Below are 72,089 nucleotides of genomic sequence, written 5' to 3' on the forward strand. Positions count from 1 at the left end.
TTGCCTATAAAATGCCATAGTGATCTAAAGACAATAAATTTACAGGGAAATTTTGATAGGAAGATAGCAAGAGAACTAGTGCTAACCATCAGTTGAATAATCAATTCCCAGGAGGGAGGATTTTGGAAGGAGAAAGTAAGAGAACTATCTGACACTTGAATGCTACTTATTTCATGTGGACAACGGCAAGAGGTAAAATGAGACAAAGACTTGCCCAGGTGAGCACCCTCCGTCCCTGACAACGTCTTTAAGGGCCTACTACAAGCAAATACTACTGATCATGCAAGGTGGAACTCACAAAGTAGGAAGAAAACATGTGAGATTTGCCTTCAAGATACAGAGTAAACCCTTTGATAAAAGGAACCTTATTTTATTCCTTTCCTCATCCCCCAGAGCTCCAGGCATGTAAGTACCTGCAAATAAATACATGCATGGAAGTGCTCAGTTCAATGACTGACTAATGAATTAATGGGAAAAAAAAATGAGTGAATGAGTGGATTAGGAACTTGAATTTGGGATGCAGTGGTAATGATGACTTTCTTAAGTCATCTTGGGCAACAAGATGGTGGGCTGAACTGAGAGCTGAGTCAAGACTAACTTGTGGGCCATTGTGTGCTCGTGGGCATCAGTGATAGCCAGGGGAGGGGACTTGCCTTGGCTGTATCACTGTCATCCAGGAGTCCTACCTTCCTGGCTTCTAACCATCATCAGCCGAACTTAGACTGTGCTGCAGGCCAGCAAGCATGCCCGTCCCTGGCATTACCCTACCCATTTGCCAGGGAAGGGACCCTTCCTGGTTTTCCCAGCACTGCGGCTTCACAGCTTCAGCCTCAGGACAATTCAGACAGCACACCTGAATATCACTCAGAAAATGAGGGGAATATGCTTAGATTCCCTCAAAATCTTGGTGATAACAGAAGGGAGAGAAGAGAGAGTAGTAGAATGGGTGGATTGGGAGCAGAGATAACCAGTATAAGCAAGAGGTTAAGGCAGGAAAACCCTTCCCAAATCTTCACCCCAGGTATCAGCCCACAGTTTTCAGACTTTTCTAGCACAACTGTGTCCTCAAAACAAATCTTAAACAGAATAAGTAAATGAAAATATGTTGTTCTATTTGGAGGAGAGGGGAGATTTTTCACCATCACCCTGTCACTGAGCCCCCTTATGTCTGTGCTTGAGAGGATGCTTCAGAGCACAGTTCAGAGTCCCCAGTGTAACCCCAATCCCTCATTTTAGGAATTTCTCATGAGGAATCCAAGAAGCAAAAGGAGAGTAGACTTGCCCAAGGTCCCCAAACTGGCTGGTGGCCAGGTCACCAAGCCACACATCTCCCATTTCCAACTCAGAACTCTTTTCCTTACTTGATGAGCCTTCCCCCAGGCCCACCCTGCGGCCTGCAGTTGTTGGAACAGACTGCTCAGTTTGGATATGCAAACAAAGCATAGCCAGATTCTGAAATCTGAAGAATCCGTATGCCAGCCTCAGGCCCTCTTAAAATTAAAGTGTGAGTTCCCTCTAGTGGCAGAATGTTCCCCAAAAAACATTTCCCAAGGTTCTCAAACTTTTCCCAAGGCCCAGAAGACTGCCAAAACAGATGGGACTGTTGAGGGAGGAGTACATTGGAGCCAGATGTGTGTTCCCCCTTCCCAGGACCCCTCCCTGGATAAATTTCTGTGAAGGCTTATGTTTGTTTAAATTTTGCATGCTGATCCATATCAGTGTACGTTTTCCCCCTCAAAAATCTTTAGTGTAATAAGTGCTCCAGAAAGTCCCTACATCTTTATCCCGTAGACCCATGAGCTCTGAAAAGCATGAAGTTAAAACCCACATTCTGAAAATTAAGCAAAGTTGAAGCTCTTTCTAATTCTATTGGAAGACAAGCGAGGTTTTGCGACCAAAGATGGAATGAAATAGGAATAGGAATATAGTAAATAGAATTTTCTCGGTATAGCTGTGTCTAGCCTGGCACAAAGTCAGGGGGTGATGTGAGCAATGCAGAAATAGAGCAGAGCAGACAGCAAGCATTTTATTCTCCCCTGGGGCTGAACTGCCCTGTTTACCTGTGTCAGATAAGAGATGGTCATGCTGGTCTATATGATGCTTCTGACCTTAAAAGAATAACAACAACATCTTTTTTGTTTCTGACTTCTTCCCCATGAATAAGGCTCTGGGACTATAGGGCAGGAGGGATTGCATGACAGGAAGCAAGCTTGGACTTCCCAGTGCTCCTGAAAGCAAAAGCATGGCCAGGATTTTTGCAGAAGTTAAAAACCAAGCTGCAATGGACCCTGGATAGGAAGAAATGAACCATCACTGATGGGCCTGGGATGTGCTCCCACGTTATGGAGTGCCTTTTATGAAACCCTGGGCAGTAACAGGGTGAGGACTCTAGACTGAGATATTCCAGGAAGGAGGAGAAGTTGAGTTACCTTTAGACAAGATTTGCTTAGTATAAGGATAATAAGGAACAGATAGTGGTTTCCCTAATCAGTTAGGTTAGCTGTGATTATTGAAGCTGCAGGTATGTTATGTGTATGAGGATATGTTGGCAGGGGTGGGGGAAGTATTGTGCCAAGTACATTTTTAATATTGATAAAAGATAAAGCTAGGTGGGAGGGTAAAATATTCTCAAAGATTAATCCACAAGAGGAAAATCAAAGCCTGGCCCGAAACCTGATGAGAACAGACTAACTGAAGTTAGAACTCAGCCCTCAAAGTGATGTCAAATCAGACTCTATGTGTGAGCTATTCGTTCTACAAACCCAGGGAAGTCAAGGATTAATTTAATTTTATTTTTTTAAGATTTTATTTATTTATTCACGACAGACACAGAGAGAAAGAGAGAGGCAGAGACACAGGCAGAGGGAGAAGCAGGCTCCATGCAGGGAGCCTGACATGGGACCCGATCCGGGGTCTCCAGGATCACACCCTGGGCTGAAGGCGGCACTAAACCACTGGGCCACTGGGGCTGCCCCCCAAGGATTAATTTTAAAGGCCAACTAAGTGATCTCCTGACGGTTTGGGTGACTTCTTCACTTTCAAAGATTGATCTAAACCCTTCATCCCTACTGTAGGGAAACCCCAAAGCTGGTACTAATATCCTGCCAATACTCACAAGTATGCCTGCAACACCTGTAAATTTTTAATTACTTCCTTGTCAAGTAGCAAATAACATTGCCCCGATCCTCCTGGATGCTCTCCCATCATTCCCACTGCCCTGGCCACCCCAGTGTTCCCACACCCAATAACACCTAATATAATACCCAGGGAAGCTCCCTGCATCCAGGAGCTGTTTTCATTCTGATTGGCTGGCATCCTCTTGGAACTGGTTGTCAAGGATTTTGAGTATCAACACTACCTGTAGAGGTGCAAATCACCAGTCATAGCATTTTTGAGGGGCGCCTGGGTGGCTCAGACAGTTAGGCATCTGCCTTCAGCTCAGGTCATGATCCCAGGGTCCTGAAATTAAGCCCTGTGTCACACTCCCTAATCAGAAGAGACTCTGCTTCTCCCTCTCCCTCTGCCACTCCCCACTGCTTATGCTCTCTCTGTCAAATAAATACATGAATAAAATCTAAAAAAAAAAAAAAATTTAAGCATTATTGATTACAGACAATGCTCTAGGCAATTGAAAGTCCTTTGTCATTTTTTAATGCCATCAAATTTATTCCCCTTAATCACGAAACAGTTTTGCATAATTTCACTGTGTTCAGTCAGGAGAGGGTAGAGAAAGGTTCTAACAGGGTCTGCTACCTACTAGTTGTCACTGTGAGTTCCTCTTTCTAGCCTCTATTTCCTTGCATTTGTCTACAGAAGAGTACAGACCATCCCAGGGGTTCCTCTTGGCTACACAAGAGAACTACCTGAGGAGTCTTTGAAAAAGCCACATGTCCAAAAATTCTGACTTCATTGATCTGGGAGTGAGGGATCTGTGCTGTTTTACGTTCCCAGTGGTTCCCCGTGCAACCAGTGTAGAGAGCAAATGTACCAGTGGAACACTAAGGCCCCGGCACCATGATTATAACTCAGTTGCTCCTCTCATGTCACCTATAAAAAACAATTTGCCTCCTAGGACTGATAATAGGTGCTGGCTGCAGTCTGGCCCAAGTGAAAGACATTTTGGCTGAGCGAGTTTCTGAGCTTCCAGAGGAGAAAACTCAGACATACCGAGCCCTGCTGAAGCAGCTGAAGAGTCTGGCGGGCCAGCAGATCCGGAATATGGCAGTACGTTCCGTGGCCAATCATGCGACACACTGCACCTATTTCTTAATCTCACTGCAGTGCTGAAATAAGCATCAGCAGAATCAGAATGCACAAAGGTCTCAGCAGATTGAAACGACAGGCACGATAAATAAATATTTAATACTTAATAAGCATTATTAAAAATATATTTTAAAAGACTCTGAGTCAAGCTCAATCTAATAGCCAAGTAGTAATGCAGGTGGGAAAGGGAGGTCATAGCTTTCATATTTTCATGATAAGACCATCAAAGAACCTAATCTAGTTTTAGAAGACATTAACAGAAGTTTAGTACCTAAAACAAGGAGGGTAGTCTTCTCTACTCCATACTGTTCAGACCGCAGCTCTGATCTGAGAGTCACACTTTAAAGTCTAGCTATTTCTGACCTCAGAAAAAAAGCAGAAGAGGCACAGTTAGGTTTTCAAAATATACTTGCTCCCTCTGCTACGTACCCCAAATGGGGTGTCAGAAATCCTTGGGATATGGGGAATTAAGGGAGGACATATTTCCTTCGAAAAAGCTCTTCAAGTGATTCCAAAATAGTCTCTCCTCCTGCGAAGAACTCTAACACCTTGCAGCCTGGCAAGGAGATGGTGGCAGGAGGGTAAGAGGTTGGAAACCACCTCAGAAGGAGATATGGTGGGGGATGGAACATCAGAGGGATCATGAGAGCTGCCTTCAAATGCTTATAGATTCATGAGGGCAGATGTGATTTATTTCATATAATCACAAAAGGTAGATGTATGATAGGGGAGAGTCCAGGGAGGCAAAGTCAGCTCAGCAGAAACTAGAGCTGTTCGCAGAGGACTGGGAAGACTGGGAACGTCCTCATCCACGTCCCAGCCCAGACCGTGGCAAGCCAGGGTGGTCCCCGGAGGCTCCATCGCTATGTGGGGTGGAGAGTACGAAGTTGAACAGCCAGTCATTTCCCTCCCATGTTCTGAGATGCTAGTGGCTCAACAAGATCCAAGAAGAGCAAGAGGGCAACTGGCTCTCAGCAGTGTGGTCCCCAGAGCCCCAGCACAGCCACATGGGTTCTGGCCATCTTGGAGGCAGTGCTGGGTGCAGGAGAGCACCTCTGGAGCTGACACCACAGCCCCCTGTGCCGTGGCCAAGCCTGAGTTGGCGCTGGTTCAGAATGGGCCATGGAGCCCCCTACTTGGGCTTGAATCCCAGTCCTGCCCCTTCCTCACTAGGATACCGTGGTCAAGGCTCATAATTTCTCTGTGTCCCAGTGTCCTCATCTGAAAAATGGGGATAATGGCATCAATTTCATTGGGTTGTTGAGAGAAGTGAGTAACTTCCTGTCCCTCTGCCAGGAAGACCAAGACTCCTTGTGACACTTTCACTGCAAGAGGACCTTAAGCAGGTGCATGTGGGGTGTTGGGCACAGGATGGGGATAAAATGACCAAAGCTATAACTCTCTCTCTTTAGTCCTTAGGGGGACATATTATAAGCCGGCACTGCTATTCGGATCTGAATCCAATTTTGGCTGTGGGCAACACTACCCTCAATCTGATATCAGTAGGTAAGCTACCCCAGAACATTCTGAACTGCACCTAAGATTTTCCGTCTTTCTTTTAGGGAATTATTGTAAGTGAAAGCCCTGGTCTCTAGCTCTTAATCCACCACGTGGGAGGGGGGGACACGACTCAGGATCCTAGAGGAAGACACACTGAGGCATGGGAGTGGCTAGTGCTTCCTTCTGGCACCACACCCCGCACACACACAGCCCTCACCCCACCGTAGCCATGGGACAGCCAGGGGTGGTGTTCAGAGACTGAGCTGGAGGCCCTCTGCTGCCTGAGGACTGCTCCCTCCTCCTCTCCATGCCCACCCTTCTAAGCTGTGGTGCATGAGGCCACAAGTCTCGGGAAGACACACTGCAGACACTGTGGGCCCTCGGGGGGGGGGGGGGCGGAGGAAGGCAATGATTAATTTTACACACTGGCTGAAAATATCACTCCCTGGGGGCCGCTCCATGCAGAACCACCCTCGTCTCCCTGGAAACCTCCTGTGCCTCCACTGCTCCAAGGATGCCGACACGCCCCTTTGCTGGGCACTAACTGTGCCAGGCTGTGCTGGACATTGTACACACAGCACGTCTAGTACATCCAACCTCCTGGCCAAGGTCACTCATAGAGACAGACACGGGGGGGGGGGGGGTGGCGTGGACCATTGTCTGCAACAAGCCGTCTCTCCGGGGCCTCTACGTCTCCCTGCCATCACGCCTCCCCAGTCCTCACCCACAGCCCATCAGATACTCCCCCTTCCATCCATCTCACTTGGCCAGCTGCCGTTTGCCCCTCCTATGGGCTGACTGGACCCAAGGACTAGGGTGCAGGAAAGCAACCAATCTGCTCCCCACATGAACTTTGGGGGTGTGTCCAACCAGGAATTATATCACAGGCAACGTAATCCTCCCAAGGGGTTTGTTGGCCATAATATGATCCCATCCCTAGTTGGTAGGAAGTGTTGGGAGAGGCTTTGTGCAGAGGAAAAGCTCTCCTGCCCCTATTCAGCCTAGTATGGGGCCCACCCAGGAGGGAGGAAGGGAAAGGCCTCCCCCGGCCTGGCCCTGTCAGCCATTTTCCTGAGTCCTCCCTGCCTGTGGGCCGAGACAACCCCGGCCTGACCCCCAAAGACCAGGAAAGAAGAAGCCGAGACTCTGGGCATCAGGACAGCGAAGAGAGCCTGGCCCCCATGCAGAGCCTTCTGGGGCACCAGTACTGGTAGTACTAGTGGTACTAGTAATAGTGTGGTTCTACTCGGGTGTTGGTCGTCACCTTTGGCTTAAGGTCTCTGCTTCCCCCGCTTGACCAAAGCCACCTGCAGCCTGAGCGCAGCCTGAGCGCAGCCCCGCTCCAGCAAGGTGGCGGCAGCAGGACGGGGCAGCAAAGGGCAGCGGGGGCTCCTCGGGGGCTCCTGCCTCCCCCGCGACCACCCCTAGATCCGGCCAGCGTCTGGCCGCCTTTGTCGGGGACAGAACCCATCAGACTACGGTTGGGTCCCGTCACCCCTGCTGAGGGGCCACAGAGCACGCTTTCCAGCAGCGGGGGCCAGTCCTCACCACTAACTGGTAACAACTGGGCTCAAGGGAGGTTTCGTGAGCTGCTCACTTGGTTTGAAAGGTGAGGGTGTCCAGCTTAGAAGCCAAAGGCAGCAGCGAGAAGGCAAAGCAAACACCGGGACTTGGGCTCGGCCACTGGTGGCAGCAAACCCTGAAGCTCCCCCCACTGTGGTCAGAGCGTTGACGAGGTGGGGTTCGTTGACCAGCCTCTGCCTGCGGGGCCTGGAGGAGGCAGAGGCCCAGCTGGTGGAGGCCGGGAGGCGGGGAGGCTGGGAGGCCGCACCAGCCCTGCGCTTGCAGAGGACCCGGTGCCCCGAGGGCGCACACGGAGCCCGAGGCGGCCTCTCCCCCTTCCTTGCTGACACTCAAGGCTGCAGAGCGACTCCTCGTCGCACCCTTGCACCGGGCAGAAATGTCACTTTCTTCACCAGAAGGTGCGCGGCAGATGCCTCTGAACGAACGTTTTCTTGCCGGGTTGGCAAGCGCAGACCTTAAGCCAGAGGAGATCTTGGAGTCTGTGTACGTCCCCCACTCTCACGCGGTAAGAATTCTGCTGGCTGCTTCTGAGAGCTGTTTTTCCCTTTTCACGACTGAATGCAGTCATCTTTAGAAATCCGAAAACAGATGGAAGGAAAATAACTCTGCCCTAAAAACCTGTTTCCCGTCCACCGTGGGCTGGCCCAGCACCAAAGCCCGCAGACAGCCTCGAGCCAGCAGCTCCGGGTGTGGACGTGGCCGCGGCCCGGGCTGTTGTTTCAGCTGCGGGGTGGGGCCTGCTGAGGGCAGCCGTCGTGCTTCCTCGCCTCCGCCTCGGGTCTACAGGCCGACCCGGGAGGCGGAAATTAAAGCTCTCCAGCTCCGGGCTGGGTTTCTCTGCCTGACCCACAAAGAGGTGGAAGCTGGGGCAGGGCCTCCCCACTTCCCACTCTAGCTAACTCCAACAGCTCATGGGAACGTGGGGCCTCCGGAGGTTTGCTAACGCGGGGTATCTGGGGGTGATGTGGCCATGGAGTGGGTCCAGCTGGCTATGGAGTGGGTCCTCTGTCCTCACTCAGTGTTCTGTGTCTCTCCCCAAAACTGTACCTGAATCCAGGAGGACAGTCTTCTCAGAGAGAGGCAATTTAATAAACACACACACACACACACACACACACGCCCGCACACTGATCAAAAGCCAAGAGTTAGCTTGGTTATGCAGGAAGTCTTAAATTAAGTCATGTTTCCAGCCATGTATGACCTTCATTTATTTTTCCTTTGGAATGGAAACTTTGAAATGTGTTCTAGTCAAATGTGCATCTGTGTAAAGACCCAAGACAGAAAACCAGGCTGACTCAAGCATGGTGCCCTCGGTGGCTGCACAGATGGAAACACACTTGAGTCACAGGTCATTGCCATCAACCCCATGTCAAAATAATGTCAAAACACTGACAGTCACCATGCCCAAGGGCCCAGTGGGGCAGCCATCACCCTCCTGACTCTTGTTCCTGATATAAGATTTCCTAGTTCACTGTCAGAAAGTTCTATTCAACTCCCTTATGACCTTTGCATAGTGGAAACATAGTCGTTTCTACAAACTGGGGAAGGTGGGGGGTCTCTTTCACACTTGAAGCAAATCGCATTTAAAAGCACCTGTGCTGGCAGGGATCCTCCATCCTCCCGAAGACAGAAGCATCTGAAGACTAGCAGAGAGAGCTGCTGGACACGAGCCAGTCATCTTGGCCTCAGGAAGAATGCACAGTGATCCCTGGTCCTTGAGGGTATTGGGTGTTGGGGATGGGCCTTTGGGGGAACCCCATTCTCACTTCAAATGGGAAGGCCGCCGACTTATCCTCTAATTGTGCCAAGTGCCTCTTGTGTCCCCTTAGATTGAGTCTCAGTGATTAGTTAGTGGCACCAAGAAGCAGAAACCGTCTCTTTGTTTTGACATGTCGAACAACACACATGGTTCCTGTCTCCACAGTGGGAATTTGTGTCAGCCTTCCGACAGGCTCAGTGCCAGCAGAATGCCTTGGCCGATGTGAATGCTGGCATGCGAGTCCTCCTCAAGGAAGGCACAGGCACTATTGAGGACCTGAGCATCTCCTACGGAGGGGCTGGGGCTGTCATGGTCAGTGCACAGAAATCCTGCCAGCGGCTCATAGGGAGGTAAGCAACGAGCCGCCCTGCACCCCAAAGGTGATGCTTGATGTCAGAAAAAAAAGGTGGACATTTGGCTCTGGCAAATGTTGTTAACACCCTGGGAAGATGGAAACTCCTATTTGTAGAACCACTGCCTGTTATTTCTGTAATTTTCCTAATAGCAAACCTCACTGGACTTTGATTTCATTAGGAGTGAGGGCTACTGGCCCAGGATTGCATCCAGCCCTGGTTCTCGAACACACATCAGCATTCCAGTACCCACACCAGGCAGTGTCCAAGGGCACCTATTGCTGCTGCTGCCTGACTACACTCTAGCTCTTCCTCAATAAAGGCCTGTCCAGTTCATAAAGGAATTGTCCCCAATTTGTCTATTTGTTAAGTGCCCAGTTCCAGCACGGTCTGGCTCTTGAACATCCTTGGTTCACGTTGCAACAAAAGGGTCCCATCCTCACCCTGCCATGACCCTCAGGCCACTCGGTGCAGTCTCGCAGGCCTGGGTTTTCCTGAAGGACTTGGTTAGGTGATTTCTAAGTTCCCCTCCAACTCATAAAAGGAGACCCTGGGTTCTCTAAATTGTCACTATCCAATATCTAGCACCTACTGGGCGATTGAAACTGCCCTTGAACTCGTCCCATCCCTGCCTTTCAACCCTACCAGGCCCTGGGATGAGCTGATGCTGGAGGAAGCTTGCAGGCTGCTTCTGGAAGAAGTCTCCCTCCCAGGCTGGGCCCCAGGGGGGAAAGTGGAATTCAAGAGGACTCTGGTGGTCAGTTTCTTCTTCAAATTCTACCTAGAAGTTCTACAGGAACTGAAGAAGCTGGCAAAGTTTATGCCTGTAAGTGGTCTGGTACTTATGTGCTCCTTGCAGCCAAAAACTCCCAGCTTTTCCTACTACATTTGAGAACCATCTTGTGGGCAGCCTGTGCCATCATCTGTCACCTGTTCTGAGCCGGACCTCGTCCATTCCCAGCCATCCCGCCTTCAGGGATCCAGCCCTGAGGGGCTGCTCCATGAGGCTCAGGATGCCAGGCTGTCTTCCTTTCACAGATATCCACCTTGTGCCCTGAGCAATGCAGCATCATGGTGCGCCCTGCCTCCAGTGTGCAGTCTCTTTTTCTTTTAAAGTCAACCTATAGGGATCCCTGGGTGGCGCAGCGGTTTGGCACCTGCCTTTGGCCCAGGGCGTGATCCTGGAGACCCGGGATCAAATCCCACGTCGGGCTCCCGGTGCATGGAGCCTGCTTCTCCCTCTGCCTGTGTCTCTGCCTCTCTCTCTCTCTCTCTCTCTCTCTGTGTGTGTGACTATCATAAATAAATTTTAAAAATTTAAAAAAATAAAAAATAAAGTCAACCTATAATAAATAAATAAATAAATAAATAAATAAATAAATAAATAAAATCAACTTTATACTGAAGTATAATTACATATAATAAAATGCACTTATTTAAACTCAATGAGTTTTAACAAATGTGCAAACCCATGTAGCCACCTTCAAACCAGGTATAGAGCATTTTCAACACTCCAAAAAGTACCTTTTGGCCCCTTTGCAGTAAATCCTCCTACCCCCACCCCCAGGCAGCCACCGATCTGCTTCATGGCACTATGGATTAGGTTGGCCTGTTCTGAAATTTTATATTCAACATAAAACACAAAATAAAATTTTATTTTTCAAAAAAAATACTAAAATTTATTTGTATGCAAATATTGAAGTGGTTCTAGACTTTCTGATTGCAAACTTCTGGAATAGATTAAGCAAAGTAAAACATTCTCTTTCCCTCCCTCTGTTTCCTTCCCTGACCATGAATATAGCTCTCTCCCTACCTTGTCCCCCCGTTTCCAACCACATCCTACTCCAACACTCTTCACGTCACCCAAAGTGTCCAATTTTCATTTACTCAGAGGTAGGCCCTCACCAACCACATCCACCAAGGGAATCATCACTGCCATTTAATTTCTGAATCCAAACACTTGGTGTGTTCAGACACCCAGAGAGCCTTCCCAGTTTTACTGCTGAATTGCTCAGTTGCTGAGAAAAACAATCAGGACATGGTTTCTTTTGTGTACAGTGAACTCTAGCTCATTCTGGGATGGCTTATCCAGCCCCCAATTTTCTTGTCTTTTCTGCCTTTACCCAGCTCACTGGCAGGCCTCTCTCTCCTTGGGGTGACTTGAGAATCAGATTCAAAGCAGTCAGTGCCGTCCCTCCTTCTGGGGAAAGGAAAAGAGGGCAGGATAGCTTCATCAAGGGAGATCCTGGGAGGTGATGTGGATTTTGGTCCTCGAGGCTACCCGGGTCCTGCAGTTTCTTGGGTACTTTAGCCACGTCATTTCACACAAATTAAAACCTAGCTTAACCATAGACTAATCAGTTCAACTTTATTGTTTTGAATTGTCTCTCAGGACAGCCATCATTATCCTGAAATTCCAGACGGATTCCTAAGTGCTCTAGAAGATTTCCCCATCACAGGACCCCAGGGAGTCCAAAGGTACCAGGTCAGTGAGGGTAATTTAATGGAAACTAGAAACTAAAAGATAAGCTATAGCTATGTGAACAAAGCAAGCATTTCAGGGTTGTGATCTGTAGTTCTGACTTTCTAGCTTTGGCCTGTACGTTGCCCTTTGTTTGGGCCTAGCCAAGAAGACTCTGGATCTAAGATCAGGCCTGAGCTACCACTACACACATTCGAGGCCGAACCAGCCTCGTGACTCATAATTGATGATAGTCCTCAAACTGATGTTCTTTGGGCTTTTGTTTGAAGAGCACCTAAGTCAGGTGTGTGGGAAGGACTGAGCAAGAAGTAGCAAGGTTCAGCCTTCAGCCCTGACTGCAAAATCTGATCTCCAGGCAGCAAAACAAGAGCCCTGCCCGTACCTGAACCCACACTTCCTGGAGGACAATTTAGAAAGTATCTGTTATTATCTGTTGGCATACAGCCCCTCCCCGACCCCATCTACACACACACACACACACACACACACACACACACACACACACAACTTCCAGAGTAAACACTGTCTCCCTCTCCTTATCCACCCAGTGATGTTCTGGGGCCACTCACAGGGGCAGCCAAGGCACCTTGGTCTGGATCTGAGTGGACTCCACTGCCATTTGCTCTCCTCCCCTCTCTGCAGCTCCAGGCCCTGTTCAAGTTGACATTCAAGCTTTTGGCTTAGATTTGGGTTCCCCACCATCAGGATTTATATCACTTTAAGCTCCATCATCGTGATCACTTTACTGGTGAACGGTTTGGTCATGGGAAAGTTAAGACAGCAGGGCAGAGAGACCCACTGAATTCCAGAAAAAAAGCAGTACATGGGCATGACTTGGGAAAAGCTGCCAAAAGGAGAAGCTGGGGAGGCGGCCCCTTCACCTACTCCACAATTCTGCCAAAAGGTCAGCATGGCCACATAACTGCCAAGACAATTCCCCAGTCTAGTTACATCATTAAATTGTCACATTTATCATCTGACCCACTCCAGTGTTTGTTGCCTGTGGGTGACTGATTTCTTAATTCTGAATCAAGAGTGTTAGTAATTGGCCAGGCCACTTCTGGAGATTCAAGTTTTCCAGGGCAACTTCTGTCTCCCTCTGTAGAGTGTGGATTCTCACCAATCCCTCCAAGACCCAGTTGGACGCCCCATCGTGCACCTATCAGGTCTTAAACATGCTACAGGTGAAGCCATATTTTGTGATGACATTCCGACGATGGATAGAGAACTTTTCATGGTTTTGGTGACTAGTACCAGAGCCCATGCAAAAATCATGTAAGTAAATAGAAAACTTTCCAAAAAAACTTTTAAAAGCACACCTGCTGGTTCCTTCAAAAGAATGTGCCTCTTCCGCCATGTGCTAAACCCAAAGAACCTAAAATTAAAAGAATAAAGAAAAGGTCACCATCCCCAGGAGGAGCAAGGGAGAGTATCCGGAAATGACCATTAAGAAAGAGAGAACAAAAATAGTAGTTATGGGCTCCTTCCATTCTAACCTCACAGTACCTCAGCTCTCTGCTGGAGCCTGAGGCATGGTGCCCAGGAGTAACTGAGTACTGCGATACTCAGCTGGTGATATTTCTAAACGGTAAATGCCCATTGTCCTAAGCTTCCTAAGACTTGCCACAGCTACACAGGCCCCTCCCCCAACGCCCCTCCAGGAGCCAAAGTGTTACTCTGACGCAGCGGGGAGCCTCCTGGACCCTGGGGTAGGTCAACTCTTATTGGTCAGGACCTAAACTGGACCAGTTGCTATATATTTTGATTTTCAACAGTGTTCTATCCTTTCCTTGGGTCTGGGGCCCTCAAAATTTATATTTTGAATATAAATATTTCTCTTTTTTCAGATCAATTGATTCATCTGAGGCCCTTGAACTACCTGGGGTGGTTGATGTGATAACAGCTGAGGACATTCCAGGCACCAATGGGGCTGAGGATGACAAGTTGATGGCTGTAGATGAGGTACAGAGCATGCCTTCTGAGTGACTTAGTGCAGATAATTACCAAGGTACCACCTGGAGCCAGTTTTCAACCACCCCCCTCCACCCACCCACTGGGGGATAGAAGCTCTAATTCTTCTAGCTTCTCTCTATACCTAACATCGTTATTCAGACAGGCTTAGAAATTACAGAGTAAAAAGGACATTTATTACAGAGGAACAAGTCCTAGTTTTCCCACTGTGTGCTCTTGAGTCAATTTACCCTCGTCTGAAAAATAAATGTAGGATCCTGACCTACAGGATAGAATACCCTAGAAAGACCTAAATAGGAGAGTACAAAAAAAAATACAGCCACTCCCTGTTACTTATACTGAACTCCGTCCCTTCCTGGACCAACCCCACATACAGACCCCCAACACCCTCCTAACTCTTACACACTCCATTTTTTATAAAGTTGCTCTTGCCATCTGGGAACTTTTAATTCAATTCTACAGTCATTCATTGAAATCTTGCTTTTGGAGCCAAGCTACCTTGGCTCATGTTCCAGTTCCATCACTCACTAGCTGTGTGCCTTTGGGTATCATTATCTGTGAAATGGGAATCACCAAAGCCCCAACCCCATAGTGTTAGTGCATGTAAAATGCTTACAATAGTGCTTGGCACCTAAAGTGAAGGCTCTCAGTAAGTGTTAGCTAGTATTGTCACGTCTCAGTGAGTCACACAGACTGTTTCTCCTCCAGCCATGAAAGGAATCACTGTTCTTTTGGTTGAACTCCAAATGAAGAGATCAGCTGTTGCTTAAAGAGCTATATTATCTGCTCAGGCTGCCATAACAAAATACCACAGACTGGGTCACTTTAAAAAAAACAGGAATTTATTTTTTCACAGTTCTGGTGGCGGATCACCCAAGATCAAGGTATTAGCAGGTTTGGTTTCTCCTGAGGCCTCTCTTCCTGGCTTGCAGGTGGCCATCTTCTCACTGTGTCCTCACATGGCCTTTTGTCTGTGGATGAGCCTCCCTGGTATCACTTCCTCCCCTTATAAGAACATCAGTCATATTGGATTAGAGCTCCACCCTGATGACCTCATTTAATCTTAATTACCCCTTTAAGGCCCTGGCTCCAAATACAATCACACTGGAGATTAGGGCTTCAATATATCAGTTTAGGAAGAAGGAGGGGACACGGTGCAATTCATAACAGGAATCACATTGTACAAAAAAGCACTTTCCTCATCTTTAAACTCTAAAATGATAAGTGATACCATGAAGATGACCTATGTGAACCAAATTTGACAGAGATCCCAGACAATTTGACGTCCACTCTGGGGTTTACATTCATTGAGTAAAATGGCCAATGGAATCATCTAATTATTTAAATTATTTTTGTAATTAAAAAGGTTTTTTTTACCCAAGCCTAATGTGATTATTATCACAGTGTGGTTATTCTCACAATAGAAACTAAGACACTGGTCTGTTGCTGGTAAGACTATTGCTACCAATATTTTCCTACCTATGCATGTACTTTCCACAGGTGCTTTGCGTGGGCCACATTATCTGTGCTGTGGTTGCAGAGACAAATGTACAGGCAAAGAGTGCGATTGAAAAGATAAAGATCACCTATGAAGATATAGAGCCAGTAATCTTCACCATCAATGTAAGCAGGACTGGCTGGCTTCTTTCCTGTAAGGTTATAGAATCAAAAGTACCTTTGTGAATTTCTTAATGCAAGGCTAATTCTAACTTTTCCTTGTCACTGGCTTGTTGTGGGAAAATCAGCTTTCTCTGGAAGGTATTACTTGTACGAATTGAAAGTAGTTTGGGCTCTAAGAAACGGTGAGGGGGGACGGGACACACCAAGAATTAAAATTTCTTTCTCTCTCACATTCAAAAAATCTAGAAGTGGTCAGTCCAGAGCTTATGGGGGGTTCTAGGTGTCAGGGATCTAGTTGCTCCATCATGCATGGTTTCTATCATCCAGGTCACACTGTGGTCCACAATGGCTGCTAAAGCTTTGGCCATTAAGTCCACATGCCAGACAACAGAGAGAATGAGAAAATGAAGAAGGGCATATCCTGTCCCTTTAAGGACACTTCCCATATCTCATTGGTTAATACCTATTCACATGCCATACCTACATGCAAGGGGTGCTGCGAAATGTAGACTTTATGCCAGGTGACTACATATCCACTAAAAATCAGGGAAGACGATGAGAATGGATATTGAGAACAATCATGTTTTCAAGGTGGGGTCCAAACACAGAGTCTTTCATGATGGAATTCCACAGAAACTTCCACTCTTATTTTTGAGTCTAGCTGATGGAATGCTAATGCTATTTCCAAAGCAGAAAGAATGAAGTTAGAATATAAAATTCAGATATAGACTGAGATTCGCAGGTTCTAAGTCCATGAAGGGCAAGTTCATAGTAATTGAGTTGAGAAAAGCTTTCTTATTTGTACACATGTGACAGAAAACAGAATTTTTTCAAAGGCCCCAGTGAACCATTTGACATTTTTTAAATGTGCCTAAAAGGTACAACTTGCTCAATATTCCAAGTGTTAAAAAGGCCATGTTTCTTGATCTTTCTAAACCAAATCAGGTCTGTTCCAAATTCCTATTTTGCCAAGTCTGCAAGAAGTCCAGGCCCTTTTTCTTGGCTCAATCTCCGTCCCTGGTTTGTACTAGGATTCAAATGTCAGTTTTTGAAATCTCAATTCTAATCCCATTTCCTCAAGGGTGAAATGGCACCCAGAAGAAAAACCATGAAATATCTTGGGACTCAGAATGGTTAGAGATCTAGAGTTCTCTCAGAATAGGATTGCCCAGAGTCAGCTAAAAATTTCTTTTGTGAACAAAAGTAGGTAACAAAATAGTCATACACATCAATTCTTATTCACTCACCCATCCATTCATTCATGTAAATGACCATATATATGAGAAGCAGTGCAGAGTAGTTCTAGAATGAAACTGCTAGGTTTGAACCCTGGCTGCACACCTGCAGACTAACTGCATCACCTTAGGTGAATTAAAGTGTAAGATGGAGATAATAATAATACTTACCTCATCAAATTGTTATAAGACTAAATGAGTTAATGCATGTAAAGCACTTAGCACAGTGCCTGGCACATACTTAATCCTCATTAAATATAGCATATATTACAATAAGATGATGTGATCTTATGATGCACTTCCAGTATGGCAGTAAACATACTTCCACACGAACTCGGTGACTCATTGAGATCTTAGTGTAGCAGGAAATGAAAAATTCAATTATATCATACATTTTCTGCTGCTTTAAGAAATCAAGTATATTTTACTAGACAAGAGGCTTCTGAAAAACCAAGCCTGGACTTGAATGCTACCTCCATCACTTATTGGCAGCATGACTTTTAAGAAAGGTATTTGACCTCTCTAAGCCCAGTCTCTTTGTCTGGAAAATGGAGATCACAATGGAATTAATGTGAGAATGTACATAAATACACTGTGTATTGTGCAGTTGCTTGATACCAAGCAAGTACTCAGTAAATATTGGCTGCTCTCATTATCATTATCATAATTAGCAAGATAGATGATGAACTCTAAGGCTATTGGGGAGCAAGAATGCAGGACACAGGTGCCGTCCTGAAGTATGGAAAATCACCTTGGGCCTTAAGGCTAAGTGAGGATCAGTTGTCAATAGGTGAATCCACAGAGCCTCAAAGTGGGATGGATTCCAGTCTTCATGTGTAGTCAGTTCACACTATTGACAGAAAGAAAGCATGGAAGTAAGGACTAGAAAGGTCCTTAAAAGATGTGTGAAGTACCCAAAGAAATGAATAAACTTCCCACAACATCTATTGGGCTTTCTTGCCCAGAGATGTGTTAGGACTTAAGCCTCTTCCCTCAACATGGCCTCAATGCTTTAACCCCTGAGTTAGAGGTCCTTGTGCATGAGCTACATAAGTTTGACATGAATATTTTTCTTCAGGGAAAGGTTAAAGAGGGAGGGTCTAGAACCTTACCCATATTGCAGTTAGATCCATCTCCTGTTCCCTGGACATCCACACTGAAAATGAGAAAAGAGTGTTTATCATCCTGAGCCATCATAGCATCCTCAGATCTCTATTCTTGACATTTCTCTAAGGCTTCCTGTTGGTTTTCCCTGCAGTCTAGAAGACATCTTTTTGACATCTCATCTCTGCCACGAGCCCACTACTCTAGTACTCCCCCGTTTGATGACTCCCTTCATGGCTATTCTAGGGAGTTTACTGGCCTTTGATTAAGAAAAAAAAATACCATTGGATGAAAAAAATTTTTTAAAGTGGTTTGTGTGGTGTTTTTTCCCTATCATTTAGGATGCCATAAAGCACAACTCATTCCTATGTCCTGAAAAAAAACTTGAACAAGGAAATATTGAGGAGGCATTTGAAAAAGTTGATCAAATTGTTGAAGGTAAGCATATTTAATAGAATCTTTGCACAATTCTATTCCAAAGCAGACATTGAGAGCATGTGATTTCCTCTCAGAAAGGGCATCCTTTAAAGGTTCAGCTCTTTTGCCAAATTTCTCTTATATCTCTTCCTCTCAAATTGCAAGTTTGTGTGTGTGTATTGCCCTTAGAGGTTAGGGGATAGGGAGCAACAGAATATATAGAAGAAAAATCCCTAGCACTTTATGATTAGTCAAGGACAGGGGAATAGACCCAGACATTTTCAACTTGTTATCTAAAACTGTAGCCTCAGAAACAGACTGCCCTCGGTTGCCACAGGACAAATGCCTGATCCATCAGTTCTTTGGTCAGAACAAATCCAGACTGGTCAGTCCACATCTTATTTGTGAATTCCCCAACATGGTAGTTTCCAACTAGCACACACTTTCAAGAATTTCCCTACCTTGCACTTAACAGGAGAGGTCCATGTTGGAGGACAGGAACATTTTTACATGGAAACACAAAGAGTGCTTGTTATTCCGAAGGCGGAGGACAAAGAACTGGACATTTATGTGTCAACACAGGATCCAAGTCACGTGCAGGTGAGGTCCAGGATCGCCCTGGCCTTCCCAACTTCCTGATCCCATCGATGGCCTTCAGTCCCCAGAGCTTCCCAGTTGGCAGCCATTTTACCTGTAGAAACGTGATGTCCAGGTACTGGCCATCAGTGGAGCAACTAAGAAACCAGAACCCTTTTATTTTTCTGGTCTTATCAGGTAAGTAAAAGAACAGTCGAGGTGAAGGGGATTAAGAGGCACTAATGATGACCCCCGAGTAATGTATCAAATTGTTGAATCACTATATTGTACACCTGAAACTAACATAACACTGTATGTTAACTACACTGGAATTAAAATTAGATAAAATAAATTTAATTTTTAAAAAAAGAACAGTCACCGTGACTTCAGATTTAGAGTACATTCATTTGCAACATGCTCAAACGAGTTCTACAATTGGATAACAACACTAAATTATATCTGTACTTGATTTTTCTCTAAAGTAACCATTACAGATAACCTTTGGAGTAGACATATCACTTTGTAGCACACTTTCATTTCCCAGTCAGGAAGTGCTCTAGGTTTTAGCTGCAAACATCTTCTTTAGCAACTTGTCAGGAGTTTGCTGATTTTCACCTTGTTGGGACTTGAGGTCTAGGCGTGTGGCTATGATTCCAGCTTCTGACAGGAATCCAGGATTCAGAAAGTTTCCCTTCTGGAAAATACCGTTTTTCTGCTAGAATGGCTGTTCTGTAAGAATAACGATGTTTATGAACTGAATAGAGCTCCGCAAGGCCGATTTAGACTTGGTTTTTTGAGGGGTTTTTTTGTTTGTTTGTTTGTTTTGTTTTTTTTCCTGACAGCAGGTGTGGATGAATATTGCTGTGGTATTTCAGAAAACAAAAGGCTTCTTTGCCATTTCTTGTAAAACTTTTCCATTATCCAACTTTTACAGAAAACAGTGTCCTCTACTTTAAGCATCCCCATCAACAGGATCACCTGTCACGTCAAACGGGTAGGTGGAGGTTTTGGAGGGAAAGTAGGAAGACCGGCTGTATTTGGAGCTATTGCAGCTGTAGGCGCTATCAAGTAAGTGCACTTGGGGATACAAGAGGGTGTAAAATGTACAGAGCTAAGGGTAAATCAGCAGACCGAGAGTCACTTGGATGCTGTCATAAGCATCTGGGTGTCCTTGGACAATTCAGGCTCCTGTCTCTTTTTCTTTATAATTATAGATATAATACCCACCCTCCTAGAGTTATTGGAAAAGTCAAATGTACATAGGACTTCACATAGGCTCATTTGCTATAAAAAGGAAAAGTGATGTCATTAGTTAAATAGCTCCAAGGCTGAGGCTGCCCTGTCCTTGAGCTTCAGGGAAGGTGACCCATTTAGGAGTGGAACAAGTACCCTGCCCAAGTGGAAGCCAAAGGAGTGGCTCCTCCCCCACATTTCCTTACTACTCTAACTGCAGACAGGGTGGATTAAGGAAAGAAAGGCTCCCACCCTCTGCCCCTCTGCACCTGGGGAGGGCTGGCTATTCAATGTTTGCTTAATGACAGATACCATCCTCAAAAAAAGTTCCCAGGCTAACCTCAACCGCAAGGCTTGCTCCTTTGCTGTTCTTGCTGTTCAAGTTGCTGGCTTTTCTGTTCCTTGTTCATTTTCTATGGCTGTTTCTCGGTGGTAACAAATACTGTCAGAGCCCCAATCAGCCTGCAAAGTTCAAAGATCCTCCTTCCTTTGACAGAGTCTGTGTAATTCAAAGCTAGGTCCCAAAGCACTCAGATGTATGTCTTGTTCTGCAATGAGAGGTGGGAAATCACAAGATCTGAATCCTATCTCCAGTTCTCTCCATTATGAACCTCTCTATTTACACCCACCAAGTACCAGCAAGGGATCAGTTCATCATTCCCCCACCAGGCTTTGTGCCTTTAAGACCTCCCAAGCATTGCTGCACAGTTAAAATCATCTGGAGAGTATTTAAATCCCAATGCCTAGGCTGCCCCATACCAATCCATCCAGGTCAGTACATTTAAAACTATCCCAGTGTTCTAAGTGTGGGAACCAAATGCCTTAGGCTACAACCCTACCTTAGCACACATCTAGCATGCATTAAGTAATCTAATCCCCAGAGCAGGGTTCCCAAACTGTTGAAAATAAGACTATTGCAGGTTCATAGAAATTCCTGCCTCTCCATCCCAGACCCACCAAATCAGAATCACCAGGGGGTGGACCCAGAAACTTTATATTTAACTCATGCTCCAGGTAGTCTTCACCATTAAAACAAAACAAAACAAGAAGTCTTGTGCCAGAATTGTAGTTTTCAACATGTACCTGAAAATACTTGCATAAGAATCACTGAGAATAATGACAATTCTGGGGCGCCTCCCTAACATACTGAATGAAACTCCTAGTGCTAAGGCTCAGGAATCTGCATTTTTACCTAAAAACCAGATGATTCTTTTGTCCAAAGAGCATGGAACCTCCACCCTAGAGATACAAAAAAGCTAAATCTCTGACTATCCAAGGGCCCAATGGGGCCAATATGATAGCATTCATGGGTAGAAATGAAGACACTAAACCATCAGACTAAGGACAAGTCCTTGGCCTTGTTTTTGCAGTTGTGTTAAGTTTGCATTTATCTATTTGCACGCTTTCTCTTTTGTCACATGTGGTAGGGATATGCAAAATGACTAGATCTGGGTGAGCATCAAATCTGAAGCCATTAGAATACAAGTTAACTGCCATGTGGCATTAATCACTTTAGCTAGATCTCCAACCACTAAGTTATAGGCTAAGAGACAGTAGTAATTTGGTCACATATTAATTCAGATCAGTGCCTACCTCATTGTATGTTCTCAAGGAATATATATGGGGTGGATGGATAGTTAAGTGAATGGTTGGATAAATGGGTGGGAGAATGAATGGAGGATGGATGGGTAGAAAGGTAGATGGATGGGTAGATAGTTAAATGAGAGGATGAATAAATGGGTGAGTGGATACAGAGGGATGAATAGGGGAATGGATGGGTGGAATGGGTGGAGAATGTAAGATTTATTTTCTTTAGAACTGGTCGTCCCATTCGTCTTGTTCTTGATCGTGAAGATGATATGTTAATAACTGGGGGAAGGCACCCATTATTTGGAAAATATAAAGTGAGTATTAAAGATGAAATTACTAAATTACCTCATTTTATCTGAGTGGTTTTAACATTTTCTATTATTTTGATTTTGCTAAATTCTAAAAACAATTACCTTATCTAAAATATTAAATGAAAAAGTTGTGCATTTAAATACTCAAATTTTATAAGGAACTTTTAGTAAATCTAGTGTAGATTATAAAGAAATCGAATGATAAAAATGCAATTTTAAATTATAAAAACATTATTGAAGGAACAAGATTTTCATTAGCAGTTCCTCAAAGATAAAAAAAAGCTACAAGCACTTGTTATACCAAAACTCCTTGACTATAAAAGTATTTTGCAGTAGAAATGTTTAGACACAATTTTACCATTTTAACTACAAAATCATTTTTACAAGTGTTCCCACCTAGTTGTTATGAAAGTGTCCCAAAAGATCTTTGCAAATAGGAAGAAAAGAACTCACTAATGAAATAATTTTAAATTGTTTTAAACCATGCTCATTGCATTTTATGCAACTATGGCATAAATACCATTAAAAATACTGTTAACATTGGGCAGCCCTGGTGGCTTAGTGGTTTAGTGCCACCGTCAGCCCAGGGTGTGATCCTGGAGACCCAGGATCGAGTCCCGTGTTGGGCTCCTTGCATGGAGCCTGCTTCTTCCTCTGCCTGTGTCTCTGCCTCTCTGTGTGTGTATGTCTCTCATGAATAAATAAGTTTTTTTTAAAAAAAAGAATTCTCTCTGCTACCTTATTTGTTATACGATTTTGCTTAGCAATTCTTCATGAAAAGTCACAGGTAAACTTCCACCCTGCATTTGTCAAAATTACCATAAATTCTGAATTTGTGGGGTTTTCTACATGTGCTAAGTGCTCTGCTTTGTTATCCAACATGTCCATAGATGATAATAGTCATATAGTTGTGCCCATTTTTTGGGAACAAAGAGACCAGGGCCGATCCTTTTCTGGTAGGACTACAATAGGAAGTGGAAAATTTTCAATCTGAGCTGTGCAGACCAACAGGTCTAGATGAGCCACAAGGGAGTGGCAACTTCAGAAAAACGTAAGGTGCTTCTTTGAGTCCCAATAAGAACAGCAGCACTAGCTCACCTTTATTCCATCCTTAATCAATCACAAAGCCTCAGCTCTCTAAAATAAGAACAGCAGTTTTCATGTCCATTCCTCCCCAGCCTCAGTTTCCAAGGCTTTCCCATAACAAGATCCACTGTGATTCATTCCCATGCACTCTGGAATTCCAGAGACTTCCATAAGAAAGACAAGCTACAGACTAAATTATAAGGAAAACTAGTAAAAAGTGAAGGAGATTTGGGGTACCTGGGTGGTTGAGTCAGTTAAGCATCTGACTTTGGTTCAGGTCATGATCTCAGGGTCCCAGGATTGAGCCCCCAGGATGAGCCCCTGTCAGACTCCTCACTCAGCAGGGAGTCTGCTTCTCCGTCTTCCTCTGCCCCTCTCCCTACTCATGCATTCTCTCTCTCTCTCTCTCTCTCTCATAAGTAAATAAAGTCTTTAAAAAAAAAAAAGGGAAGGAAACTCTTCCAGAAATTAGGAAGAAGAGGGTAGCAATTATATACCAGGAGGCAAGGAAGGACTTTGGAATTCTATACTGACTGAGATCAGAAAATGACACTTTGAAAGGAAGGACTCAGCAAAATTCAGGTCAGAGGGGGTCTTTGTCAGTGGAGCACTGAGATACAAGGGGACGGCCAGGTGTGGCAAAGAACCACACAAACAAGAGCAGAGTCTGTCTTCAGTCCCACCGAATCGTAGAGATGGGCTGTGACTTAAACTTGGCATATAAATTTTTTTTAAGATTTTATTTATTTATTCATGACAGAGAGAGAGAGAGACAGGCAGGCAGAGGGAGAAGCAGGCTCCATGCTGGGAGCCTGATGTGGGACTCGATCCCCGGTCTCCAGGATCATACCCCAGGCAGAAGGCAGCGCTAAACCGCTGGGCCACCAGGGCTGCCCGGCATATAAATTTTAAACAGATCATAAAACGTCCTTCATTTGGTGACAGGTGGGATTCATGAACAACGGGCGAATCAAAGCTCTAGACATTGAGTGCTTCATTAATGGAGGATGCATGCTGGATGACTCTGAGCAGGTATGTGCATCAGAAACCAGCAACATCCTTAATGGTGAATAGAAGGAAGAATTTCCAGATGAGTCTTTATGGAATATATTTCTTCAAGTACTTACTCAAGTTCCACAAGCAGACTCTGTACTTGACTTATACAGGGGAAAAAAAACATATTGTCCAATATATATTAATACCTCCTTTCCCTTTAGGTAACAGAATTTCTTATATTGAAGCTGGAAAATGCATATAAAATCCGTAACCTCAGGTTCCGGGGTCGTGCATGCATGACAAATTTACCATCTAATACGGCCTTTCGAGGATTTGGCTTCCCACAAGGAACCCTGATAACAGAATCTTGCATCACAGCTGTGGCAGCCAAGTGTGGCCTTCTGCCAGAAAAGGTGAGGTTGTAATCAAGGTCATAACCAACGTTGTTAAAGAAGCAGATGAGGTAGGGAACTAGCTACCCAAGGAAAGATCCTAGAAGAACCACTCAAATTAGCCCTAAATCAGATTTCAAGATAAATTAAGTGCTACCCAAAAGAAATGACTTTTCACTATCTTCCTACTTCCTTATGCAAACAACTTTCTGTTCCTTTCTTTTTTCTAACTTGTACTAAAATACTCTTTTTAAAATTCTAACCACATTGAGGTAAGTAAAGTAAAAAGTGAACATCCCCTTTTCCATCCCATCATCCCTATTGGTCAAGAGTAGCTACTGTGAATGGTTCTATGTTTATTGTTCCAGCCATCTGTATTCATACACACATACATAAACATGGATGTATTATATATATATATATATATATATATATATAGAGAGAGAGAGAGAGAGAGAGAGAGAGAATTATTTACCAAAATGGGACCATGATAAGCATATTATTCTGCACTTTACTTTTTCTACTTGACAGTAGGCCGTGGCCATCTTCCTGTGTCAGTAGAATGACCCACTTCATTCTTTTTCATAACTGAATAGTATTATGTTATATGGACTTACTGTAATTTGTTTAGCCACTCCACTATTGATACACATTTATGTTGTTATGCAGTTTTGGCTATTAAAATGATGTTGCAAGAAACATCTTGGTACAGAAATACCAAAATATAGATGTATTTTTGCCTTATTGTCTATCTCTGTACAATAAATTTATAGAAGTGGAATTGCCAGTACACTTGAAAACTTTTGAGAGATACACTGCCAAAAGAATACCCTCCAAGAATATTATTTTGTACAGTATCCTAGAAGGTGCACAGCATATACAGGATGCTAAGCCAGAGAGAGGCAGACACTGGCAATTGAGATAATTATTAATAACACCTTTCTAGCCTTTACACATTTCAATTAGACCCTACCCTACTTTTTACCCTTCTCTTCCCTGTTTCCTCCGCATAGTCCCTCTGCTCTAGAGAGCACACAATATATTGCCCTTTGAACCCCTTTGCCCCTAAGTTCAACAGAAAGGACCATCAGGTTTGTGATTGTCAGGGTACTTCCTATGCACAAGAAAACACCTACATATTGTACAATGAAGATAATAATTATCCTAAGAGAAGTCACAAAAAGTGTTCTATGTGTACAAAGGAGAAACACATCACTTTGACTTGTGGGGAGGAGAGTCAGGAAGAACTTTCTGGAGAAGATAACACTTAAAGATAGGCCTTGAAGAATAATGGGCACAGATAATGGGAAGGTAATCTAGGCAAATGGAATGGCTCCAACAAGGAGAGGCAATCTTTTTGTGGTTCAGTTTCCTTATCTGCAAAACAAGGACGATGTGACTCACTACACAGAGTTCCTGCAAGAATCAAATGAGTTAGCACTTGTTGAAACATTTGTTTTCATAAACTGGATAGTATTATTCCAATATTACTTCTGAGAATAATAATTCTTTTATTGTTACTAGAGTGAAATGGGGAGAATGAAGACTTCCTGGGCACGTCTCAGTAGCTGAGATATGGCAGCAATACTATTCCTCTTTGGCAGAACCAATCTTCAGTTAGGACAGTAAATCTTTGCTTTTTTTTTTTTTTTTTTAGATTTTATTTATGTATTCATGACAGCCACAGAGTGAGAGAGAGAGGCAGAGACACAGGCAGAGGGAGAAAGAAGCAGGCTCCATGCAGGGAGCCTGACGTGGGACTCGATCCCGAGTCTCCAGGATCATACCCCGGGCTGAAGGCAGTGCCAAACCTCTGGGCCATCAGGGCTGCCCTAAATCCTTGCTTTTATATATAATATACCAACTCTTTTTTTATCCTCTGAATCTTGTAGGAAAAAAGGAGTATCTGCTTCCCTCACCCCTCCAGCCTACTGCCCTCCAGGGACCAGTTACTACCATTACCCTCTACTTTCAAGAGGGAAAAACCCTATTAGTACATTGAAGAAGAGATAGGAAATAACTCCCATTATTTTTTTTTAAGATTTTATCTATTTGAGAGAGAGCACAAGTCGGGAATGGAAAGGAGGTGAGGGGCAGAGAAAGAGGGAGAAACAGATTCCCTGAGCAGCAGGGAGCCACCAGGGAGCTCAGTCCCAGGACCCTGAGATCATCACCCAAGCCGAAGGCAAATGCTTAACCGACTAAACCACCCAGGCACCCCTAACTCCCTTATTTTTGCAAAAGCACATGCTGTTCAAAGAAAGAAGAAACACCCTGTCTTCTCCCCACCAAAGTTTGTGTTTTAATGGGGAAGCTTTTGAAGTCTCTTTTTTACAGTCAGTTTCTGGTCTTACTGTAACCATCAACTCAACTTCTCACCCATTTCAGATTAGGGAGAAAAACATGTACAAAACAGTTGATAAGACCATCTACAAACAAGCATTCAGCCCTGAGACCCTGATAAGATGTTGGAATGAGTGTCTGGACAAGTCTTCCTTTCACAGCAGAAGAATGCAAGTGGAAGAGTTTAACAAGAAGAATTATTGGAAGAAGAAAGGCATTGCAATCGTCCCCATGAAGTTTTCAGTTGGCTTTGCTGCAACAAGCTATCATCAGGTAAGGCTTTCCTATGTGGTAAATAACCCTCAGGTCAGATGCACTTCTAGCCACATCAGCTCCTGTTGACTCTGGGAGAGTGCCATATTTTCCAGGTAGCGAGCCCCTTCCTCCCCCAGCACCTGGGAGAAATGTAAAGAACTCTCCTGGGCAGAGTAACCACATCTGTAAGCACGTTCAACACAGCGCAGTAGAAAACATGTCTCAGTGGCAGAAAATGGCATCAGCAGGCAGGCTGCCAGCATAACTGCCAGGTCACAGCAGCGTGACCACGACCACTACCCCACCCCACCCCGAACCATCCCTATCCCAAAGGGAACAAGAGCCTACAAGGCCTGTGGTGCTGAGCTCTCTGAGCCCAGATGTTATGACTTGGGCAGGAAATGGGCCTCGCCTGGTCTGTGCCCCAGACACCTCAGCTCTCTTCGGTGCCTGAAAGTCTAGCATGTTGTCCTGACAAGCTGGCTGTTTCCAGCCACCTCTCCCAGGCATCTGTGTCAATTCTAAAGGGAAAATGGAGGTACATGGTCCAAAAATCCTTCCGGGTAGATTTGCCAAAGGAAGAGGCCCCATCCAGAAGGGAGCAGGAAAAGTAGCAAATAGATGAGTCCATTAAATAACACAAGACTGGTACAGACAAGTGTTCCTAGCAATCCCAACAGGTCATATATGGGAATGCTGTTTAGAAACCTGGGAAATGTTATTGCCTCCCCATTATTGTCCACCAGAAGCAGAGGCTCCACAACTGGAAAAATCTTGTATACATTAGATCTCCCTTGTATATATACCATTGAAAGCATTTTTCCACTTATACCCAACTACAAGCAGCCAATAGACACACACACATACACACATAACAAAAGCTGCCCTGTCCAAGGAAATCTTTCTTAGGGAATAAAGCAGATGCCCCATAACCCTAAGCAACTAGAGTCAGGTAGACCTGAGAAATTCCTTAGCCCTGCCACTTACTCACTGTGTAATATTAAGCAAGTCATTTAACCTCTCTGAGTCTCGGCTTCCTCAATTATAAAATAAGAGTAATAACCCTTTCTCCTAGGATTGATGAGGATTCAACAAGCTAAGAAACAAACGTAAAGCACTTGGCAGGGTTCCTGGAGCACTATATAGTTAGATCTCTCTCCCCCAGAGATCTCAGACACACCTCTCAGGGCTGCGGCTACTCCTACAGGCAGGATAAGACTCCCTGGCCGCCGGAGTCACACTCCTATTCAGATCCAGCATGCCCATTTTATACAGAGGTGCGAAAAGGTTAACCGTTATACCTACGAGCCTGAACTAACTCAGCAGCTAGAGCATAAATGATTCTAGATATCCACCTGTGTGGTTTTTTTCTCTGACACAAAATGTGTTTTTTCTGCACCGATCCTCCAACACCAACTAAGCCTGCAGCAATTCAGTTCAATTCTGACACTAACTTTAACCCCAAGTTATCACAGACCCCACAGATCAAGGGCTAGTCTCACAAGACTGCCTCCATTTCAGACACCAGCAAAAGTGAGGTGACCAAACTATTCACACTTCTGCCCAGGCAACTACAAATTCAGGGGTTTCGACTAGCCACCTCCCTTAGGTGTAATAATTTGCTAGAATGACTCACAGAGCCCAGGAAAGCACTTTACCTACTGTTGGTACTAGTTTGTTATAAAGGATACTACCCATGAACAGCCACATGGAAGAGATGGGCAAGGTATGTGAGAGGGAGTGTGGGGCTGTCATGCCCTTCCCCTCTAGCTTGCCAACCCAGAAGCTACCCGAACGCTGTTGTTTCCGAGTTTTATGAAGGTTTCATTACATAGGCACAGTTGATTAAGTCATTGGCCATTGGTGGTTGAACTCAATCTCTAGTCCCTCTCCCCTCCCTGAAAGTCAGAGGGTGGGGCTGAAAGCTGGAACCCTTTAACCACGTGGTTCGTTTTTTCTGGCAACAATCCCCAGTCCCCAGGAGCTGTCTAAGCTCCTCCCAAGAATTATCTGAACAGCAGACAAAAGACAGTAAATTCCCAGGGTTTTAGGACCACTATGCCAAAAATCAGGGACAAAGACCATAGATTTATTTTTTATTATACAACACTTCCCCTCATGTGATGGCTGCCCCTCACCTAAACCACAGTCTACTCTCTGCCATCATCCATGGGAGCCAACTTCTCACCTCGACACACACACACACACACACACACAAACACACACAAATCCTTAAATCAAGCAATGACTTTAAAGCTCTATTTGGAAGATCTCCAGCTTCTTCACAGAGTTCCAAATTGATGCACCCAAGAATCACCAAGCTAGGAGTTGAAATGTGTAATTTCAGGGCAGCTGATGACTCACAAAGCTGGAATACCTACTCTTCAAACTAGGCATGGGTAGCATTGTCAGAGGGAGTCAAAAGGCCCATGATGATAAATATTGTCACTAGCATCTCAAGCCTGGCTGCCCCAAAGCTCCTCCAAGCCACTCTGAGCCTCCAGGCATCTCCAGACAGAATAAACTGAAGTCCTAATTCCTCCTCCTTCTCCTCCTCCCCCTCTTGGAATGAAAACTACCACATTTCCATTTGTCCAGTTCAACAAATAGTTATTTAGTGTCTCTGTGAGTCAGACTTGCTCTGACTTCTCTACAGGACACAAAACTGAATGAATCTCTCCATGAGACTCTCACAGAAGAGCTGGTCACCCCCTGTATTCATTTTCTGTGGCTGCCATAAGAAAGTACCACAGACTGGGTGTCTTACAGCAACCAGTTCTCCCAATTTATGCTCTCCCAGTTCTGGAGGCTTGGAGTTCAAAAACAAGGTGTGAGCAGGGAAATGCTCCTCAGAAATCTCCAGAGAACCCTTCCTTGCCTCTTCCAGCTTCTGGTGTTTCCTAGTGTTCCTTGGCTTGTGGCCACGCCACTCCGGTCTCTGCCTCCATCTTCACATGACCTTCTTTGCTCTGTGTCTTCACATGGCCTTGTATAAGGACACCAGTCATTGAATTTAGAGCCCACCATAATCCACTATGACCCCATCTTTATTAATTATGTCTGCAAAGACTCAATTTCCAAATAAGGTTGTATTCTGAGGTTCCAGGTAGACAGGAATTTGCAGGGGACACTACTCAGCCTAGTTCACCGAGAAGCAGGTAACTTATCCTTCCCAGATGGGAATGAGAAGTATTTGAGGAAGCTTTAACAGAACAGAGACCACAGATGTGGGTCTGAAGCCCGGGGAGCAGACCAGGAAGTGAGAACAGCGTAAGCATGAGCACAGGGCAGGAAGGAGCAGCAATCACACAAAGCAGGAAAAGACAGTGATGAACTGGGAAAATCTACTAGACCAAATCCTAAAAGGCCTCATATTGTATGAGAAGCTTGGCTTTCCCATACAGACAGACAATGGGGAATTTTGCCCACCTTGCCCAGTGGTGACCCTTCCTCGCTTTCATGATTTCATTCAATTGTCCCTTTGGGGAACCCTTCCCCAAGCCTCTCCAAAGCAGCTGGGTCTGTCCTCCCAGGACCCTAGGGCCCCTTATGCCATGCCCATTGTCTCACAGATCATTCTGCATTATAATGACTTGCTTTCCAACCTGTCCCCCCCTTACAGTGTGTGCTACTGTTTTGTTGAGGAAGAACCACATCTTGTTCACCTGTGTATATCCAGAGCTGAGCACAGGTTGGCACATAACATGTGTCAAGGACTTAAGAAATGTTTATATGTTACCTGAGTGGTCAGCCAGAGCCTTTAAGCAGGGGAGTGACTTTCAAATAGTTGGAACCAATACTCATAACTCCTGAGTATCCAAAGACGTTCCTATTAAAATCAGGTTCCTGGGACACCTGGGGGGCTCAGTCAGTTAAATGTCTGACTCTTGGTTTTGTCTCAGGTCCTGATCTCAGGCTCATGAGACTGAGCCCCAAGTCAGCCCCACGTCAGGCTCTGCGCTCAGTGTGGAGTCTGCTTAAAATTTTTCCCCCTGCTTCTCCCCGCCCCCACTCCCCCCCTCCCCCCACCACATTCATGCTTGCTCACACTCTCTCTCTTTTCAGGTTCCTTGGAATACGAATGTTCTTTACAGGTGACTTTTGCACGGAACTAAGCTTCAGAATTCCACCAGAAGAGACTGCCCCTCTGACCCTCCACACTCCGTGAGACCGGGGTTTCACTATCTTATTTGTTTATATTGAACCTCACTAAACTGAACTGTGACTTCTGGGTTGTTTTACTAGGCAGCTGCCCTCGTTCATATCTACACAGATGGCTCTGTATTGGTCACACATGGAGGCAATGAACTAGGACAAGGTATTCACACCAAAATGCTACAGGTAAGCCACGTAAAATTAAGTCATTAATCTCTCTGTGCATTGTGGACATGACTGACATTTGGACTAATCTTAGGGTGGATGATAGTTCCTTGTATCCAAGCCCTAAACTCTTGGCTATTTAGTTGAAAAACTTCTTTCAGATCAAATAGAATGTCTAACGTAGCAGAAGTCCCATGTATGTATAGATAGTCCTAGCGTGTGGCCAGGCTGTATGGGTGGAGGTGGTTGCTGATGAAAACGCCACTAATGAGCCCCTGGAGTGCTGCGTAGGTGCCCCACGCAGGCTTTACCTAGAGTAGGAGTTTCTCAGGTTTTCTACTTTGAGACCAGTATGAACGATTTTTAAAGTTTGGGCAACAACAGTAGGTTGCTATATACAATTTGGACAAGTAAGGACAAGTATGTCATCAAGTGCCATCATGCTATAATTTTTCAGGTATATTTTAACACACACATACATAACACAAAGTAGGAAGATATGAGCTCAAGAGAAAAAAGAATAATCCTTTAAATTGAATAACTATGATAAATTTATTAGATTATTATAGGACACATATGCAGCTTCTTACTCTCCAGCCCATTAGCTCCTTTAGAGGAGCTATGTTCCCTAGAGTCCTAGAGGACTTCTCAAGTCTGGTACCTTTTAGCCTCATTTCCCTCCTTTCCCCAGCTCCTGCCACAGATACAGGCACAGGTGCCCGGTCCAGCTAGTCATGGCTCCTGAACTCACTGGCTGCAGGGACGGGTCCAGGGGGAAGGCATGTGACCAAGAGCCTTTCCTGGGACTGATGTGTAGATGCTGGCAGAAAAGAACTATCATTCCCTTATGGTTGTTTAGCTCCTGTGCTGTAAACTAGGGGTTGTCAGAGGCAATTTTCCTGTGCCATCAAGAAAGCATGCCTATTCTTGGAAATAATATAGCCATTGTAGAAAGAAAAACAAATGTGAGAGGCAGCCAGAGGACTCTGAAGAAACCAGAGTCTAGAAAGAAAGAAAGAAAGAAAGAAAGAAAGAAAGAAAGAAAGAAAGAAAGAAAGAAAGAAAGAAAGAAAGAAACCAGAAAGACTTAGATACAGATATATGTGACACTGGCTCCATCTGTCCTTCCCAGATAGGGAACCCAATAAATTCCCTTTGGCTCTTCATCATCAAGAATAAAACTGTCCTTTTTTTTTTTTTTTTTTTCCATTTTGCCTCTTTCTGGGGAAACTTAGTCTTACAACAGCATTAGTCTGTAGATCACCACTCAGGAACAGGTACATAACTGCAGACATCTGGAGAAACTGTTTTTGCCAAAACTAAAAGACAACAGAAACCAAAATAATGCTTCTTCTCTTCCTTCCTTCACTCCCTTTATTCTCTCTTTTGCGTTCTTTGTGATTAAAGATCTTTCTTTTCACATGTGTCTGCTAGAGAAACTACAAGAAAAAGAACAGAACAGAGAACAGTGAAGAGCAAATGCAAGAGGAGTATAAACAAGAGGGAACAAATAAAAACAAAATTTAAAAAAGAGAGAGAGGGAACAAATAGAAGACAATGGGAAGAATGGAAAGATAAGGTGGGAATGAGGGCAAGAGAGAAGACAGGCCCTCAGGGTCACTTGAAATTCATCTGATGCTTATACCAACAGATTCAGGACCAACCTCTGAACCAATCAGTCCAATCTCTCTCTTCCTGTCACTGCTACCAAATAAAACTCAGAAAAAAAGGAAGTCCTTAACATCCTAAACACTTTAATTTTTTTTTTTTTTTTTTTTTTTTGCTGGGCTTGAAAATATTTATTTTTCTCATAGGTGGCCAGCCGTGAATTAAAAATACCCATGTCTTCTATGCACATCTGTGAAACAAGTACAGCCACGGTGCCTAATACAATTGCTACAGCAGCTTCCATTGGTTCTGATGTCAATGGCAGAGCCGTACAGGTGCTTCCTCCTGTCTGTCTTTCCCTTCAGCACTTTTTCCATATTGCTGGTTTTCTTAGCTGGATACAAACACAAGCAGTTGGCTTCAGGGCAGTCATCTGTGGCACTAAACATAGGATAGGATAGCCAGACTGTCAGGAGAGGGTGCTAGTTTGAGTAAGCTAAACTGAAGTGACACATAATACAGTGGCTCAAACACAACAAAAGTCCCTTTTGTAACACGTAACAGTTCAGAGGGATCATTTGGTCATCAGGGCACCCTGGGATTAATGGCAGTTCCTCCACCTTCAACATGTGACTTTCATGGTTGCTCTGAGGATCATCAGCAAGGAACATGCCTGGAGGTCAGACCTGGAAGTGATCCAAGTGACTTCCACTAATCATCCACTAGCAGAACTAGTCTCAGGTCATGTCTACCTGCAGAGGAGGTTGGGGAAATGTGGAGTAGGATGCCATATGCCTGGCTACCATGGAACAAGGGGAGAATAAGGTTTGATGAGCAAGCAGTCTCTGTCCCTCGGAGACACAGAAAGAAGAAATCTGGGTACCAAGTAATGCAGAGCTGGGCAAGTTTCCTCTGACACAAGCAAGTTCTTGCAAGCAGGTAAGCAAGCAGAACCCCAGCCAAGTAGATATGGTTCAATTAAAGTGTCTACATCAGTGGAATTTTACCACAGCACTTACGCTTACCCTTTGTACTTATTTTCAAACTATTTTTTTAATTGCTTAATTTTCACTTCTTCAGAATAGCCTGTGTCTTTAATATCCCTTAATTCAAATATCTGATCACATGTACTTTTGAAGCAATGTCATGTTTCTGCTATATACTGTCCACTTTTTCCCATTGGGATATTGTGGAGGGATATATTCTCAGAACACTACACTTATGCTACGAAAAGCACCCACTTTCAAATCCATCTGATCTTCATGGAGACAATTGTTAGAGGCTAAAAACCAGAGGCTCTTTCACTCAGAACAAATACATAGGACACTTCAAATTCATGAGACCCAGTTTGGGGTAGGATCGAAACGAAGATAGGAATAGCTCAGTGTTAATGGGAATTGTCAACCCTAACTAAGCATTAACCCATCTTCTAGAGTTTTATGTTTCTGTGTTAAGGATCAGAAACTTTGCAGATCTAGGTTATTATAAAGACAAACTTAGTTATTTTCTCACTTCATATCCAAAACTAAGGCCTTCATTACAGTAGTTTGATGGTGGATGGATAAACTGATAGGAGGATAGACAGAGAATTGACTAATATTTCAGACCCACAGAGATATTGGCATGTTATTGTTGCAGATTGGAAAGCACATATTGGAATGAAAATAAGATGTTTTGTTCCTTTTATGTTAATGGCTGGAAAATACAAAATAATGTGCAAGTCAAAAATGTAGAAAAAGAGAAGGAATTAAGAGCACAAATAGAAAGGGGACCTGAAAGTAGAAATTCAGTTGAGCCCGTATTTTCATAGGAAGTGAACCAGGGAGGTTTAAAAAAAACAAAACAAAACAAAACAACCCTGCAGTAACTGATACTCTCCTCAAGGTCAGGGGCTGTGCTGTTATTGTCTCTGTGTTCCCAGCATATTAATATCAAGCAGTCCATAAACATTCACTGACCTAATCAGTTATCAGTTACTCTTCTTCCATAAAAATCCTAACTACCGGGCTCTTCTCTAATGAGGCTTCACTTCTTTACCCCTTCAAGAATGCTTGTCAGATCCTTCTGAAACGCCTTGAACCCATCATCAAGAAAAATCCAGAAGGTACTTGGGAAGACTGGGTAAGTGTTGCCCTCTGTTTGTGACTACAAATGAGAAAAGAATCCAAAGCAGTGCTGAGAACATCATGGCAACATACAGCCACACCCATACACAGGCAGTTTTTCTAAGAGCGGATTTCTGCAAAAGGGCAGGATCACAAGAGGTTGAGGCAGCTGCCCCCACACTGTATACCAGGTACGTGTGAGAGAGCGCACAAGGAGTAGCATCACTGAGAGGAGGAACGGAAGTGTGTGAAGAACACCCAGAAGACCTTACCCACTCTGCTTAAATAAGAAGAGGGAAAGACTTGGCCTTCCTAAGCCACACACACACACACACACACACACACACACACACAAACCATGTTTTAAATGGGGAAGAGGAAAAAAATATAAATAAATAAAATAAAATAAAATAAAATAAAATAAAATAAAATAAAATAAAATAAAATAAATAAATGGGGAAGAGGAAAACTAAAAGACCTAATTGCTATTAAATATGTCTCAAAGGAAATGACTCATCTAATCCAACTTCACAACGTCCTTTATCTTATCTCATTAGAACAGTTATCTCATACACGTACACTTATCAAGAGTTCTAACATTTAGAAACAAAGCCCATACCTTGTGAACTAAGCCCCTACATCACGGATGTGCAGTAGGAGTCTATTTATTTGTTTAATTCAGACATCTCAACCCAATCAGAAGGGAATTGTTAGTGTAACCAGCTGAGGAAAACAATATGACAATGAGTTCTATTATTGGTAACAAAGCATCAGCAACAATTATCAAATGTCAATTTTGATACAGGGAATATTTTCATTGTCACCTCTCAGATGATGTATCTATTTTACTCTGACTAAATATGCCCATTCTGCAGATAGAAGCTGCTTTTGAACAAAGAATCAGTCTTTCGGCCACTGGATACTTCAGGTAAAAATTACAATCATGGGAAGACCTGGGTGGCTCAGTGGTTGAGCATCTGCCTTTCGCTCAGGTTGTGATCCCGGGGTCCTGGGATCAAGTCCCACATCGGGCTCCCCACAGGGAGCCTGTTCTCCCTCTGCCTATGTCTCTGCCTCTCTCTGTGTGTCTATCATGAAGAAATAAATAAAATCTTCTTTAAAAATTACAATCAAAAAAAAAATTACAATCATGTCTGGGCTTAGCTGAGAAAATATGAGGTGACCCAATTGCTCTGGGGTTTAGGTCCCTTATTTGTAAAACAAGTTTTTATTATGTGATCATTGAGGTCCCTTCTAAGCCTAAAATTATATGATTTTATGTAAGCCTTTGAACTATGTCCAAAGAAATATTAAATAATAAAGATACCCTTATTGGGTAAAAAGAAAATTTTTAATATGACTTAGAACACCTCATCATCATTTACTATTCATTGTTGAGTAGTAAAAAAATATATATCATTATTAGAAATAACTTCCAACTCAGCTTTACAAATCTCCCTCCCATTACCCTAAAACCTTTCTGTTTTGAATCTCCTCTCTGGGCAGGAAGAAACAAGTAGGATGATCATCACCAATCTTCATTTGTGCAGTTTCTGTCAATTCATGTTAATTGAATGAAGCACAAGGAGAACTGATTGTCAAGTTCAGGAAGTGTATGACATCAGTTTTATAATCTAGTGAAACAAGTGACCAAACCAAACATACACATACAGAGAGAGAGAGAACAATAACACAATTTTCTCATGAAGAAGGAAGGAAAAAAGAAGGCAACAGCCCAGCCCAGTGCCCTGTACTTGAGTTCTGAATTTCTGAGTTCAGTTACCCAAGAAGAGAGCAAATCAGCCCACGAGCTGAGTATATCTTCAGCTTATACATTGCTGCATTGAATTTACGTGTCCCCTTTTTTTAAGCCCTGAATTATCATCAATTCCCCAATGAGTTGGGCTAGCACAATGTAGAGGGTCCCTTTGGGAATGCTGATAAAATTCAGTTGAGGTTCTCAATCCACAGAGCTAAAGCTCAAACCCTAAATGATGGATACAGACACATTGGGAGGTCCACATCAAAATAGTCAGTTGGATTCTCTCTGTTCTTGGCATCTTAACTGTAGCACAGAGTATCCTCTTTAAATGGAGGCATCTGCTGGTGCTGTAATTAGCTAGGTTGGAAATACATGCAGTAGTTTAAATGAGCTTAAAAAGCAGTTGAAATAAATATCAATAAAATGAATTACTATCATAAAACTTTAATAACTTTTAACATGAGTCAACGTTGTTTGCAACCGCACCACCACCACCACCCCAAGTTGAGAGGCTTGTTTTCTCCCATCAGGGGCTACAAGGCCTTCATGGACTGGGAGAAGGGAGAAGGAGACCCTTTTCCATACTACGTCTATGGAGCTGCCTGTTCAGAGATTGAAATTGACTGCCTGACGGGAGCTCACAAGGTAAGCCAAATATAACTTTCCTCTTGGCAAATTAAAAGAACAACCACAAAATTGTGTTGTACAAGTAGGCCAATTTCATTGTGTAATGCTTGTACAATAAGAATAGGATTTTTTTCAGTTCCTTGGAAATGTCTCACAATCCAGCCTCATTCTGAATTTCCACTTAAGAAGTAGTCAGGAAGGCATTGCTCCTAACAGTGGCTGGTAGTTGCCAGAGGTAGGTGGTAAGGGCGTTGATGAAGGGGTAGAGAGGTCAAAAGGTACAAACTTCTAGTTATAAAATAATTAAGTCATGGGGATGTAAGGTACAACTTGGAGACCATAGTTAATAATACTTCATTGCATATTTGAAAGTTGCTAAAAGAGTAGATCTTAAAAGTCTTCATCAAAAATAAATAAATAAATAAAAGTCTTCATCAGATGAAAAAAAATTTTAACTACACGTGATGATGGTAACTATGTTAACTAGACTTACTGTGGTGGTCATTTTGCAATACATACAAATATCAAATCATTATGTTATACACCTGAAACTAATGTTATATGTCAACTATACCTCAAAAAATTAATTTAAGTTTAAAAAATTTTTAAAGAAGTAAGCAAAAAAGAATAGTTCATGCCAGCCTAAAATGCATTGTTTTTAATTCCATTTCAGACAATAAAATTGCCTTCCAAAGTTTTTGCAAAAAATAAAAGGATCTGTTCCTAAAGTAAGGTCAAGTTATCTAATCTAAAGGAAAAAGTCATTTAGTAAATTGTCTTGAGTAAACAATTGAGTACATAGCAATGTGATGTTTCTCTAAAGCCAGTTATCCCAAGGGTACTGCTGTCCTTAACAATATAGATGGAGGATGGCTGTGAAAATAATTTTTTAAGTTCACTAAAATTAATCAAGCATCCTGCTTAAGGCAGAGAGTCATATTTAATCAAAAGTTAACAACTTAAAAAAAAAGTTAACAACTTCCACTATAAAAGGTAAGCCCATGAATATACCCCAGGTATTCTTGGAATAGAGATTACAGAAACCTTAAGTAGAATATAGTATATACAGTAAGAGACTCTTAACTCTAGGAAACAAACTGAGGGTTGCTGGAGATGGAGGGATGGGGTAACTGCGTGATGAGCATTAATGAAGGCACATGATATAATGAGTCCCTGGTTGTTACATGCAGCTGATGGATTACTGAACTCTACATCTGAAACTAGTGATACACTATATGCTAATTGAATTTAAATCAAATAAGTTATAAAAAAAGAATATACTATATCCAAAATATAGAAATTGTTGGGAAATTTAGAGAATGGACCAATGACACATGTAAATTCCATACACAGGTTATTCCAACATCATCTTGAACCATCTTACCTGAAACTAGAAATAGTCAATTTATGTAAAACTGGAATGAATTTGCAAATGCTGACTTGCCAATCTTATCAAAATATCTTTGATTACCCCATTGTTAGTAAATTTGTCCATCACTTAAATTCTATATAAATAAGATATAAAATACAGGGGCACCTGGGTGACTCAGTCAGTTATGCGTCTGCCTGGCTCAGGTCATGAGCCCAGCATTAGGCTCCCATACAGTGGGGAGTCTGCTTCTCCCTCTGTCCCTCCCTCCCCCTCATGCTCTGTCTCTCACTCACTTTCTCTCTCTCAAATAAATAAATAAAATCAGGATGCCTGGCTGGCTCAGCGGTTGAGCATCTGCCTTTGGCTCAGGATGTGATCCCGGAGTCCTGGAATCGAGTCCCACATCAGACTCCCTGCACGAAGCCTGCTTCTCCCTTGCCTATGTCTCTGCTTCTCTCTCTGTGTCTCGAATTAATTAATTAGTTAATTTTAAAAATCTTTAGAATTAAAAAAAAGATAGAAAATACAGTAAATGAAGGGATGCCTGGAGAGCAGTTGGCCTCACATCCCACTTGAGTTCATCCTTAGGATATATCATATCCCCATTTTCATTCTAGATCATTGTGAAGAAGTAAACTCATAAAATTAGGATCACAGATTGTTCATATGATTATTTTATGTTTCCTAATATTTTTTACATGATGGTACACATAGGTAATGATAATATTGATACAGCACACTTTTGCAAACAAGGAAGTCATGTTGGCAAGTGACCAGCCTAAGAATCCTGCCCCAGACCCCACAGAAGTCCAAGTGTCAGTGTCCTGACACACCTGTAACCCATTCAAGGCTCCAAACTTAGTGGAAAGCTGTTTTTAAATTTTTTTTTAAGATTGTTTATTTGAGAGAGAAAGAACATGAGCAGGAAGATGGGCAGAAGGAAAGGGAGAAGCACACTCCCCACTGAGCAGGGAGCCTGATATAGGGCTTGGTTCCGGGACCCTGGGATCATGACCTGAGCTGAAGGCAGGTGCTTAACTGACTAAGACACCCAAGCACCCCTGGAAAGCTGTTTTTAGGAATCAACTAATTTTCTGATCCTCCACCCTGAAGGTGGTGTTGCCAGATTTGTTGCTAGCAAATATAAATACAGGATGGCTGGTTAAATTTGAATTTCAGATCAACAACAAATAAATTTCTGATATAAGTATGCTCAGTGCAGGGTTGGGACATACTTATTTTACCTGGCAATTCTATCTGGCGGCCTTGATATAAATCTCTGAAGAAACAAATCTCATGGGGGTCTTCCAGAATTTATGATAAAGTTAAAATCTGGTTGTCCCTGTGCCTTCCTTGTTACTGTTTAAGGTTCAGTCATTTTGGTATCACTTCAGCCCTTGAAATAATTTATTCCTTAAAGAGGCAAAACTTCCTTTAATTAAAGGGAAATCAGAGAAATTAAATGACAGGCCTGTTACTGTTGGATATTTATGGTCGCTGAACCAGAATATATGCCAATCCCATTAGTGTGTATCTATCTCTTCCCCTTGTCCAACACCCCTAATGCAAAATATACCATTTTTTCAAATGGAAGTAAAGGCCTGCTCTGAGGTGTGTCCAATCTGCTGCCTTATCTGTTGAGAATAAATGAAGGCTGGTCCCAATGTCCATAGAAGCTTGTCTGAGAGGTCAACATTTGAGTCAAAAAAGAACTGCCGATATCCAAAGAGCTAGATAGAAAGTAGGAGCCCAGCTAGTGAGCCCAAGCAGAGAATGCTGATATTGTCAGAACAAGCGCATGGGGGCAGGAAGAAAGTCCAGAGATATTCCCAAGATAGACCACTGGCATTTTGGGGCTTTCTGTGACTCCTAAACAACCTATCTGCATGCCAAAGCATAAGGGCCAAATTAGTGTGATGTTTCTTGGGAAATTAAGTAAATTAGAATAGTCAAAGTTGGTCTCAACATTTTCCCTTAATATGTTCCAAGAACTTTCAATCTCCAATTTCATACATGCCATAGCTATATGACTTCCTCAGTAAAACAGCAATAATACCACCTACATCAAATCATCATGAGGACTAGATGAGCTCATTAATTGTATTAGAACAACAAACCCAGGTTTACAATCAGATGAACAACCAGGATCAATTATTTACTAAGTGACACTCAAAGGCACTAACATACCATGGACTTTGGAGTCACTTAGGAGAAGTCAAAACCATGATGACAAAAGATCTTCTGGGGTCATCGACATTCCTGGTGCTAAAGTTGAAGAGTTTGTCAGATTTCTTACCACCCCTAATATTGATGAGGTTCAGTGCCATGTTAATTTACCAGCAGGCATTCTGAAATACCTGGAGACCTTTTCAATAAACTTTAAGATGATCTTTTTAATTTAAGTTTTTATGGTGAGGTAATTTTCATTTTTTTTGGCAGAAAATCAGAACGGACATCATCATGGATGCAGGTTGCAGCCTAAATCCCGCCATTGATATTGGGCAGGTAGGTGCTGGCCCACTGAGATGGATGCCACTCCCTGAAAAGTCATTGCAGGATAGGTAAGTACTTCTAAAAAGCATACAGTATCACAGAGCTTGACATTTCCCCCTTTCAGGTTGAAGGTTCCTTTATTCAGGGAATGGGCCTGTATACCACTGAAGAGCTGAAATATTCCCCAGAAGGCGTTCTGTACTCTCGAGGCCCAGATGAGTACAAAATTCCAACCATCACTGACATCCCAGAGGAGTTCAATGTCTCCCTGTTGCCATCATCACAAACTCCGCTAACCATCTATTCATCCAAAGTAAGGCCCCAAACCTACTGTTGTGCAATGTGATTGGTCAAGTTGCATGGTAAATGAAAGCAGGTGGACAAAGTAAAAAATAATGTCAACCTATATTAGGACTGACTCACAAAAGACTGTCGGGATTTGGAGAAGAATCACCTAGAGAAAAGTGAGATTCAGGGAGGATAAGTGATCTCTTCCCAATGGCCATCCTCAGCCACTTTATTTATTAATATCCTCTTTCACTGGAAATGCTAAAATTTTGTGAAAAGTTCTGATTTAATAGAATAATATTTTCACCTAAACTTAAGACTAAAATATTAAATGGGCTTGAAGGCATGATACTCCTGAAATCCTAGGAAGGAGTGGCAACATGGGAAGAAGCCTGGACTGAGACCTCAGTGGACCTGGGTTCTCAGCCTAGCCTTGCCAGCTCCCTATGATTGTAGATGAATCACTGACCTCTTGGGGGCTCACAGTCCTCATCCATACCCAGAAATGGATCTAGAATAGTGTTTCTCAACTGGTCTCCAGGGTACATTTGGCAATGTCTGAAGACATACCTGGTTGTCCCAACTGGGGTTGTGGAGGGAGGAGATGTTCTTACTCTGGGTAGAGAGGCCAAGGATGCTGCTCAATAGCCTTCAATGCACAAGACAGCCCCCACAACAAAGAATTACCTGGCCCAAAATGTCAGTGGTGTCAGGAAGCAAAGACACAAACCGTTAGTAATTGCCAAAGTAATGGAGTTGCAAATTAAAATAAAAGTCAGCATTTATTTCCATTGCTGTATGCAGAATGTGTGAAAATCACTCTCAGAATAGAAACTTCCTTTAGGTTTGAGATGTATTGTTAAAATTTTCGTTCACGTCTTTTAGGAGACTTCTTACTAGGGGTGACAAATTGATATAAAAGAAAATGAGTTCACGTATACCGGCTGAAATTTTATCATTTCCAAACTGGAACCCACTTTCAGCCTAGGAACTTTCTCTGGGCAGATGGTGAGGGAGCTGGGAGGTGGAGGGGTGGGACGTGCAAATATGAAAGGAAGAACAATCAGCATCACCTTTGGATTCTCATTAGGCTGGAAATCACTCAAAGAGCAGCCTTCAAGCCACCAAGAGCAATAGAACAGGCAGGACTGTGAGTTCTATGGTTGAGGCCAGCCACTCAGAGGTGGACCCTATGAGGAAAATCATGGGTTTACAGGTCCCCCATGGAGTGTACTATGTAATAATAACAGGGACTGACCATGCTAGGTGATTTTGTACTTCCTGAACTGTTGATATCATTGCCTGAATTTCACTGATAAAGGAACAGAGGCTCAGAGAGATAACCTCACCCAGAGAAACAGAGAGAGTAAGGGTCAGCGTTCAAACTTAATGTTTCTAGCTCAGGGTTGCAAATTGGGAGCCCACTGGCTTAATCTAGGCTACAGATGTGTTTTCTGGGATCTACACAGTATTTTTAAAAATCAGGGAATTGTAGGGGCTCCTGGGTGGCTCAGTCAGTTAAGCCTAAGTCAGGGTTTTTTGTTTTTTGTTTTTGTTTTTTTAAGAATTTATTTCTTTATTCATGAGAGACACAGAGAAAGAGGCAGGGAGAAGCAGGCTCCTTGTGGGGATCCTGATGCAGGATCCAATCTCAGGACCCTGGGATCACAACCTGAGCCAAAGGCAGACACTCAACCACTGAGCCACCCAGGTGCCCCAAGCAACCAACTCTTGATTTTAACTCAGGTCATGATCTCAGGGTCCTGGGATCGAGCCCCTCGATGGGCTCCATGCTCAGCAGGGAGTCTTCTTGAGATTTTCTCTCTCCCTCTGCTCCTCCTCTCTCTCTCTCTTTCTCAAATAAATAAGTAAGTCTTAAAAATCACAGAATTGTACATTAAAATAAGAATATCTAAATTGTCTTGAAAACTTAGATGATCTGGTCATTTTGGTAACATTCTTAGAAGGCATTGATTAGCTATAGACAGCACATGAGGGTATCTCCACTTCACCATAATTTCCACTTTTCCTTGCTGTCCTCCAACTGCCCACATCACTCATTTATATTACCTGACCATTCCTTGCAGATAATAGGCTTGCAACCCATTGTCTGGTACCCAAGTCAATACTCTTCTACTAGAATACCCTACCTCCCCTGATGCTGGAGTCATAATGAGGCATTTTCTTTACTCATGAGGTTGGCCATTGCATGTGCTTCTCTAAATAGGATAACACACACACACACACACACACACACACACACACAAGGGGAAGTTCAGGTGGTACTGGGATTTTTCAGAGTACACAAGCTTCATTCTGTCAATAAGTCAGTGAACAAACATTTATTGAGAATTATTGTGAGCAAGACACTGTGCTAGGATTTGGGCATGAAATGGTGAATAAAGACCTGGGCCCTGAAATATAGCATAGCTTGTAGAATAGTGTAGAAGATTCTAAAACAAGTGTGCTCTCTTGCAGGGGCTGGGGGAATCTGGGATGTTCTTGGGGTCATCTGTGTTCTTCGCCATCACTGACGCTGTGGCCGCAGCACGCAGAGAAAGAGACATAGCTGAGGACTTCACAGTGAAGAGCCCAGCAACGCCAGAATGGATTCGAATGGCCTGTGCAGATCGGTTCACAGAGATGGTATGGAATTATTGTTTATTTCCCTAAAAAGCAATTTTTCTACCTGTCATTTCTTAGACGTCTAAGGTAAAGTAGACTTTATAATCTGATCAAATTATAAAGTCAAATTATAAAATATAAGCTAACCAAATTATAAGAGGATAAAAATAAATCACACAAATATGCTTTGTAAATGTAGCAATTTTAAATTTTTGAAAAGCATTTCTCCATCTGTTATTTAATTTGATTGTCTCAGCAACTCTGAAGTAGGATGATTTATCATGCTTCAAACACTAACAGCTAAATATGAAACAACTGGATAATTTCATTGAACCATTATAAATATTTCCTCCCTCTATCCTACCTAATCTATCCTACTCTTCAAGAAAATCAAACACAAAAAAATAATCCATGTGTCATGTAGCTGTATTTGATAATACACTTTCCACGTTCCCTATACAAACACAGAATACAGTCTACCTTTCCTTTAGAAATAACAGGATCTTATTACCAGCTCCACTTTTCCACTTCATTCCACTTCATGACAAGGCTCCCAGCCCAGGAGACAGAGGACTGAGGAGTTATCTGCTAGATGCACATGCACGCAGCAATCCAAACCTGCTGACTATTGCAGATACACCACGTTGGTGAGGTCACCGAGCCCACCTGTGCCCATGTCTTCATAGGATCCTAACATAAATAATAACACTAGTTAGCAATGATTGAACACTGTCCTAAATATTTTACACAAATTATTTCATTAGTCATTACTGTAACTCTATCAGGTAACTAGTATTATTTTCTTCATTTTACTATTGAGGAAATTTTGCCCAAAGTCAAGATTCAAACCCAGACTTGTCTGGCTTCAGTTTAGTATATGCCCTCTTAGAGAGAAAAGAATTTATTTTCTACCTCTTAAAAGAAATTTCTGTTTCATAACTATTTTACAAGAAGCTTAAATACTTAACTGACCTCTTCAAAACATCCAGCCATAGAGTGAAAGAATAATGGGACCCAGGATTTGGGAATACTGCTTAACAGGAAGTATAATTACACATTTCCTTCCCTTACGTGATCCAGTCCTCTTCCCATTTCCGAGTCTGACTCAATATCCCTCATACTCCAGTGGTACCAACCACCACCCTGTATTTCCCACCAAGTGTCCTAGCAATAGCTCTGCCCCCTAGGCTGCCCCTCACCTAACCGCACTATCCACAGAAGGGTTACAATCACCTGCCTCAGGCCAGTCCTGCTCAGCTGGCCACAGTCAGGGAAGCAGCACTTCTACTTCTACTGCAGGGACCCCTTCCCTGAGCTGACTTGGGCCTAGAGGGCCATGTCCACCCCTCCCAGGAGCAATGATCACACGGTAACTGCAGGTTCACATGGTCTCTACCCCAAAGTGTAAGCAATCCCTACCTTTTGAAAAATATTCTCAGTTGTCTTTTTCAGTAATAAATATCCTTTCCCAAAATGGGGCAGATCAGCAAAACCACAAACACAGGAACAGGTTCTAATCTTCCTTTCTTGTCCACACTGGACTTTGTTGGTCTTCAAATGGCCTGGCTCCCAAAAAACGAACTCCTTCATTTCCAAGTCTTTGGGCCATTTTTAATAGTTGGGTTACCTGGCAAAGTCACTCTGACATGCAATGGTAAGAGGTGAACAACTTGGATTTCATCTACCATTTGGGACTCAGCCCGCCAGGTACCTTGTCCGTGGGAAGGGGCCATAAGTCCGATAGTTTCTTGATAAGACTAATTTATTATGTCTTCACAGATATAAATCATCTACTAATTTGTATACCCATCAATCAAGTGCTCAGGGCCAATGTGAGAGTAACCTCACATTTTCTAAAATAGCATCTTATGTTATAATCTAGATTTGTTATGATAAAACTCATTTGAGTAACATGTATTATTTTTTATCTTCATGAAAGTAACACATCGGGGATCCCTGGGTGGCTCAGCGGTTTGGCACCTGCCTTTGGCCCAGGGCATGATCCTGGAGACCCAGGATCAAGTCCCACATCGGGCTCCCTGTATGGAGCCTGCTTCTCCCTCTGCCTGTGTCTCTGCCTCTCTCTATCTGTATCTCTCATGAATAAATAAATAAAATCTTGAAAGAAAGAAAAGAAAGAAAGAAAGAAAGAAAGAAAGAAAGAAAGAGAAGGAAGGAAGGAAGGAAGGAAGGAAGGAAGGAAGGAAGGAAGGAAGGAAGGAAGAAGAAGAAAGAAAGAAAGAAAGAAAGAAAGAAAGAAAGAAAGAAAGAAAGAAAAAAGAAACACATGTCCATTATGGAAAAGTAAGAAAATGTCACAAAGAATAAGATGAATGTTAAAATCAGCTAATCCCACTAACCAGAAATAACCATAAAAAATTTGGTATTTATATATATATACATATATATATACACATACATATATATGTGTATATATATATATACACACACACACACTTGTAATCAACTTTTAATTCATAATTATTTATATGTACAATGTACCTTATATACATACTCATTTTCCAAAATTGAGATATCCCTGACATGAATGCTTAAAAAGATTTGAACAGTATAATTGGGAGTGATTTCATTTTTTTTTTTAAGATTTTATTTATTTACGAGACACACACACACACGGGGGAGGGGGCAGAGACACAGGCAGAGGGAGGAGCAGGCTCCATGCCAGGAGCCTGACACGGGACTGGATCCCAGGTCTCCAGGATCATACCCCGGACCAAAGGCAGATGCTCAACCACTGGGCCACCTGGGCGTCCCTGGGAGTGACTTCATGATGAGAGTATGGGCTTCTTCAAATTCTTGACAAGACTTCAGGGAGAGATTCAAGAGTTTCTCTGTTTTGACCTATAGACAGCAAGAGCAAGAAGATAACCAGCAGCCAGCCTTGAGCGGGGCCTCCCAGGGGAAGCAGAAAGGAGGAAGTCCTGACTCTTGGTTTAACAAAGACACAGAACACAGATTCTTCTGCCACTTCCTGTCACAGGACATGGCAATACTCTGTGATCCATATTGTACCACAAAGCAGGTGCCAGGCATTGTTCTGGGTGCTGGGAACTCAGAAGTGGATGAAACACAGAGAGCAAGCAGGCACTCCCTTTGAGGGGCTCACTTTCTAGAGACCCTAACCTTCCATCTCTCCTGCCTGGGTCCACGCAGCCCCCTCACTGGTTTCCCTCTACCCCAGTGCAGCCACATATTTGTGGTGTGACAAATATGATCATGTCACTCTAGCGTGCACTCAAGGTGACAAGGTGCCCGTTGCTCTTAGGATAAAGATATAACTTTTTAGCTTGCGCCACCGAGCCTATAACCTGTGGAGCCCAGCATGGCCAGCCTCACCCACTTGTGCAGCCATGCGTGATACCCTACCCTGCCCTCTCTCTGAACACTTGCAACCTTCTGCTTCTCGTATCAAGGACAGAGGCCTCCACCAAGCTCTGCCTTCTGCCTGGAACCATCTTCTTCCTTTTCCTAGGCTAATCCCTACTCACCTTTCATATTTGTTTAATTCTTTTATTTGAGAGAGAAAGAGATAGTGACTGAGAGAGCACAAGTGGAGAGGAGAGGGAGAAGCGGGTTCCCCACTGAGCAGGGAGACCAATGTGGGGCTCAATCCCAGGATCCTGGGATCAGGACCTGAGTCAAAGGCAGACACTTAAGCAACTAAGCCACCCAGGTGCCCCAACCTTTCATATTTTTAATCAAATTCAAGAAATTAATTCACTACTTTCCTTTTTGCATATTTTGAGGTACCAGGAGTATACTGGTGAACCAGACTCATGAGAATTGCTCTCAAGTTGTTTACAGTGCAGCAGGGGAGAAAGACAATTAGTGTGAATTATAAGTGCTTAGCTGACTCTGGGTTATGCCTGTACATCAGTAGAACAAAATTTTTCTAACTTAGCCTTAACCTTTTCTTAAAGTCAAAGAGGTCATAGATTTGGCCCCAGCTTTGCTCATTCATCATCCAATCATTCGCTCATTTTTCCATGCGCCAGGCAGTCCTGAGGAACTAAAAAATAGTGAGCCAGTCAGTCACTGCCTGTATGGAGTTTACATTCTGGAGAAACCAGACAGTAAACAAATAAACAAACACACAATATAATTTCAGTAATAAACACTGTGATAAATACTGTGAACAGGCTTAACTGACCTGGTGGCTCAGCTGGTTAATCCTCTGCTTAGTCATGATCCCAGGGTCCTGCTGCTCCCCCCAGTCATACTTGCTCTCTCTAATGAACAAATAAAATATTTTTTAAATGTTTTTTAATTTTTAAAATGTTTTAAAAGAATAGTTAATGCAAAGGTCCTGTGGCAGTTTCATTAGATTGAAAGTAGCATGGGACCAAGCAGCCCTCGAAATGGCCTTACCTTTTAAGTCTGTGATAGTGGTAGAAAAAACTTGTAACTAAAAGGCTACAGTTGTTGTTCTTCCTAGAATAGAGATAGAAGAAATAAAAATGGGTGCCTGGGTGGCTCAGTCAGTTAAACATCCAACTCTTGATTTCAACTCAGATCACAATTTTAGGGTCATGAAATCAAGCCCCACATCAGGCTCTGTGCCGAGTGTGGAACCTGCTTAAGATTCCCTCTCTACCTCTACCTCTACTCCTCCCACACTTGCACTAATTAATTAATCAATTAATTTGTGGCCATACCACTTATCTTCAGATCAGGAGGGTAAAACCTGAATAATCCTTATTCCACCTTCCCTTGCAACAATCCCATATCACAATCCAAGTCTACATCTTGAGTTCTTTAGAAATTATGATTTGTTCACACAGCAGGCCTCCTAAAGTTCTCATAGCCTGGCTCCTCACACAGACCAGTCTCTTTAAAGCATCTTAGAACAAATCTGAGCCTGTATCAGATTTACATTTAATCAAACTACAATATGGTATTTTAATCAAAATTCAGTCAACCCTTGAACAACAGGGGCTTGATCTGTGCAGGTCCACTTATACCCAAATTTACTGCAGTACACACTGTAAATGTGTTTTCTCTTCCTTAAGATTTTCTTTATAATATTTTCTCTTCTCTTACTTTATAATCAGAATATAGTATATAACACATATTTGTTAATCAACTATTTTATCAGTGACATAGTTCATTTCAGTCAACAGTAAGCCATTAGTATTTAAGTTTTGGGGGAGTCAAAATTTTAAGTGGATTTTCAACTTCATGGTGGGGAGTCAGGCCCCCATGTTGTTCAAGAGTCAACTATATGTAATGATTCACAATGGCATATAACACTCTTACTATGCAAAAACCAAACTTTTTTTGAGAAATAGATATTAACACTCTTAGTATTTGGCCTTTGAATTCTGTTGTCAAAACACAATTTGTTTGGACATGTAAGAAGCCGAGAGGTTCAAAGGATCTGTGTGCTAGAACATGAGCATTGGAAAGTCTAAAACCTCCTCTTTTAATAACCTCCTTACAACCATAAGGTAAATAACAGCTTACCTATATCAATTTTTAAACAGAAATGATGGCCAAACCCTCACTACTTTTCATTTGGAATCAAATAAAATAACACATGTAAAAATACTGTGTAAATACAAGTCACTCTATAAATATTAAAGTGAAGTTTCCACCAAATACCCGTAACTATTAATGACTTTCTTCAAAATAGGCCTCTCCCAACGGGCTTGAAAAGAATTTCCACATTAAATCAAGTTGACTTGCTAAAGGCTGGAAAAAAAAATCTTAAGACTAATAAACCTCATTTTCACAGATAATTAGTTTCCAGTTTCAACAAAAAAGCAACAACAACAACAAAAATTCTATTTGAACATTTACTATATCATTCTATTTGATCAATCATTTACTATATCAAAGACTGTTTACATCTGTGGCTATGGTTACCTTGATCAGAGTTGTTGATTGTCTTTATCCATGGGCCCTTTCCTAGGTGGTTAACTCCTGGTCAGTACAGTGTTGCTGGTGGTAGTTTGCTCTGAGCCCAGCAGAGCAGCCTGGCTCAGCCAGACCTGGCCAGAAACGTCATCTCTACATATTCGTTTTTTGGTGATGGGAGAAAGAAAAATGTGTTTTTTGGAAAATGTGTTTTATATAGTCATTTTAAAATTCCACAAGGGAAAAAAAAGGAAATTTATCTTAAAGATATAGAGAAAATACCTAATTAATACTTTCAAGTTAGAACTTTTCCTTAGCAACAATGATTTCATGAAAAAAAAAAATCTTTAGGATTCAGAGACACAAAGAGTTCCACAGCCTTAAAAATTTTTTAAATCCTGCCTTGGAGAATTTGGCAGTAGGACAAATCAAAACCCTCGTTATCACTAGCAGCAAAAAAGTATTTATTGAAGTAACTTCAGAAACGTGGTGTGGAGGGCACCTGGGTGGTTTAGTGGTTGAGTGTCTGCCTTTGGCTCAGGTTGTGATCCCAGGGTCCTGGGATCGAGTCCCACATCAGGCTCCCTGCTCAGTGGGGAGCCTGCTTCTCCCTCTGCCTAGGTCTCTGCCTCTCTCTCTGTCTCTCATGAATAGATAAATAAAGTCTTTTAAAAAGAAAGGAAGGAAGGAAGGAAGGAAGGAAGGAAGGAAGGAAGGAAGGAAGGAAGGAAGGAAGGAAGGAAGGAAGGAAGGAAGGATGGATGGATGCGGGAGCTGCCACCGTGGGAGGCCACATAAAGCCAATGAGCAGATTCAGTTTCCATCTCCTGGAAGCTAAAACCAGACATTCGGCTTAGAAACAAGTATGTAAACAGGTTTCAGTTCACGCCACATTTTGAAAGGGAAGCTTCATGATGCTGACTCATAAGGAATACTTGCAACCACAAGTGGTTGTGTCCTGTGTTAGGCTGAAGCCTGACTTCAGAACAACTCCGTGGGGGACAGTCCTTTACTGCTAGACCAGTGCCCATTTCCAGCGCCCATGCCTGCCCTTCCCTGCTGTTCTGTACAGTTGGCGGAGGTCTACCTGCTGAAGGCTTTCACCTTCCCCGCTGGGCAAACCCTCAGCCAGCCTCCTCCCACCCACTCTCTTCCCTCTGCATCACTAGCACCTTGCAGCCCCCGTCTTTCTTTTTCCCTTCCTGCTTCTTTTCGCATTTCTAGACGCCCAGACTCAGTGAGAGTTGGCAGCATTTAAAGTGCCACCTGTTTAGTTCAGTAAAAGGAGCCCTTCCTGCCAGATGAAGGAGAGACACAGGGACATTTCCTGCGCTCTGAGCAGCCCGGTTTACCTACACGACTGTCAGCAGGTTTGCCCCCAAACTCTAGTTCTCAACCGCATATCCTGTGCACCTCCTTGCATTGCTCGGAGCAGAGGGAGATGTACGACTGCATTCTCTTTCTTTATGGTGTTGGAACCTACCCCAGTAACGTGTAGAAACACGCATTCTGCATCCTGTTCTGCTGAAAGCTAAGCCACAGCTACGTGGCAAAGGAGACCTTAAAAGCAGCACAGGCCCACCTCGGCCCCCTGAGCTCCCAGAGCTCCGGAGCACGGACACAATCTGCACGACTCAGGAGATGACTCGGAGTGGAGGCTCCCATGGTGCCTTCCTCAGAATGCTGTCTGCCACTCTGTCCCGTGAGATGCGCAGACACACAAACACGTACACGCGTGCAGGTGCACGCACACTCAGCCAGGCACACGCTCTCTCATTCTTCATCACATTCTTTCCCTCCCTGCCTCTCACGCTGTCTTGGAAGAGCCTTTTCTGGCACTCTCACAGGCTCGAAACTGGTTCCATGCTGAACATGCCTGTCCTAGGGTGCAGGGACTGAATCTGTTCCCTGCAATGCTTGGTGACACTTCACTCAGTGGCCTTTCTTACCACTGAAGGGGGATTATCTGACACTGTTACTGAGTGTATATTTTTGTATCTAAGAGCTCTCCTACCTGGTCTCTGGAAGGCAACCCCTTTAGTTGAGAGAAGCAGGGGGAAGAAGAAAGGTAGGGATAGCATCTAAAAAGGAACAGGACGAAGCCGGAGGCATTCCTCAGATGAAGAGAGGGGAGCAAGCAATGCAGAATACGAAACAGAAAAAAAAGTAGCCTTTAATTGGCAATGGAGCAGAGTTACAATGTACTATTTTAGCTTAGTGGTCAAGACACAGACCCTGGAGTCAGAAGGATGGGGGGTTAGAATCCTAGCTCTACCTTTGGTGATTTATGTCACTTCTCTGATCATTGGGTTTCCTTATCTATAAAATGAGGGGAGAGGTATGTGGAAAGAATAATTCTAATTATTGTATGGTGCTGTTGTAAGGATTAAGATAACTCATGAAAAACATTTCGCAGTTGTCACACGTAGTAAGTGGTCGATATACACCGATAATGAGGATGATGGTGGTGATGATAATAAAGATGATAGAGTCAAACGTCCACAAACCACCTTCAGACTTAATGGTTTGTCAGATGGATTCACAAAACTCAGAAAAGCAGGTATACTTATGGTTATGGTTTATTACAGTGAAAAGAGACAGGTGAACATGAGCAAAGGAACATAGGGCAGGGTCCAGGACAGACCAGGCACAAGCTTCCAGTTGTCCTCTCCCAGTGGAGTCACATAGATAATGCCTAATTCTCCCAGCAATGGTGTTTGAGAAAATCTACAAGGTATTGCCAACCAGGAAAGCTTACCTGAGCCTTGGTATCCAGGGTTTTTATTAGAGATCAGTTAAGTAGGCATAAGCTGTCTGCATCTGACCTTAGCTACTCAGTGTCCAGACCTTCCAGAAATCAAATGATACCACGTGGCTCAGGCCCCAGGTAAACAAAGACATCTTATCTTATGGGATTTCAGAGGCTTTGGTGTTACCTCCCAGGAGCTGGTCTGGGGCTAAAACTTTCTTTGAAGTGTGCAAGGTTTGGACAACTCAGGCCTGCTGACTGAATCCTTTACTGCACAATGATGATGATTAAGAATCCTGCATTCATGGCCACTACCTGTTGTCACTAGACCTTGAAACTGGTGAGATTGGACCAGATACATCTCGAAGCTGCGAGTTAATGAAAAGCAGAATTGGTCTTGACAGTCATAGTGAATATTGTCTTAATTATTGAGAACCAATAGGGAGGAATAGAATGGACAAGGAAAGGAATGATGGCACCAAGCAAAGAAGATAAAGGGAAGATCACCAAAAGCCAATGAAGAGCACCTCAAATCCCAGAGATGGGGCCTTTGAGACCAAAAAAAAAAAAAGGTTATATCCTCACTCTAAGAGCTGGGTGGGAAGTTGGTAAGATTTAAGAAGGCCGGGAATGACTATTAATCTGTGTTCCAAGGCAGAGGGGCACCCTGGGAGCCCAGGTCTGGTGAAGAGAATTGGAAGCAGGTTCTGGAAAAGACTAAAAATTCCATTCCCTTTAGCAAAGGAGCTGACCTGAAACCACCTCAGACTAGACTGAGGCACTTTGTTCCGGTCTGGCCCAGCCCAGGTGCAACTGGCTGATTCTAAATAAGATTGCGAACAACTCCTGGAGCCCCAGTTAAGTAGAGAATACGGAAAGGCCCCCCATTTACATTTCAATACAGATTAAGAGCAAACAGAACAGGATTTGTAAAGATAACAGGTTAGAAATTGGGTTATTTTGTTTGCTTTGGTTCCTTGTCTTCTTTTTGTATTTCTGTGAAAAAAAAAAATATATGAGAAAAGTTTTGGAGGATCTTTAGAACTTTCCATTATTTATGGAAAGTTTGTTTTTGTTTTTAACACTTTTGTAACTAAAAGTCAAGTCTTCAAGCAAAAACAGGACAACAGCAGAGGGAGGGAATATCTGCTTTCTACCAGACCAAAGGGAGAGAATTCCCAGCAAAGGACTCAGGAATTGAGGAGCACAAGGGAGATGGATAAACAATTCAAATTCTTAGGGCATGTATTCCAGGATAATAGAATGAGCCTGGGGCTAATTAGCAAGGACACTGCTCCACACAAATTATTTGGCTAAAGGTGTAAAGGGGCTGTTCTTAGATCACTGCAGAGGAGACCAAGTCTGTAGGCTCCAAAGCAAACAACTCTCAGCCTAACCACTCTCCCCTTCCTACTATCACAACATTTTCATAATATCGATCATTCTCAGGGGTGCCTGGGTGGTGCAGTTGGTTAAGCATCTGCCTTGGGCTCAGGTCATGATCTCAGGGTCCTGGGATTGAATCCCACTTCAATTCCTGTTCAGCAGGGAGTCTGTTTCTCCCTCTGCCTCTCTCCCCCACCTCTGCTTTTGCATTCTCTCTCTCTCTCTCAAATAAGATATATCATTCTCTTTGGAATTCACATCTGGGAAGCAAAAAAGATAGCTACCTAATCAAAGTGCCCTCTTAAGCAACATTTAAGTGTAGCAGAGATCACAACACTGAATCACTGTCTCTTCAGAGTTGTCATGAGAGGAATAGTACTGTCCCATTCCTCAGGAAAATCCTGCCTCCTCTGCCAGAAAATTTTTCAAAACCTACAGACTCGATATAGTTTTTCTGATGAGACGCTGTAATGGCATTATGACATTATTTAATTTGCTTTCTTTCTTAGATCCCAAGAGATGACCTGAGGACATTTAAACCTTGGTCTATCCCTATAGCATAACATTGCTGTCATTTCTTAAAAGGTAAGATCATTAAGCTGTAAGAAAATTACTCAGGAAAAAAAAAATCAGCCAGTCCAGTAGCTTTCAAATTGTGTTCTGGGATCCCTGGGTGGCACAGCAGTTTAGCGCCTGCCTTTGGCCCTGGAGACTCGGGATCGAATCCCACGTCGGGCTCCCGGTGCATGGAGCCTGCTTCTCCCTCTGCCTGTGCCTCTGCCTCTCCCTCTCACTGTGTGCCTATCATTAATAAGTAAAATAAAATAAAAAAAAATAAAAATAAATTGTGTTCTAAGGAAATTTAGGATTGTACAAATGTATAAATCTAGTTTCATTTTTCTCAAGATTATTTATTTATTTATTCGAGAGAGTGAGCTAGAGAGAAAGAGAGAGAGAGAGAGAAGGAATGGGGGGAGAGGAAGAAGCAGGTTCCCTGTGGAGCAGAACACCCACTGCGGGGCTCCATCTCAGAATCCTGGGATCATGACCTGAGTCAAAGTCAGACACTTAACCATCTGAGCCACCCAGAAGCCCCTCCAGTTTCATTTTTAAATATTATCCAACATTTTAATTTTTTAACACTAAACATGCATGGGTTTGGATGCTGACAAGGAAAGTCAGGGTATTTATCTCAGAAAAACATAGCAGTTTTTCTTTTCATTTTCTTCTCTTTTCTTTTTTAAAGATTTTATTTTTAAGTAATCTCTATACCCAACATGGGACTCAAACTCACAACCCTGAGATCAAGAGTCACATACTCCATCAACTGAGCCAGCCAGGTGCCCCAGACTGTCTCTTTAACTAAAATAAAATTTAAAATGAGAAAGCTTGAATTAAGATATTTTAAAGATCCTATTTCTGATTTATTTGAGAACCACTTATATCTTGAGTGTAAAATACCAAATTAAAAATCTATTGTTCCCACATTTATAATTAATTATGCTATTTAAAAGCGATGTCTAGTTGTATTTGTTGGGTTTGACTGCTACAGTTTTGTAGTACAGCGTAATACAAAACATAGAGCATTCAAGGTTTTGGAGAAGGGCCACCAAAACTGCCTGGGAAATATATGCTGACAAAAAGAAACATATTTTCACTGTTAGAAAATTAAACTGGTTTTCTGCACACTTACTAGGCAACATTAAAAAAAATGAAAGCAGAAGAGAACTACATCATAAATTCAGAGAAAAAATTTTTTTCATCAAACTCTAATTTTCCAATTAAACGTCTAGAACAACCTATGCATATTAACAGATATATGTTTCATTTCATTGTGCTTTGTCACATTGAGTTAGGACCCATGGGGCTAGGCAGGGAAAGATAAGGGAAAGGCCCAGAGTCAGGCTCCCATAGATCCCAAGGAAACAGAGCTAAGGCAACAAAAACAGACAAGGAAGTAAATCTGCCAGCCCCCTGGCTCCAAATGTTAGGGAGACTCACCTAACTCACCAAATCTTCCTTTGACAGCTACAAAGTAATCACAGAGACTCACCAGACCCAAAAACAACCATATGTCATTCACTCAAGACAGCACAAGAAATCTCAAGGCCATAAACTCCCTGATTAGGTTCTCAGTAAAAGACCAACCCTACAAGCCCTCAGTGGCAACCCTGCCGGGACCCCTGTCACTTCTGAGACTTTCTCTGTATCTTTGCTTAAAAACTTCTAACTGCTTTACTCACTCTCCTGTGTCCACGAGATTCATCCTTCAAGTCCCAGAGAGAACCTAGCTCTCCTGCTTCGATGTAAGAACTCACATTGATAGTTTTGCTAAATCAGATTACATAATCGATGAGGTTTGTTTTTCCTTTCACAATAACAACAAAAATCAAAATAGTCAGCATTTAAAATTGTTTTTTAAATTATTATAAAATGGTAATTAAAAAACATACACCCAATTATAGAGGGCAGACCACCTAGCTCTTTAATTATTCTCTCTCCTTCCAAGTATTAAAATTAAATGTGTATATGATGACAAATTCACTCTAATGCCGTAAACTGCACAGCATTGTGCCTGACACTAGTACTCAATAAAGGAAAGCTACACACACACACACACACACACACACACTCGGATAAGTTAAATGCCAAACTTTAACAAATTGGAGACCACCAGTGAATGAACTGAGTTGTCGTGTTTTTGTACAAACTTCAAAATAAAGACCATCCTCAGAGTGTAAGAGAAATTTAAAAAACAAAAATCAAAACCAAACCAAAAAAACTCTTTTGCTACTTTACTGCTTATAGCTATTTCTGTGTTGGAAGGATTTCCATGCTGTGCAATTTTTAAAAATTCAGATATAAATTGCATTCTGAGTCTTTAACTGTCATCCCTTACCTACACTTGCAGAGAGTTCTGCTTTCTTCAAAGTAGCATCGTTGTTCTCCTATATTTGCTTTATAAGGAAGTGTCAAACATCAACCTTATTAAATTTATACCAGAACAAAATCATATATGTGTGTGTTCCCATAACATTTTAAACCTCTGCTAAAAATGTGTGGAAATTTCTGAGCTCATCCAGCTTCTCATTTATTTTATAAATGAAGATATGGAGGCCAAGGAAGAATAACTACCTAATTGTACATATTTAGGACCCTGGGTGGCTCAGTCCGTTAAATATCTACCTTCAGCTCAGATCATGATCTTGGGGTCCTGGGATCAAGTCCTACCTTGGGTTCCCTGCTCAGTGGGGAACTGGCTTCTCCCTCTCCCTCTGCCCTACCCACTGCTTGTGATGTCACGTACTGGATCTCTCAAATAAATAAATAAAATCTTAAAAAACAATAAAAGTAAAATAAATGTATTTATTCATATCCATAAAGCTTACCAATCCAATTTTTCAACTATTGTTTTCCTTACATGCAAAAGTTATTGTTAAATATGAAATATTAAAATTAAATATTAAATATTATTCTCTTTTCTTTTTTCCAGGTTTCCAGTTTTTCACAAGTGAAAAGATGATTTGTTAATCCAAACCAATATTCTTATACTGTTGTGTTGTGACACAAATTTTAGAAACATTATTCAAGTCTGATTAGGTTAAAGATGAATCATTATTTACAAATTATTTACTTAGACTTTCTAGGCTAGAGGCCACCAGACAAACACTGCAATATCCACAGTAGCCAAGTTTAAGTTTGATTTGTTTCTGAAGATATCACGTAAATATTGCTCTAAAAGCAAATTTTTTCTTTCTGTGTCCATCCAATCTAACTCGACTAGTACTGCAAGTTACAATTCTCAAATGAAAGACACTTCTCAGCGAATAAATGGTGATTACTTTTCTCATGGGTGTGTTTGATTCAGTGGCCACAGGTAGGGACACCACAAGAGTTCTGCAAGGTTTGGTTTTGTTCCTCCTGTAGATTAGCTATGGGTCTGTGCATGTGCATTTGACAGCAAAGGAGGAGTGGTATTTTACTCATGTAGATCAGCTATTCAACTGGTTAACATTCTTTTGGAATTTGGAGATAAAAGGCAATGTAAAAACATTTTCAATGTATTGTCATAAAACCCTTTAATGTTTTTATCTGTAAAAAATATCCAATCTAGTATCAGTTTCAGAAATACTTCACTGCTCAGTTTCCCAATATTGAAGAGGTACCACAGAGCAAAATAATTCTAAATTGTAATCATCCCAATGTTATAGTTTAAAACCTGTGGGATCTGGGGCGCCTGGGTGGCTCAGTCAGTTAAGCAGCTGCCTTCAGCTCAGGCCATTAACTCTGGGTCCCCCCAGACTCCAGCATCTGGCTCCCTGCTCAGCAGGGAGTCTGCTTCTCCCTCTCCCCCGCCCCTCCCTCTGCTCATGCTCTCTCTCTCACTCCGCACTCTCTCTCTCTTTCAAATAAATAAAAACCTTTTTTTAAAAATAAATAAAAATAAAAAATAATAAAACCTGTGGGATCCACCATATTTTTTTTTAAGATTTATTTATTTACTTATTCAGAGAGAGCAAAAGAGAGGCAGAGACACAGGCAGAGAGAGAAGCAGGCTCCATGCAGGGAGCCCAACGTGGGACTCGATCCTGGGTCTCCAGGATCACACCCCGGGCCGCAGGCAGTGCTAAGCCACTGCACCACCAGGGCTGCCCTCCACCATATTGCATCAATCTGAGTTTTGGAGGCCTTCAGAGGAGAAACCAGAATATGAATTGGGCCTTATTTGACCAGGAAGTCAGGATATAAACTGACACTCTGTCAGCCAGATTCTGCATGATAAAGTCATCCAGCCACTGTCCACAGACTCCAGAAATGAAGGAGGGAGGTGGGGCTGACCAGAGAGCCCTGGGTGACTGTGAGAGGAGGCAGAGGTTCAGCTGGCAGTGCCACCTGGCAGAGGCTGTAGGTCACTGGAGGCAGTGAGCGCATCGGGCTGAAGGGACTGGGGTACAGCTGTCCACAGGCCTGTCCACTGACTTTGGAGACTCCACTAGGCCATAGGCGCAAAGAGAAAGGAGAACAGAAGGGTCACAGGCAGGACAAAACATTATGCAAGACTTCTGCGCACGTGAACAGAAATGCTGGGGAACTTCGTGGGAGTAGCCAGGGCAAAATAAGTTGAAAGTAACTTAAAAAAAAAGTTTTGGCTCTCGAAAATGAGATCCTTAACTGTGTCATCCAACGTGAATATAAGAAACTTGTTTTGGGGCGTCTGGGTGGCTCAGTCGGTTAAGCATCTGCCTTCAGCTCAGGTCATGATCTCAGGGTCCTGGGATCAAGTGGGAAGCCTACTTCTCCCTCTCCCTGCTCCCTGCTTGAGTGCTCACAGGCTCTCTCTCTCTCTAATAAATAAATCTTTTTCAAAAAATAAGCAGAAATAGCTGGAGACAGAAAATAAAGGCATTCTCTCAGTCTCCCTACACAACCTTGAATGAATTGATACTAAGATATCACTGAGCACAAAACAAGAATGTTCTTTCCTTGGCATCGCCACCACAGCAGGACATTCCCACACTCCCTTCAGATTTCGATGATATCACCAGCTGTCTAACTGGTCTTCCTCCAAACCATTCTGCCCATAGCTGCCTGGATAATCTTTCTCAACATCTATAACCACCTACCCTCACTAGGTAAAAGAGTAGCATTCAACAGGACAGTTTCTTCTTCCCCAAAGGGCTGTCCTATCATTTGTAGGTAGTCAGTTGTTTTCATCTGCTCGACGTCTTTTCTTTTGGGAAGTTTCCTGCCTTCCTGTGTTTCCTGTTTCTTCATGTGTTTCAGGAGGGCTTCTGGGAAAGGACAGGATAAGCTGGGTCAGAGTCTCTCCTGAGAGTGAGAGACTCTTGAGTAAGTTACGTGAGGTTCAAAGGCCATAGGAGCAGAATGCCTGGAAGGCCCAGCTGTGGAAAGCAAGTCCACAAGCTCTGCTACCAGGTCCTCAGAGGGGCCTCTGGCCCCATGCGTCTCAAGACTTGCTTCCATCAGCTAACCAATTTCTCCCCAGTTGTATTAGTTTCCTAGAGCTGCCAAAACAAATTCCCACACACTGGATGGCTTAAATATTTATTCTCTCAGAGTTCTGGAGGCTAGAAGTCCAAAATCACGCTGTTAGCTGGGCCATGCCAGGGAGGAACACTTCCTTGCCTCTTCTGTTGACTCCTAGCATTCTGTGGCATTTCTTGGCTTATTGCTACATCACTCCACACAGCCTCTAGCATCACATGGCCTTCTTCCCTGTATGTCTGGATCCAAATCCTCCTCTTTTTTCTCTTATAAAAACACCAGTATTTGGATTTAGGGCCCACCTGAATCCAGTGTGACTTCGTCCTAACTTAATTACATCTGCAAAGACTCTATTTCCAAATGAAGTCACATTCTGAGGTTCCAGGTAAACATGAATTTCAAGGGAACACTACTCAACCCACTATGCCAATAAGCCTTCTAGCTGAAGCTAACAGATACAGTTTTGGGTAGAAGTGACCCTTCCTCCTTTTCACCCCTATTGTACCTGGTTCTTCTATCACACTATCTATCTGCCTATAGGCCCACTGACTGATGGCAGGAACTGTATTTTACCACAGGGTCTGTCTCAAACTGATACTTTCACATGTTTGATTAAGGAAGAGTAAATGAAGGTGCTCTATTCAAAGTATTTGTGAGACCTATACTGTGTCAGATACCAATGAGCCAAGAGAGCTAAGAAAAGTAAAAAGAAGGAAGCTATAGTTCTTTGACTAAGAAATCAGGCTCCACATTGCTATTGGATTTTAATCTGTTGGAGTCACTATTTATTTTACTTGTATATTTTAAGAAAAACTTTCCAACACTCCGAAATAAGGGGGAAAAATACTGTGTGACCTTTCAATGTCATATTCCAACACTATCTAATAAGCCCATTCCAGAGTATTCTGATGCTCTAGGGCTGCCCTGTCAATATGCTGGCCACTAGCCACATGCACCTACTAAAATTTAAATTTTGATTACTTAAATTAAAAATTGGGATGCCTGGGTGGCTCAGCAGTTGAGCGAGACCCTTTAGCTTAGGGCGTGATCCCGGAGTCCCGGGATCAAGTCCCAAGTTGGGCTTCCTGCATGGAGCCTGCTTCTCCCTCTGCCTGTGTCTCTGCCTCTATCTGTGTGTCTCACATGAATAAATAAATAAATAAAATCTTTTTTAAAAAAATTAAATAAAAAATTAATTTCCTTAGTTGCCCTAGCCACCTTTCAAGTCATCAATAGCTACATGTGACTTATGGGTACCACACTGAACAACACAGAAGAGACCATACCATCATCTCAGAAATCTATATTGGACAATACTATTCTAGGGAAATGTAACTTTATATATTCACTGCTTATTAAGGTTCAAATTCTGAAAAGCTAGGTCTTGCGGTAGGCAGTCTCTAGAAGCTGGAAAAGGCAATGAAAGGGACTGTCCCCTGGAGTCTCCAGAAGGAACATGGCCCTGCTCACACCATGATTTTAACCCAGTGCAACTCATTTTGGATATATGAACTCCAGACTGTTATTTTAAGCTCTCTAGTTTATGGTAATTCTTTGTACCAGCAATAGGAAACTAGTACAGGTACTAACTTGCAGAAGATTGATAAATTGCAAATGATTTCTGTATAGTTGAAAAAAAAACTCTGAAGGTTTTACTTTTTTCACCCTGTAAGACTTTAACCAGTTTTGTTTTGGTTTTGGCTTTTGATTGGGAGGGGAGGGGGCTTAGTCTAATTGTGCAATCTTACTATCTTATTCTGACATTCTTTTTTTCTTTTTAAAGATTTTATTTATTTATTTATGAGAGGCACAGAGAGAGAGAGAGAAGAGAGAAAGAGAGAGAGAGGCAGAGACACAGGCAGAAGGAGAAGCAGGCTCCATGCTGGGAACCCAACGTGGGACTCGATCCCAGGTCTCCAGGATCACACCCGGGGCTGAAGGTGGCACTAAACCTCTGAGCCACCCAGGCTGCCCTCTTTTTAAAGATTTTATTTATTTATTTGAGAGAGAGACAGAGAGAGAATGAGCAGGGAGGAGGAGCAGAGGGAAAGGGAGAAGCAGACTCCCCGCTGAGCAGGGAACCTGACACAGGGCTCTATACCAGGACCCTAAGACCATGACCTGTGTGGGAGGCAGACACTTAACCCACTGAGCCACCTAGCTGCCACTGACATTCTTTTTTTCCATATCGGTTTCTTATTACTTCCTTCAAACTTGCTTTATCATCCTGGCTCTCTCATTGACTACATCTGACGCTTGCTTGCTATATATAATAATAGTCATGGTTTAATATTTTAAAAGTTACATGCTGATGTGCATCTACAGACATAAGACTTTGAGATTTTTCAAAAGTCAAAAGAGCCGACACATTTATACAATGGTAATCTGTTGAACAGTTAGTTTACAATTTAAATGAATACACTTCATATTCTACAATAAATATAATTTGTAACCAGTAGACAATTACATTCCAGGAAGAGGATATGAAGAACTTTGTCTTGGGGCACAGTGGCTGGCTCAAACAGTAAAGCATGTGACTCTTGATCTTGGGGTCATGAGTTCAAGCCCCCTGTTGGGCATAGAGTTTACTTTTTAAGAAAAGTCTATAGTCTTTCTCAAAGAGAGTAAATAAATTTTTCTTGGTGGACTGGTATTAAAAAAAAAATTTCATCTTAACTTCAAACAAATAACCCAATGTAATTAACATTAAATGTATAACTAAGAATGGATATAACTAAGAACAAACTTCTTCCTTCTTTTAGCAAATAAAACAGAAATAGAACCTATATCCATTTCAGTAAGAACTTTTCCCACCTGTCTGGTCTCTTCGTACGTTGTGCTCAGGAAACTACTGGAATATAAATGTTCTCCAAGGCTTATAGAGACTAGTACATTGAAAATGCTAAGTACTTGATTTTTTTTCCTCCCTTAGGCCTTTCAAACACCATTGTGACCAATGGTTATTTATATATATATATTTTTTTTTTTGGTTATTTATATTTTTAATGAAAGACTAGATGAATCACAGTTTGGAGCTTATTATTTTAAATTCTATCATCTCTCCTCAACAATCCATAAAAATTGAGGCGATAGAATGTATACACAAAAATAACCCCTCAACCACACACACACACACAAAAAGAAAAAACAAAGCCCCTGTCCTCTCTCTCTCTCCCTAGCCCTGACATTCTTCTCCCCATGCCATTCCATCCTCCACCTGGAGGAAGCAGAGGTAGACATGTCAGAATCAGCTAAGAAGCTTTTTCAAAATTCCCATACCCACACCTACCCTATCCTGATATACCACCCCAAATAGGAATTCCCAGAATCTGTGTAGTTTAAAAATCTATAGGAGGAAGAAGAAGAAAAGTAAGAGTATATAAAACACAGGTTATAGGAGGGTATATCGAGTTAGATAAAGTAGAATCCAATAGGGTTTTACTTTTTAGCCCACCATGGCTGTTTCAACCGAGAGTGACCTTTCTAAAATGCTGACAGTCCACTGGTGTCATACTGTGATAATCTCCAGTGGTCTCCACCACTGATCAGATTGTCACATACTGTCAAATACAGCAACTGACAGGCCCTTGGAGTAAATATCTGCAGCTTCCACCAGACCTCCACTAGGCCAAGCATCTTGCATGCTAGGTTCATAATGAGTAGATACGACACTCTAAATAAAATCTTTAAAAAATTTTTTTAAATGCTTAAGAAACCAATTTTGAAGTGCAGATTCATGATATGGAGTCTTCAAATGTAAACTAACTACACCTATGACACAAACTGACTATATCTGGGGCATAGATAAAAGTTAAATATGCTTAGAAATGCACAATGAGTAAAAGAGTATCTCATCTGATAAGTTGGCATTAGATCATCATAGGTCGTCCATAAGCTTTTTTTGGAAGAATAATAATTATATTTAGCTTCCTTTGAAAGCAAAACAGCCCTACTTCCTCACAAAGTTTATGTGAAGAATTCTGAAATCCATGTGAAAATATTTTGGGTTTTTTGGGTTTTTTTTTCAGTTTTTAAAGATTTTATTTATTTATTCATGAAAGACACACAGGAGAAAGGCAGAGACACAGGCAGAGGGAGAAGCAGGCTCCATGAAGGGAGCCCAACTCGGGACTTGATCCCAGGTCTCCAGGATCATGTCCTGGGCTGAAGGCGGAGCTAAACCACTGAGCCACCAGGGCTGCCCATAAAAATATTTTGTAAATAATATCTTCTCTAAATGTAAGGTCTACAATGACCACTCTACTACTAATCATAACAGTAGTACATACCAATAGTAACAGTAGTCGTTCTTGCTACCAGTAGTGTGGCTGCTGCTGCTATTACTACTATGACTAACACCAATAATAAAGCAGCAACTAATTTCTATTCAGTTTAGTTGCTTTCTCATTTTAGGCTAGTAACTTTATACCATACATAGGCCCCTAAAAAATGAAATTTGGGTTTATAAAAAGAAAGCAAAGAAAGGTGGCCATCTAAATATGCCAGGCAACAGTTCAACATACATTAGATATAATTTTCTAACAGAGATGTTTAGATTTAGATCATCAGCAAGATTTTCTTGTTCTTTAAATGAATTTTAATATATTAAGAGATAAGAATCAATAAGTAATAAACAGCCGTTCCTAAATAATCCTGTAACTAACAGTTATACTATATGCCATCACAGGTAACCTTGTTGTTTGTTTCCCTTTAAATAAATGCCTTGAATGTTAATAACTTAGAATGTAGATATTATGGTCATCCAAAATATTACTTACTTGGCAAGTTCCCTCAAACTATTTTCTGAATAAATATTTGACAGGAGCAAAGAGTTTTAACCTTAACCTATCATCATTCCTATGTGGAGAGAGAGCTTGAATGCCAAGTTTCTTGAATCTCTAAGCCTCAAAAATCTAAATAATAGAGTCTGTTTCAAGAGGAGAAATAAATATCTTAAAAGAATAACTTGTTTACCAAATTTTATTAAAATGTTCAGGTAATTAGCAATGCTTTTTTATAATCTTGATTTTAACAAATATTACTAATAATAAATATTCTTCTTTAATAGTAAATATTCTTAATAGCCAAATAAATAAAATCATTCTATACAGCAAATGAAAGCAATTGTATATATGAGGTATGCCTGGCTGCTAGCTCAGTCAGTAGAACATGCAACTTGATTTCAGAGTCCTGAGTTTGAGTCCCACCTTGGGTTTAGAGATTACTTTAAAAAAAATTTTTTTTAATGGTATATATGAGATACGTAGCAACTATTTGACGCATTTTCATCTAAAATGAAATTATTTGAAAGCTCACTGCACCTCAACACTTTTTCATTGTAAAAATCTTGTGGAGCCTGTAAAAATACTTCTAGCTACACACACATACATACATTCATATGTACATATGAGTACGTATATATATGTGTGTGTAAACATATATATACATGATACAATATTTAAGCCAGGTTCATAAGATATGCTACAATCTTCTATCCAAAGCATAGGAATATAAATACTTTTCCCACTAATTTTTAGGGAAAGCAATGTTCTTTCTGAAACAGCCTCTCAGCATCTTCCTAATTTTTGGAATAAATCCTATTGTTACTTGCCCTGCAAAAAGAAACACTTATCTATTTCCACCACCAAAGTTAAAAGTAATATCAAATTCACATGTTGCACATCTTTCATCAAAGTAGGTCAAAAATTTAGATCCAAAAATACTATGGGGAACTTGCAACAATGGCAGAATGAAGATGTCAGCAAATCCTCTCTCCAAAACCAGTGATAAAACCGGGTAAAATTATCCAAAACTACCATTTCAAGACTGTAGAATAATCAAAGACCAACAACAAATTGACAAGTGTCTATTCATGAAAAACTATTACACTTCAAATAAGAACACGAGGTTGGTGGCACCTCCTGTGGAAATCAAGGAAATAAAAAACAAAATCAAAAGAGAAAAATCAATAAAACCAAAAGATTTTGTTTCTTTGAAAACTTCAACCAAACTGATAAACCATTAGCTATTCTGACTCAGAAAAGAGAAGACACAAATTTTCAAAGAATGAAACAAAAGACATTACAACTAAATTTACAGATATCAAGAGGATTATAAAAGATTATGAACAACTAATTGTATGCTAACAAATTAGACAATTTAGACAAAATAATAAATTCCTAGAGAGACACAAAGTACCCAAGCAGACTCATGAGGAAATAGAAAATCTGAAAAGATCTATAACAAGTAAAGGAACTAAATTACTGATTAAAAATCTTCCCAGAGAGGAAAACCCAAGCCTATATGGCTTCACAGATAAATTATATCAAATGCTTCAGAAAGAAATAATACCAACCCTACACAGTGTTATAAAGACTACCAGGAGGGATTACTGAGATATTTTCATTCATGAAATAAATCTTCATTTAAAGCAGGAAACTCGGGGACACCTGGCTGGCTCAGTCAATAGAGCATGTGACTTGATCTCAAGGTCATGAGTTCCAGCCCCATGTTGGTGTGGAGCCTACTTACAAATAGATGGATGGAGAAACAGCTGGATCAATCAATCAATCAATAGATTGATAGATAAATAAAAAATAGGGAACCAAAACTGGCCTAGCAACGATGGAAAAAATTTCAAAAATACTTTTATCATAAGACACTGCCTTGAATGTTGTTAATATTTTACCAAAACCTTTTTTATTTACATGCTGGAGTTCACAAGGTTAGCCATTACAGAATTCTTAACTGAGCACAGAAAGTCTGAGTAACAAAATCCTGCTTAGCACTAACAAAACAAAAGGCAATTTAAGGTGGGTTTGTCTTATGAGGCATTTCCTCAAAGATCTGATTTATCCCTCTTCTCAAGCTCATTAACTTTAAGCTCCTTAACTTTAAAATTAACACTGTAACCTCCTTAAACTGTTAACACTAGTACAGCTTTTATCAGGTGGGGCATGTAGTATATTGTTGGAAACTCCAGTCAGTTTAAGGATACCAATAACAAGTCTACAAAAAGATATGGAACCCCAGGAAGGGTCTTAGCTGTCATGTAAAGCATCAGTACTTACACTTTACAGAGAGGTTAAGGGACTCAAGTAAAATCTCAAAAACAGCCAGGGACGAGATTCGTCCTTTAAAGTCTATATTCCAGCATTGCTATAAGAAATCAGCTCAACCTTCCTTGTCACCCTTCTTTCTCCTTCATGGGAAATACTAGCTTTATCAAACTCATTCCATACTTACTAACACATATTGCTTGCCATACATGGAGGCACCACTAAAATGAGTAAGAAATTGCCTTTGCCATCAACATTTTCAGTATAGGATAAAGGGTAAGACAATCGTAAATACAAAGTAGATGAAATACCAGAAAGAAAATACAAAGTTCAGAAAAAGGAATGTGTTCACATTGGCTTCAGTGACTAAGAACAGCTTAAGGGAGGGGTAATATTTGAGATAAGGCTTGAAACAATAAATAGGATTTTGACAGTAAAAAATGAGAAGGACATCTCAGTCTGACTAAAGCATAGAGTTCAGGTGTTTGGAACCTTTTCTGCCCTAATATGGTCTATAGCCATTTCCTTTGCAAGCCCACGGTATCTACTCCCATGGGCACACCTGAAAGCATAGATAAAATAGGCTGCCTGCCATATACAATTCCCAATGACCCCCATCCCCAACCACCACCACTTCTAGGAACACATATTAGAATGCAAATAAGTGAGAATGATCTTATAAGAGATAATCTTCAATCTGCTTTAATTTTTAAAAGAAAATCACTTGCTGGGGCGCCTGGGTGGCTCAGTAGGTTGGGTGTTTTGACTCTTGATATCTACTCAGGTCATGATCTCAGGGTCTTAGGATCAAGCCACACATAGGTTCCACGCTCAATAGGGAGTCTGCTCGAGAATTTTCTCTCTCCTTCCCTCCTGCCCCTTTCCCCATTCTCTCTTTCTACAAATAAACAACTCTTTTTAAAAAATGAAAATCATTTGCTAAATTTAATACAGTTTTTAGTCAAAAATTGCTTGCTATATACCCCACAATGGAGGGCAATAACAGATTAAGAACTACCAATGAGACGGGAAGTAAAGGTGAGAAACATTGGCCAAAACTATCCCTGGGTGATCTGGAATACAAACCAAGGTATTTAAACAGTGAAGAAAAATGATTCAGGCTGCATTTGGGAAGGTTACTCTGGAAGTGTGGAGAAAGGGATAGCAGTTAGGAAGTTATTGCAAAGTCCCAGTTACTTAGGGGAAATAGAAGTCTAGATGAAGATGATACTGGAAAAAAGTGATGGAATTGAGAAATGTGACAAATATAGATGATAAGCTTTGTGAGGTCAGCGGTCTAACTTGTCACCTCTGTACCTCTCGTGGTCTTTAGTTCCATAACTATTTGTTGAATGGATAAATAAGATCTTGGTGGCAAGGCAGTCATGCTATAGTGGTGCAGCCAGACTGCCTGAGTTCAAATGAAGCTCTTCAATTTACTACTTCTGTGACCGTGGGTTAGTTACTTGAGCTCTCTATGCCTCAGCCTTCTAGTCTATTAAATGGAGCAAATAATAGTTCCTAGATCATAAATTAGTTTTGAGGATTAAATAAGGTGAAGTGCTTAGAAGAATACACGATACATGTATCTGCCACATGAAAGTCGCTCTTATTTTTATTGGTAAAACACTGTATCTTTAACAGAACTTCTGAAGTGAGAAGAACAGCCTTGGGGTAAGAGGAAGAGTAATCAATAGTAAGAAGAGTGTTTAATTTGGCATTTAGGGAGGTACCAAAGAGTGGGGCTTGGGGACTTGGGAAAAAGGGTTAGACTTAGAAATCTGACTCTTGACACTTCTCCATTCTACCCGCAGTCCTCCCATCTCCCACCAAGATCCTGTCACACTAGCCTCTTTCAGATCCTCCAACAGGTCAGGGTTTTCCAACCTCAGGACTTTCCCACTGCTATTCCCTCAGTGTGGAAGGGCTTAGAGCCTAGACTTAACAAATATTTAATGATTCAATAGAATTTGTCCCACTTTTAAAAATTAAATCACTAGGAATATCTGAGACTGTCATGTAAGAAAGCATGATGGGAGAAAAAAAGGTTTGAGCACGAAAAAGAGGTGGCAGCAATTACAAAGGAGTATCAGGAAGGCAACCGGAACAAAGTTGTAAGGACATGCGTAATGCCCTAAGTGCTCAGAGGAGGATAGAACGGTGAGGACTGAAAGATCACTGGATTTGGCAATCATTTCAGAAAAGAACTCTTGAGAAAGTAATTTTCCAAACAGTTGTGAGAGGATGGGGGCAGGTCAGATAAAATAAATCAAATAAAAACTAATTTACCGGGCAGGCCGGGGGGGCTCAGCAGTTTAGTGCCTGCCTTCAGCCCAGGGCGGGACCCTGGAGTCCCGGGATCGAGTCCCACGTTGGGCTCCCTGCGTGGAGCTTGCTTCTCCCTCTGCCTCTCTCTCTGTGTGTGTGTCTCTCATGAATAAATGTATTAAAAAAAAAAAACTAATTTACCAAAAACGTGTAAGGAAGAGAAGCAGAGTCCAGGGAAGGTGACCTGTAGAAACAAACTCGGGAGTTTGTGGGGTTTTGGTGTTTGTTGTTTTCGAGGCAAATGACTAATGCAAACAGGAGATAAAAACACGAGGCTAGATCTTGGGAGACGTCGTACATCCGTTTGTACAGTGCTTCTGGCACTTACTGCCTCGCCCCCAGCTCCCTAATGATACAGCCCCTAACTCGGTGGTTCTCAAAGTGTAGATGAGATCATCAGCATCACATGGAACTTGCTGTTAAAGTCCCGCTACAGGGACGCCTGGGCGGCTCAGCGGTTGGGTGTCTGCTCTGGCTCAGGACGTGGTCCCGGGGTCGAGTCCCGCGTCGGGCTCCCTGCAGGGAGCCTGCTCCTCCCTCTGCCTGTGTCTCTGCCATTCTCTCTCTGTCATGAATAAATAAATAAAATCTTAAAAAAATAATAAAATAGAAATAAAGCCCCATCTTCTGTGCTGGTGATCTGGCCCAGGAAGCCGTGTTTTTAAGTGTCCTGGGGGGAGGGGGGATCTGACGCTCTCCAGGTGCCCGAAAGCACGACACTCAGCAGAAAACGACAAAGGCCGCCGCCTGGAGCAGAGGCCGCAGGAGGAGGGCAGGGTCTTCCTCGGGGGCCCTCCGTCAGGGCCTCCCTCGCTCCTGGGAGCCGCGGGCCACGGCCCACCCGGCCAGCACCGCCGAGCGAACGCCACCGAGGCCCGCGGGCGCGGAGGTCAGCGGGGGTCAGCGGAGCAGCCCCCGGCCCGACTCCGCCACTGCCCAGGACGGGTCGGAGCGCGCCCGGCCCCCGGGCTCCACTTCCGACTCGAGGGGGAGGGGCTCCGGGCGGACGCGCCCAAGTCCATCGGGCCCGGCGGGGGGGGCGCCGGGGTATCTGCTCCCGCAGCCGCTCCAAGCGCTAGGAGGGCCGCGTGGGGCGGAGACGGAAGAAAGACCGGCTCGTCCAGGATAAGCTCCCGGAAAGCCTGGAACCCAAGAAAGGCGCAGAGAAGCCTCGACACCCCCGCTCCATCCCCTTGCCCGCTTTCCCACCCCCGAGCCCCAAGGAATGCGCGAGGCGGAGGCTCGAGGCCGCGACCGCGAGGGACGCGGGGGTGGACGCCCCGAGGAAGAAATCTCGCGATAGGAGGCTGGCCGGGGCGGGGGTGACACCTCTTCCCTCCTCCTCGCGTTAGTTCCGGTCGCAGAGGAGACACCGCCGCAGTTGCCGCCACATCGGGGATTTCTGGCTCTTTTCTCTTCGCCTTAAATTCGGTGAGGCGCGACGCCCGCTCGTCCCTGGCCGCGGCCGGGGCCCCTCGTCGGCGGCCCGGGGCGGGCGGCGGGGCGGGGGCGAGCGGAGGCCGCCGCAGGAGGCCAGGCCGGATGCGGGGCCTGGATTCGAGCCGCCGCCTCAGCCGCCTCAGCCGCCTCAGCAGGGAGGTCGACGGGTTGCGGCCCGGAGCGGAACGGGGGGCCCGGCTGTGCGCCGCGAGGCCAGGGACCGCGCCCGCCCCGGCTGCCGCCCTGCGCCGCCTGGGTAACAAAGCCGCTGCGGCCTCTGTTGGGTGATGTACGCGTGGGGGGTCCTGGCGGGCGGGGCGGAGGCGCCGCCACCACCTCTGCGGCCGCCTCCGCCGCCGCTGCTTTCGCTGGAGGGCGGGCGGATGTACGGGGCGGCCGGGCCCCCGGCGCGGAGCGCCTCGGCGCCTGTGGTGCGCGCGTTGCGGCGGCCGCCACCGCCGGCGACCGGGTCAGTGGGGAAGGGGCCGCGGGCGGGGAGCAGCCCCTACGGCGGCCCGCGGTGGCCACGGGCGGCCGGGGCGGGGGCGGATTATCGCGTTCGCGCGGCCGGCGCGGGAAGGGCGTGGAGGGAGAGACACGTGCCCGGGGAGGAGACGTGGGCCGCGGGGCCCGGGCACAGGAGGCTGGGCCTGCCGTCCGCTCGCCGTGCGCGCCGGGGTGCCGCGGGCGGCCGCTGCGGGCCCCTCTGGGGGACCGACTCCGCTTCTGACGGGGTCTGAAAACTGACGTGCACGGGTTGGATCCCTCCTGACCGTGGAGGTCGTCTCCTTTAGCCTTCCCGGATGCTTAGAGGTAGGGGACTCTGTAGAGGAGGGAGGAGGAAAGCCAACAATTGTGTTTGTGGTGGGTGATTTGCCACCAGTCGCTACGGGGCTGTAAGGCCCTCTAAAAGTGTACAATCCCATCCCACCTCTCTAAAGGGTTTCTCGTAGGGGAGAAATGCAGCGTTCGAGG

The 72,089-nt window shown here is 43.0% G+C and overlaps 2 protein-coding genes and 1 long non-coding RNA gene across 5 annotated transcripts in view; 2 read left to right on the forward strand and 1 right to left on the reverse strand.

The window, feature by feature from the left end:
* Positions 1-531: 531 nt before the first annotated feature.
* On the forward strand, positions 532-58,128 carry LOC112656802 (aldehyde oxidase 2-like). Its single transcript, XM_049106448.1, has 29 exons — positions 532-565; positions 4,073-4,224; positions 5,193-5,361; positions 5,560-5,609; positions 5,676-5,769; positions 7,743-7,852; positions 9,272-9,456; positions 10,108-10,285; positions 11,852-11,944; positions 13,047-13,216; positions 13,789-13,903; positions 15,413-15,535; positions 18,213-18,309; positions 18,764-18,888; positions 19,799-19,932; positions 21,914-22,001; positions 24,030-24,116; positions 24,302-24,493; positions 26,861-27,088; positions 31,316-31,411; positions 33,205-33,333; positions 35,045-35,119; positions 35,979-36,031; positions 37,396-37,510; positions 41,304-41,369; positions 41,482-41,670; positions 44,124-44,291; positions 54,792-54,867; positions 57,776-58,128. The coding sequence occupies exons 1-28, from the start codon at positions 532-534 to the stop codon at positions 54,843-54,845; spliced, it is 3,369 nt and encodes a 1,122-aa protein (XP_048962405.1). The 3' UTR covers positions 54,846-54,867; positions 57,776-58,128.
* Positions 46,752-51,813, reverse strand: LOC112656507 (uncharacterized). The gene is made up of 4 exons (XR_007408823.1): positions 50,157-51,813; positions 48,660-48,722; positions 48,442-48,520; positions 46,752-47,132 (listed from the first exon to the last, which is right to left on the reverse strand). It is a non-coding gene; the product is annotated as an uncharacterized LOC112656507 (long non-coding RNA).
* Positions 58,129-70,966: 12,838 nt separating the features above from the next.
* The window catches only part of BZW1 (basic leucine zipper and W2 domains 1), a 16,284-nt gene continuing 15,161 nt past the window's right edge, over positions 70,967-72,089 (forward strand). Inside the window, exon 1 of one of the 3 annotated variants that reach the window (XM_025441534.3) lies at positions 70,967-71,105. Coding sequence is in view for 1 of the 3 variants with exons in the window: in XM_049106615.1 (XP_048962572.1) it covers positions 71,498-71,583 (86 nt within the window). In the remaining 2 variants the exon portion in view is untranslated. Of the gene's footprint in view, positions 71,106-71,452; positions 71,584-71,862; positions 71,928-72,089 lie in introns of those variants that run through there. The other 2 variants (XM_049106615.1, XM_049106616.1) reach the window with 2 other exon arrangements.

Source organism: Canis lupus, chromosome 37, assembly GCF_003254725.2.
Source record: "Canis lupus dingo isolate Sandy chromosome 37, ASM325472v2, whole genome shotgun sequence".
Lineage (NCBI taxonomy): Eukaryota > Metazoa > Chordata > Mammalia > Carnivora > Canidae > Canis > Canis lupus.

Coding starts and splice junctions, on each gene's coding strand:
- LOC112656802 (XM_049106448.1), top strand. CDS start 532: ATGACTTTCTTAAGTCATCTTGGGCAACAAGATG. Junction 13,217..13,788: donor AGAGCCCATGCAAAAATCAT/GTAAGTAAATAG, acceptor CTCTTTTTTCAG/ATCAATTGATTCATCTGAGG. Junction 22,002..24,029: donor CATTATTTGGAAAATATAAA/GTGAGTATTAAA, acceptor ATTTGGTGACAG/GTGGGATTCATGAACAACGG.